This window comes from Erpetoichthys calabaricus, chromosome 6 (assembly GCF_900747795.2).
Source record: "Erpetoichthys calabaricus chromosome 6, fErpCal1.3, whole genome shotgun sequence".
NCBI classification, from domain to species: Eukaryota; Metazoa; Chordata; class Cladistia; order Polypteriformes; family Polypteridae; genus Erpetoichthys; species Erpetoichthys calabaricus.
In genome coordinates this window covers 88,271,064-88,343,152 of record NC_041399.2, presented here as the reverse complement: position 1 = coordinate 88,343,152, position 72,089 = coordinate 88,271,064, and positions in this window count along the sequence as shown.

The window sequence follows — 72,089 nt, the reverse complement described above, 5'->3', positions numbered from 1 at the left end:
TAAGTCTTAAATCCAAATTGAGCAACTAAGAAGAGTAGTCAAGAATCCAGCCAAAGTTCCTATCAATAACTGTTAATTCTTAGCCCCACTAACACTAAAGATCCATAAGTTTTTTGTTTTTTTTAAAATTAATTCAATACATTGTGTTATGGGTGGACTGGCATCCTAGCAGGTATGGACACTGCTGTCTTGACTGGCCAGGAAACCAATATAATGGATGGTTTGGAAGCGAGGTGTGATATCCCCCCTCTGTGCCAGGGAGGTGGACAGGGAGGGATGCTAGAGCAGTAAGTGCACCAGGGCTGGCATTTGAGCAGCCACGGATGGACATGATGGATGGGGAAGCAACCTGACTGGTTATTGATTCCTTTCCCCATTGGGAGACCAGAAATATGGAACACTGGGAGACTGCTTGCTCTGGGTGGATTGTGCCCCCATAAACTGGATATCAATATCCCTTCTGGCAAGCCCTCGTATCATGGAAGATGTGGGCCCATATTTCTACCCTGTCAGGTTTTGTGGTAGCTACCAGGTGGAGCTGTTGGGAATTGAATGCCCTGAGACCAGGGTAGTTCCGCCTGACGGGGAGATACTTCCAGGAGACAATAGACTGAGCAAATGAGGTACCTTCGGGTCGGGTCTTAAAACAAATCCCCACATTTGGCCCAGGGAGTCGGAGTTGGGAGAGGACAAGAACAACACTCATCTTGAAGGCGAAAAAGCTTGGACCGGATTGTGGTATTTGTAAAGCAGCCTGTTAAAAGTATGCTTTGTTATTAATAATGACACCGGATTTTGATTTTGGATTGTCTGCGAGTAGTTTTGTCTATGGGTTGGGATTTAGTAACGCTCTTGACAGGCCTAAATGGATAAACACCTTGCTGTGTCACAATCATATGTAGGGAAAATGTGATGACAAAACTATGAATGGTTGATCACATGACTAGCAATGTTTTTTTTTTTATTCTTTATTTCACCTTATACAATTTCTTGTATTAGGAATTTGTTAGTTTTCGCATACCCCTTGGGGTTAGAGCGCAGGGTCAGCCATTGTACAGCGCCCCTGGAGCAATTACAGGTTAAGGGTCTTGCTCAAGGGCCCAGCAGAGTAGAATCTCTTTTGGCAGTGACGGGGATTTGAACCGGCAACCTTCTGGATACCGGCACAGATACTTAGCCTCAGAGCCACCACTCCGCCCCAAATGTTGTTACAGATGTTAAATGTTGCTCTGCTACACAAAGTATAATGTATTTCAGACTTGGCTGTACAGCAAAATACAAAGTCTTAATATCTCTCAATAAGTTGTAAATAAGTTTTACTAATTGTTTTACTCATTGCCTTCAAACCAAATAACATTGTAATGGAATTTGAAATCCTTCAAAGGTTTAATTGAAGAACTTTGCTTGCACTGATGGGCACTCATTTGTCTTTGCCATGTATTTCCTTGTGAGTATGATGTGGGGTGGCCTTCTTCAGCTTGCTTTAGATGTAGGCTTCTTGCCGTGTCTTCTGTAGCCTCACAAAGAAAAGTACCATATATACTCGCGTACAAGTTGGGTCTTGAAACCCAAAAAATCGATCATAAAGTCAGACCCCGACTTAAACACCTGTTCAAAAATACGTCACTTATTTTTTTTTACATCTTCTTGCTTTCTCCAATCTCGCACCAGTTTCTCAGACACGTCGCATTTTGTTGCAGCAGCAGTTACCAATTTCTTTCGTCACTTCAACGACTTTTAATTTAAAACCAACTTCATATTTTCTTCTGATCGAATGCTCCATCGTAGATAAGGGATGCTCTTACAATAAAGGTGTGTGAGGGTGTTGTGAGGGTGTGAGATACAAAAAACACAAAACAGTGCAAACGTCACTTCGGAATAGTTCAAGTATTACCATGTGGTCACATAGGCACAATACATAGAAAAAAAAGGTTGTGTGCTCCATGGTTACTCTCTCAGGTGGGCATTAGCATATCATAATCTCTTGGACCAATAGCGGAAAATAATACAGTGAGAACTTAAAACTCGAGTATATACTGTGTTTTATAGCTGAGTTTCCAAGAGTTTTGGACTTGAGATGCCCTTATTGAAGTATTTTTTTTTCATCAACCAAGATAAACTATGTCACACTAAGCACTCCTCTCTCACATTATCTAACTCCTTTTTCACTTTTTCACAATCACAATCTCTGACCACTCTTCCTGCCACCATTCAAGCTATTGGCACAGCTTGCCTCCCAACTCCATACTCAGTTAAGCTCTGCCCTATGGATGTCCCAGAGTCACTTCTGGCTATGCCCTGGAATTGTTTTAGTATTAGGGAATTGTACTTTTGCTGCTGGGACAGCAGGCTATAGCTCATTAAAAAAAAATCTTGATGTCTATTCACTCCAAGCTGTTGGCAAGCTTTTGTGTTAGAGGGTCAAGCAGCCCTTTACCAGAGCATTGTGACAACTTGACAGGTAGATATAAATAAAAACTTTTGCAAATTACTAATTACATAACGAGTATACATAAAGACAGAGAGTGAAACAAAGTAATTTGACACATAAACATAAATCAAGATTAGTACTATCTGCCAATTAATTAATTGTTGAAATATGACTCACTGACAAAGGAGGAGAGGAAACATCAACTCCAGTCAGGTGCAACCTCAGAGAAAATAAATTCTCTGGAAGTCCACAAAAGTTAGTTATAACAGACAAAGTCAGAGTCCCAGAGACTTGGGTGAACTGGCTTCCCACCTGTTTCTGGGCATTCTATAATAGAGTCTGCTGGACTGTCTAATCTGATGACAGAATCTTTCCAACCTTTAATTCCCAGAATACAGGTATCTTAGATGTCAGTTCATGGGTAGGAAAACAACTTGGACATACAACAGCGGCACCAAGTGCCACACCATAATACTGAGAAGAGAAAAAGAACAGAGGAGGATTAGTAACATTTAAAATTATTGCATTATTTTTGTGCAAATGACTAACAAACAGAGATGCAGTATGCCCGGTTAATCATCGACTCTACTCATAGTGCGCTAGCTAGACTATGGTATTGAGCCTTCAGCCAGGATTTAAAAGCTGAGACCAAAGTGGCATCTCATATACCATCTCTTAGGTAGATCGTTCCACAGCTTTGGGGCCCTGTAACTGAAAGCTGTTATTATATCAGTCGTTGAAGTCTTCAATAGACCGGCATCTTGAGATCTTATTGCATGCCCTGGTTTATATGTAATGAAAAGTTTAGATAGGTAAGCAAGACCTTGGCCATTTAAGGTTTTATATGTAAGTTGGAAGGTTTTGAAAACATCCCTAAGCTTAACTGGATGCCAGGTTAAGGGTTTCAGAACTGGAGTTATGTGCTGATAATTTGAAGTTCTTGTAAGGATTCTTGCAAAAAAACATTTTGAATTAGCTTAAATTTGTGTATAGAACAATTTGAAAAGCCTGTGAATAATGCATTGCAGTAGTCAATCCTACTAGAAATATTAGCATAAATTGATTTACCTGTGGGTTCGCTTCCCAGGTCCTCCCTACGTGGAGTTTGCATGTTCTCCCCGTGTCTGTGTGGGTTTCCTCCGGGTGCTCCGGTTTCCTCCCACAGTCCAAAGACATGCAGGTTAGGTGTATTGGCGATTCTAAATTGTTCTTGGTGTGTGGGTGTGTGTGTGTGTGTGCGCCCTGTGGTGGACTGGCATCCTACCCGGGGTGTGTTTCCTGCCTCGGGCCCTGTGTTGGCTGGGATTGAATCCAGCAGACCCCTGTGACCCTGTAGTTAGGATATAGCGGGTTGGATAATGGATGGATGGATGGATGATTTCTCTCTATCTTTCATATGTAGAAAATATCTTATTTTTTCCAACATTTTTAAGCTGGAAAAAATATGGATGGATAGTTTTAAAATGTATGTTACATACATATGACGCGAATAGTACCAATCAGAAAACATCATCGAAGTAATGCAATATTATTTGAAAACGAACAGTGTCAGATCGGGTGTGAATTTATACTGGCGCTGTTAAAATCAGATCAGAAGCTGAATAAGCTCCTGCTCTGAGTCTAAGTAAAAAGCATGAATTAATCAACAGAAATAACCACGATCGACATTTTAAACTTAACGATTTACAGTGCATGCCAATTTATAAATTTTATGTCCGTTTGAGGTTAAAAAGAAAAAAAAAGTAACACTTTATCCCTAGCGGGGAATCGAACTCAGGTCTCTGAGGTGTGGCAGGGCTGCTGCACTCTGAGTCAGCAAATCTTAGCATTATGCCATGGAAGGTGCTGTATTGATCTTGAACCTTTTGGGAAAGTGTTTATTCGATCGTTGGACTTCAGGCTTCACACATTATATAGTTTATGACTACATTTTGTAACATTTATTACTAAAATATGAAAAAGTTTCTCTTTTAACAATGTGTTTACACAGATTACTGTAGAAACGGAACACACATGAAATGCGTGTGTTCCAAATAACGATCTATTATTTCCACTCTAAAACTCCAGCAGTTCAGTCGCTCCCAGATAATCAAACAAGGCATGAGCTGGGAAAACTTAGTGAACGTTCTGCGACGGTGGGGGATGGAATAGCGGGCTGCTTGCTGCTCGTCTTAATCGGCACATTTAGAAGACAAAAGACGCTGGTGGAGAGGTGAGAACGGTTTTAAGGTGGGCTGGATCTACGAGTTTTTTTGTAGACTCTGGTAATTCTAGTGTTAATAAGTGGCAGAATACTGTTACTGTGTGCATTATTGCCCGCAGTAGGTAAAGTCTCTGTTTTTATTTGTTTAGAGACTAGTAGTTTTCATCCATCCACACTTTTAATTCACTGACTCAGTTACTTAAAGACACAATCGTAGAAATGTAATTTGTTCTAAAAGAAAGGCATAGCTGGGATTATCAAATGCATATGAGAGAAAATGAATGATGTCATGATTGTTCCCAATGCACACCATATTTAACTTCTGAATATAATGTTTAAGTACTGTCTGCACATTTCTGTACAAACAAATTAAATTGATAAATATGAACTAAACTACACAAGGACAGTGTCTTAGACTTAACGTAATTTCCCAGCCTATGTAACAGAAACGAATGGTCAATGGTGTCATAGGCTGCATTTAAATCTAACAACCTAAATACTGTTTAAGCTCCTTCATTATAGGATGTTAGAGTGTAACTTACAACACAGGTGTGTGATGTTTCTCTATTATAACTGGTAGAAATTCTCAAAAAAGTTGTAATGTTTTTTAAAAAGATACGTTTGATATAGGCCTATAACTGATAAGCACATATGGGGCTATCTCTGATTTTTTTCATTAACCCTCTGATAACTAATGCTTTTAGTATATTAGGAACTGTGCCAGTCTGTAATAAACTATTGATAATACTAAGAATGGGTGCTGCCAGAACAGACATTGAACTCTTTGCTACTTTTGTTAGAATTTTATCTAAAGAACAGGAAGTAGATTTTACTTTAGAAGTAACATAGCAAGCATGGATAGTGACAAGAAAAGTTTTATATTATACACATTCACTTTTTTCTTGGTATTGCTGCATTGCCATGCTTCTACAATAGTTGTAAAAGGTACTTTTATTTGTTTTATTAGTTTTCAATATTATAATTATACTAGCCACATTACCTGTCGAAGACAGGTAATAGAATAATTAATCTTGCCCTATGCGTACCTTTAGCGACTTTCTCTGCAATAGTATGTGAATGTCTCTTCACTGGTGTTCCGTTTCTCGAGCGCATTCCCATAAAGCCTGCTTCTCAGACTCTGTCATTATTCTCGAGGCGCCGTTCTCACCTTCTGTCCAGTTTAATACCTGCCATAGTGAAGGCAACTTTCTTAGCATGCCTCCCACCTCTTTACTTCTCTTTGTGCATCTAGCACTGACACTTCCTCTTTAGTGGCTTCACCAAAGCCAAACTGACCAATCAGGTTGCTCAGAGGAACTGGATACACAGACCTTAGTGTTGTATTATATAGTAGATAATTAGATTAACACTTAAAATTTCTTGGCTCACTTGATCCAATTCAGAGTCACAGGTGACCAGAGCCTATCCTGTCTGCAGGAAGCCAAGAATGAAGCTTGGACAAGTTTTGGGCAGTTGTAAGCCCATGTTTGGGGAAAACTGGAGTATCTGCAGGAAAAGCCTTATAAACACGGGGAGAGTATGCAAACTCCAAAAAGGTAGGACAAACAGGAGTAAGAGCTGAACCCAGAATACTGAATCTGTGAGGTGGCAGCAATAACCCATTAATAATGGTGTTTCCCTATAAAATTAGAATCTAGTCTTCTCATGCCAGTTGCAGGTAATTTGAGACTACCATATATGCACATTCACATAAACAAACACTGGGCATACCATATTGGATGATATATACGTACATTTCATTATCATAAATAATAATTGTATTTTATCTTATTTTACAGACATGCTAAATCTAGGCAGAAGGCTGCCACTGATATCTGTTCTATGACTCAGTGATAATTCCTGGGTACAGTAATATGAATGGAGGTCATTGGAGGATGACAAACTGTAGCTTGGGGTCTTTCCAAGGTGTTATACTGCAGCAGAAAGACCTATTAAGGTACTACTACAAAGAAGTGGTAAGTGGGGAGTTGCCTATCCCCTAAAGAGAGATGTGGGGTCCAAAATTACCAGTGGCATCTGGGGGCCAGTAGGGTTACTTCTAGCATGACAGTCACAAGGGTTGATTTTTCTTTGTTTTACTTGTTTATTCCAATTTCCTTTTATATCTTCTTTTCTTCTAAATTTTCTTGTGTTCATAAAACAGCTGTTATTTTAGTTTACAGTTGCCTTGGCTTTATTTTTGGACTGCAGAATAGCATACGCCCTACAGACCATATTGGAAGATATATACTTACACCACATTGCCATAAACTATAATTGTATTTTATCTTGTTTTATAGACATGCTAAATCTAGGCATTTTGACAACTTGTTCGGGGACCAGTGTGTATCCTAGAATTCCATGATTCTTTAATAAACATTCAAGGACCAGAATTATTGGGCACTATAGATGAAGTGATGAGTTATGAATATCTAAAGCACTACAGATAGCCTTAACTGTACTCTCTGTATTAGTCACTTAGTCAGCTCATGCAATTTTTATGTAGACTGTACAATGTTTCACTGCTAGGCAAAAGCTATCAATTTTGCCAGAAATATATTAATGACCCAGGCGAGAAAAGGAATAGCAAGTGATGGATATTAGTCAGTAAACAATAGTAATTTAAAATCAGATATTATCTGTGATTCTTTCCTAGTTTTAGAAAGACAACTTGCTTACAGTACAGCACTGGATAAATCTCATACTAGTTGTCCATGTTGTCCCATTGACAATCATCATTTTTTTCTTTATCTCCTTCTGGGTGTTATTCTGAGGTGCTTTGGCTTCTGGGTATTTGATGTAATATTACATTTGATGCTCCATGTGCAGATTGTTACTCAGCTATCCTAAGATTTTCAATTAGCATCAAGAATTTTTTACCTGATTATGGGAAATCCAACCTGCACAAAATGTACTTGAATCACATTTAGCAGGCTTTATTTATTACTTGAGTATCAAATCTGTTGATGAATTAGTTGTCCTTTTAAGCATCTTCCACATTTTGAGTATCCAAAGTTTGAAAGTGTCTGACCAGACAAGCATAAACCAGAATTCATAGAAGCGTGAGGATGTGCTCAGTTATCTAGATATATTAGTTTCCTTAGTTTGTCAGTTTCTCTAATGATGCAATGTAAACGCTTATCCATTTCTTTCCTTCCGTATATATCACACAGCTTACTTAGACTGTATTTACAATACTTTTCTGTTTATCATAAGTTATTTTTATATATAAAATAACTAATTGTAAATTTTCTCATATTTTATGAATTTAATAATATGTAAATTATTCAATTTATGCACACTCCTAGTGATTATTAATTGGTACATGCATTATATTAAATGTCTGAGGCAATATATTTAAAAAATGGCAAGAGAACAATATGCACACATGATTAGTTGAATTTGCATTACTTGAACAGCCTTCAGTACCAGCTGAACATAGTGCAGTTAAGTGAAAGTGTTAGAAAATATTAGAAAAAATATGTTGAATTAAAAGAAAATAAAGCAGAAAGTGATGAGGTGGGAAACTAAACTGCATGATAAATATTTTTATCTTGCTGAGTAATTATTTAATTATGTATTGTATTGTGACAGTACAATAATATGTTTAATGTTAGAGGAGTCCTAGCTACATAATATTCATATACAATGTTTCATGCAGAAAGGTTCTGAAGAAATCCACTGCATATCTGAGGAAGTGTATACCATTTTCTCAATTCATTTTTCTAGTATAGGTTTTAAAAGAGCCAAAGCTTTTCTTAGCAGCAATGAAAGAATGGCAACAGTTACTCCCGAATGAAATATACTATAGTACTAGTACATTTTAAGATAAAGGAGAATAGGATTTAAGATGTTGTGTATGTTCTCAAAAAACTTTTTCAGGAGGGATGCTTAATATATCTGGTATAGGAATAAATACATGGACTGAAAGCAAAACCATCAGGCAAAAATTTCATTGAGAAATTAGACTGTTTAAAAGAATTGGGTCAATTACCTTCAAAAATAATCAAGGTATGAATAATAAAATAATTATTTGCAATATAAATGGTAGCATATTCAATTAAAATATTCAGAATGAGTATGTTACTTAATTTTAAAATAACTTTTTCTTATATTTACAGTACCTCATCCCCTTTCTGACTCTCCCTATTATCACAAATTTTTCATGCTAAATGTTTCCAGATATTCAACCCAAATCTAATTTAAGATAAAAGGCAACTATCCACCTTTTTTATTACATTTATTTAATTTATCTTATTAATAAAAATTTCCAAAACCAACTGTTCCTGTGGTAAAAAGTAATTTTCCTTAGTTAAAATCAACACACTATATAAGGGATGATAAGAGACTGAACACAGCCAATAGAGTTAATATAGGGCAGCGTGTATCTACAAAGGGAAAATAAAGGTTAAAGGTTATTTCAAAGCTGAAAGGAAAGTAGGTTAAAGATAAAAAAGTTCATCTGTATACCTTTCATTACATATGCAACTGAAAAGGAAAGATGAGATGAAAGGAGAAAAGGTGAGTAGGTAAGAAAAAGCTGCCTTTAGAAAAGACGAAGGGAGAGATCAAAAAACAAGTCTGCCATTAAGAACTAGAGAAATATGTGATCTCAGGCTGAGAATAAACTTAGCTCCTTCTGCTTTTCTTTGAAAAGTGTCTTTGAAGCCCTGTGAAAGAACAGAGTGAGATCAATGTGGCTATGATCATGGGATGTGAAGTGTTCCACAATAGACCTTGTAAGGTCTTTAATTTTAATTCCTCGAACATTCTCCCTGAAGCAGTCTGCTAGCTTTCTCCCTGTTTCACTTACATAGATGGCTGGCCAATTCCTACAAGAAATGTAGTAAATTCGATTTTTTGACAGCCCTGCACATTCAAAGCTGAAATTGTTTTGTCCTTTACTATCATTTTTAAGCTAGCAATACAAAATTAAACATGCAAATAAAAAAGCCATACAAGGAAATTTCTAAAGACACCTGACAAAAAGATATTGATATCCATCAATGAAAAGGGCTAGAAAGCAATCTCTAAGGTTAAGGGACTCCACTGGACCACAAGAGAGAAGCAAATGGAAAACACTTGCAACAGTAGTGAATTTTGCCAGGAGTCACCAGCTTGCAAAAATTACCCAACAAATGGAGTGTAAAGTCATCCTGGAAGTTAGAAAGAATCCCAAAATCCTTTTAAAGAACAGCAATCTTCTTTTGCCAGAGCAACAGTCAGATTTCATGACTCCTCAGCCAGAAAGACAGGGCAAAAATTAGCTGTATTTGAGAGTAAAAACGTGGAAACCACAGCTAACACATTAATAATGTAATTGCTCATCTCTAATTTGCCAGGAACCTGGGTGATCTCCAAGACTTTTGGTAGATTGTCCTATTGGCATATAAAACAAGTCTAACTTTTTGAATGACAGGGTTTTATTTAATCTGATGTAAAGCAAACTCAATAAGAATGTCATTCCAACAGTCATAGCAACAGTCTCACAAACTTGGGGTTTCTGCCATGGGAACTGAATGAATTGCTATATTTGAGGGAACCATGTATTCTGCTTTGTATCAAAACATTCTTAACTAGAATGTCCAGTCAGCCATCCTTGAGCTGAAGCTGAAGAATAATTGGGTCATGCAGCAAGACAGTGATCCAAAACATAAAAGTAAGCCAATGTCTGAATGATTAAAAAAAAAACACACAAAATTAATTGTTTAGATGGGTCTAGTTAAAGTTCAGACCTGAACCCAATAGTGATGCGGTGTCATGACCTGAAACATGCAGCTCATAATTAAAAACCAACCAATATTTCTGATTTTTCTGTAACAAAAAATGGGCTTAAATTCCTCCCAAATGTAAGAAGATGAATTATAGCAAATGTTTCTTTCATTACAAGTAAAATTCACACCCAGCTAGTAAGTTTAAGTGGGCAATTGCCCTTTCATATGTTGCCAGTTGGTACAGAATAACTTTGTACGTTCAATAAATTACACATAATCTGTTATCTTTATAGTTTATTCATTCATTTTATGAACATGCTTATCTTACTTAGAAGCCTGCAACCAACTAAGGATGGAGCACAAGTGCATTACATGGCGCACACTTGCCCCTGCCAACTTTGAGTTGCTTAATGTGCACATCTTTGAAATGTGGAAACATGAAACAACTACATTACTCTACACTACACTGTATATGAAGCCTGCTTATTTTATTTGTGAGTAACACTGCTACCTAAGGTACTATTATGAAGCCCAGTTTTGAAACAATGTTTTCTGAATAACCTTTGCAGTCGAACAAGGCACTGCAGGTATCCAGAGGAACATGTTGGGATGCCAACCAGGCTGCCTTGTTTAATAAAGTCACATGTAACAAAAAAAAATGGCTGCTATCCATGCCTCCACAGAACCAACATAAACCATAGAAAATAAGCTGTTTTTTCCCAATCAATTGTTTGGGTTTTGGAGCTCCTTTCTCTGGTCCAGTCATTTCAATATTCACCACCACCTTGTGGCAGTGGCGGGTTTTAAAGATGGGATATTGGAAAGGGTGTAATCATTTGCACTCACTAATCATCTTTTTGGTGGTGCTGAAGAACAAGAAGAGGAGAAGGTTAGCATGAGAGACCCTTCGGGGTGGTAATACCTGCTTCATACTAGTATGGAGAGTGATCCAGAGATGTGCATGTGTGACATTTTATTTTTTGTACCATTTCGGTGATTCATATGCACTATAAAATGAATAAATTCATAATTATGGTTACTAAACAATGCCATCTTGCAGAGTAGCTTGTAATTCCTTTCCTTCTAACCTTCCATATCAGTCCTGCTAGGTTTAAGATGTTTTTAGATGTTTACCTGAGCTCAGGTTCTAGTCCTACCCTTGTTCCAATGTTTATGTTTCTGTAGTAACAACCCAGCCATAACATAAATCCATCCTTGCTACTGTATATATTAATCTGTACTAGAATGAGTGTTGACAGTCTCCTTGCATACATTCCTTAATACTTTTGTTTTACTCCCAAGTCCCAAGACACATATAAGTAGGGTCCAGAGTTTAAATCACACCCCATCACCATCTCAAGGATCAAGAGAAGTTCTCATTGTACTAGTAAAGTCATTTTCTGCCTTTATTATCTCCTAGGAATATCTTGAAAGTTTTATCTACGTTTAAGGCCCATTTAACAAAGCTGCTTGTGTAATACAGAAAGTGTAACCATGGTACAACAGCAACGTTTTTTTATAAAGCACATTTTTATACAAACAATGTAGCTCAAAGTGCTTTACATGATGAAGAAAGAGAAAAAAGACTAAATAAGAATTAAAATAAGGGAACACTAATTAACATAGAATAAAAGTAAGGTCTGATGGCCAGGGAGGACAAAAAAAAAACTCCAAATGGCTGGAGAAAAAATAAAATCTGCAGGGGTTCCAGGCCATGAGACCGCCCAGCCCCCTCTAGGCATTCTACCTAACATAAATGACCTCAATCAGTCCTCATTATATCCAGGTTTCTCATGGAAGGACTTGATAAGACATGTGGACTTCTGGTCATGTAATCCATCAGTGTAGGGACATCACGGTGCTTTTAATAGGTGGTGGTGCTGCAGATCGCCACCACAGAAAAGCAGAAAAAGAACAGAAGAGAAAGTAGGTGTTAGTATGGATTTTGAAGCCATCATGAATAATAATGATAATTAATTGAATATACAGAGCATCAGGATTAAACTAAAATGAAGCTATGAGAAAACCATGTTAAAGTAATGTGTAAAGTAATGGTACAAGATGATTATATCTTTTAGTATAGATTATTTGGAAGTACCATTAACTTTCTTTCCACAAAAAACAGAAACATTTTGTCATGTATACTGCAAATACCCAAAACAATGAGAGAAATCTGAAACACTAACTTTTACAGTCTATCACAGTGCTAACTTTGTTTTGAAGGTACTAAAATACTTTTGAAACTTCCTATGATGTCACCTTTGATTCCTTGGGTGCCATTATTTTGTAGGTATTTAATTAGAGGTTTTTACTGTGTTGCCATGGTGGGATGACAGAATTGTGCAATTTGTTGCATCACTATTGTATTGTATTGCATAAAGATCAGCATCGTGCCCGAGATTGCAGATTCAAACAAACCAAATCATATGTGTGTTTCTGAGATTTTTGGTGTTAGATTTAGGTACTGCTCTTTTGAATTATATTTTTAGCATTGGTGATGTGTTTCCTTGTTTTTCTGGAAATGAGTTTTCTTTGGTTTGTTTTGTTTTCCCTTGTAACCCGCACTTGGTCTATGATGCATATGTACAAGGAAGTAATGGTGTCCTCCATGTTACAATCTGTTCAGTTGTTGACTGCATATCACAGTATATAGTTGATGATATTTTCATTGGGCAGGGAATTAAAGCCTTCTGCATAAAATATGAAGTCCACACACCTTCCAGGAAAAAAATACAAAAGCTGAAGCAATAAGTATTATCTAGCTTTCTGGGAGAAGGCACTTTAAGTGATTTCAGCAGTGGATGTTAACATACATTTACAGCTAGAATTGGAACTTTAAATCTTGTTATGCTTTGTATTATTGATTTAAATTACATCCTTCACATATTGAAGAATATAAAGAATTGACTGTAAATTAACACATTTTTGAACTGTCATAATTTCTGGCTCATTATTTATATCCTGACAGTTTTGTGCTAATATAAAACCACTACTATAAGATTACTTTGAAAATGAGTCCACCTTAACAAATTCATATCCTTAATCATTGAAGAGCTCAGTAAAGCGATGCAAGGCAGGATGACCGAGGGCTAAACACCAGCATATTACAACAAAGATATTCAGAAACCTAACACATTCGTCTTTGTGTTGTGTAGATGTCAGGGCCATGAAATCAATAATAAAATGATGTTAATATATGAAGCTGTTGGTGAAATGAAAAGTGAGTTATTTTTGGCCAAATCAGAAAATCTTAGAACTGAAAATAATAAATAATGCAAATAAATATCTGCTAAGCTCTTTGGCCAAAACACCTTCGAATGCCTGAAATTTCTTTATGGAAAAAAAAAAACTTAACCAATTTGGTTGTATTCTGAATACATATCCACTGATTACATTCCTTCTCATATACTTGTTCATGTAGGTCAACAGATTAATGAATAATAAGATTTAGCAGCAGTGCACAATGTATGTGTTTGCTTCTTCAGAAAACATAAGAAAACCCACTAAGCAGTTCGTTCTGAATAGTAATTTTAGAATTGAATACAATGTACCTTTAGGCAGTGTGAGGAAATGTGATTCTGTACGTGCACTGCATTGCAAACGGGAGAATTAGAAGGTGAACAACAAAGAAGAAAGGAACCAAACAACAACAAAAAAAAACATTTGTAGGTTGTTCTAAGCATGCATGAATCTCTACTCTCTCTCTATTCTCATAGACAAGAAGAAACATTTTTGCCAAAAATTACATACAAAGTTCATATTTTCACTATATGATATTCTGAGTGTTTTGATACAGCATGCCTAAAGGTCAAGAGAATGTCTTGAGACAGAGATATGACCTTTGTGAATCTATAGTGGAGATCAGTCCGATACCCAGAAAAATTCAATTCTATAAACTTGTGGTGACATGAGCAGGTGGTGGCTAAATTATGTACAGAGTAATAAGTGCCATAATGTGGTGTGGTGGAGTAAACAGGGTTTACTTTAGTGTTGACTCTGAATATGTCTTATCTTTTCCCTTCCAATAGTATGATGAACAACAGAAGATATGACCACAGCATATAGTAGATTGTGGAATGGGCTGTCTTAGTGTCTGCCCGAATGATTTGAATGGTTGTAATTAGTGTTAAATCATTCAGCCCCCGGTTTTCTCGAACTACTTTTGATATAATTTTATACTATATCTATCAATACCCTAATAAATAATCACATAACCCCAACTGAGGAAGTAAAGGGCACTGCATCCTGCCAGACTTCTAGCTAAGATTGAATTTATGACGATGCTAGATAATATGGCCAGAATTCTAGGAGAAGGAACGAAAGTATCCACTGATACCAAAGAGCCTGAGTATATCATGTTGCTGAGAGTGGCTTCATGGTTTTTTCCAGTGAAAAATCATACATATATCAATTTGTACATTTCAACTTTATTAGGCATATTTTGCCATCAGTTGTTACTAGTTGTTTTCGACAAGAATCAAAATGGCAAAAGAAAAACTTTGTCTAATATGCATAGGGAACCTTTTGGCATCCAGAAATGTAATAAGTTGTACTTTTCAACAAATGTAAGCAGCTTCATTCACTGTTGTTTGCATCTGGTTTAATTACGTAACAGTGATATGTGGATCATGAAAGGCCAAGAGCTTATCACATAACTTAGTCCCATTTACAACTGTGTGTGCTCATCATCAAGAATCTGTTTTAATAATATATTTTAAAAAAACAATCTGCTCCAGTCCACAAATCATTAGGATTATATTCAAGAAAAATAAAAATCTACAATATTAGAATGACTTGATGTGACAGCATAAATGAAATAAAACAAAAAAAAATGTAATAACAAATTCAGTTACCTGCAAGGATTAACTTTTAATTAATCAAATGAGTAGTAAGAAAAATCTGCAGCCACTGTGGCCCTCCAGGCCTTATCATGAGGTCCCCTGACTAAAACTAAAAGAAGCAATTTGTGTTTTGGAATACTAAAATGAAGTACAAAATATTCCTTGGGCAATAATTGTTTCAGTAGCAATATCTGGTGTGTAATAAGAAACTGGTTTCAAAAAATGTTTGCAGTCATTGTTGCCCTCCAGGACAATAGTTGAGGACTTTGATCTTAAGACTTTTTAATAAAGAACAAGGGCAAGGTCTTTTTTATTGTCACATTTATGATGTAAAGTGAAATTCTTAATTGCATAATGTTCCTTGTAGACACAGTAATCAACATAAAACATCAGGAAAAGAAAAAGCATAGACTAAAATCTAATATTAATAATAATTACAGTAATTAACACTAAGCATAACATTACATACACAAGAATCACACAAAAGGTGGCACTTACTTTGCTCAGACAATGTAAACTGCACAACAACACACATATCCCTGGATAGAATATTATTATCTGGCTGAGATGCCTTGTCTGTTCATTACTGAGATAAACTGTTGGGAAGCAGCAATTTCTGGGAAGTGTAGGTTTTACAGGAGCCTCTGTGGGAAGAGCTCTTCATGGGAGACTAGAATGTCACTGGAAGTACTACCGGATCTAGGCTCTTTAGGATCTCCATATTCTCAATCAGATGAGCTTGAAGTTGAGAGAGGAAGGGAGAAAAGGAAAAACCTGGTGAGGATGAAGGAGGTGTCACACACATGCACTTGGGAGGAAGTCTAAGGGCTTAATTGAGAGTGAAACACAGAGACAGGGGTTGTTGAGTGGTGTTAATATCTTTCTTTCCTCTTCCTTTGACCAACAGAAGAAAAGCCTACCTAAGACCCTGCCTACTTCTGGTCATTCACCACGCCTTCTTACAAGAACTTGCTTCCTTCAGTGATCCCATCCCTTTCTGTCTTCTTTCTATATAAGCAGAAGTCTTGCTCCTCTTGTTTAGTCTTTATTTGGACTTTCTCTTGAATGACTACTTGTTTTATTGCTTTGCCTTACAATATATGGGGTGGAATCCCTAAATCTTTATCCTGTTTGTTGTGCTTTCTTTAGAGAGTAGAATGAGAGGTGGAAAAGAGCATATTGCAATCATGAGTTGGGCATAGTCTTTATTGTTTTATTTCCCTTTCTTGTGTATGTTTGTTCTTTCCATTTTTTTCCTGCTTTGTTAATCATATGTTTTTTGTATTAAATCACCACTTTATCTGTACTAAACTGAGCTGTAGTCTTTTTGGAAAGTCAGACGAGTTCCAGAGTTCCCTGTTTTGTAACAGTTTATATTGATGCCCACCAAGACATTATTATGGGTTGTATGTCTTACAAAATCGATTGTAATGCAGAAACACTCAGGTGAGGGAGAACAGCTGCCCAATTAAGAGAAGGTTAGGTACTGATTTTCTGTGAGAAGTAAGACAGTATGAAATATCCTTGGGACATAGTTGCTTCTGTTCCAGATCAAAAGGATGTTAAAAAAATGTATCAGCCATGAACTCACCAGTAAGAGATTCAAGACAAACATTAATTTATATATGAATAATTTAATTATTATATCATTATTATATTCTGCAATACTCTTCTGACTCTTGGCGATCACATGTTAATAGTTACATTCTTGTAGTATGGCAACCAGATAACAAGTAGGCATATACAGTAATGCTCAAATGTAATATTATACTGCACTATTTTAATCTCTCAATCTTCTATGAATCAAAATTTCCCAAAGACAACGTTTGCACTCTTTTTCACAATTTTCAGTCAACCACTGTAAATCCAGGGTGGCACGGTGGCACAGTAGTAGTGCTTCTGACTCGCAGTAAGGAGACCAGGTCCTCCTTGTGTGAATTTTGCATGTTCTTTCTGTGTCTACATGGGTTTCCTCAAGATGCTCCAGTTTCCTGCTACAATAATAAAAATAATAATAATAATAATAATAATACTTTAGTTATATAGTGCCTTTCCCATCCAAAGGCATACATTTTATGTGGATTGACGATAGTACATTGGCCCTAGTGGGTGGTTGGGGGTATGTGTGTGTGTTTTCCCTTCAATGGAATGGCTCCCTGGCCAGAGCGTGACCCTGCCTTCTGCCCTATGCTTGCCTGAATCGGGCCCAGCACCCTTCATGACCCTGTACAGGACCAAGCTGTTTAGAAAATGACTGACTGACTGACACTGTATATCCTGTAATGTATAAAATGTGTTTATTTATTATTATCCATTAATTTCCTCAGTTCCAAATTGAATATGTTATACTTTTCATTCTGTTTAATTTTGCATTTTTTTCAGTAAGTCTAAAATTTATTTTTAAAAAAGCCTATGGTGTGGGGAAAAGAATGATTTGTCTGCTTGCAAGAATCCACAATTGCTTGCTTGCAATACTTGTTTAAACGCAAAGATTAAATTTTTAATTTATTTTGCTTTTCGAATCTAAAAAGTTTCAAGCAAATGTACTAAAAATATAAGTATGGAAATGACTCCTATCTTATAGTTATATTCTATAAACAATTCTCACATTGTTGTGAGATCTTATTTATGGACAAATAAAACTGACTGCTGTTCAGTTGCACAGGATTTCACAGTGCAATGAAAAAAGTATAAAAAAGAATACTGGAATATTATCTGGAATAGGTTTAAGATGCAATCATATAAAACTGAGGTTACAGAAAATGAATTTAATCACTTTACCATTTTTAATTTAAAAAAAACAATGTTATTCATTTCTGTAACAATAAATCTGTTTCTTTCAGATATTTGTCTTTCCTAGCACAGCATGGCATTCACAAACATACAGCAGATTAAAACTCCATATTCATTTTTAATAAAGGCAACAATCACAGAACTAATGATTTGCTGACAACATTACGATAGCATGAAATGAAAAGCAATCCACTCTCTCAAAAGTTCAGTTTTAACCAACTGATTCTGAAGTTATGGGTTAGAGAAAATCTGCAATTATGTAATGTAAATAATACTGGAGAAAAAAAATTGAAAATATAATTGATACAATAGTATTAAAGCACTCGTCAATGTACATTTTTAACCCATAAAATCACCCATTCCTGATGCAAGCTCACCAGCCAACATGGGAAACACAATAAGATGTAATGCTGTACAGAGCATATGCAACCAAGGAAAACTACAAATTGGGGTGAGCCACCAATGAAAAGCAGCAAAAATATCCATTTAAAGTATAGTACAACAAGTATGTTGAGAGAATGAAACAATGTAAGCAAATGAGGCTAAATGTGTTTTAAACAAAAATACAAAAGGAAAAAGTAAATTGCTGAAGAGAACCAAATGTGTGTTATACAGTACTAGGTTAATGCACATATGGTTAATAAGTAATAACTTTTACCAGATTTCTGAGCATCAGGGAATCAAGTTTTATGTTTTTTGTCAATGTATATTTTGATCTAATTGCTACTCATTTTTATTAACATAATTTTTTTTGAAAATCTCTCTAAAGCTATTTTGTTTTTTTGGATATCACTATTTTGTGTCACCATTGTCATTGAGATGAAGTGTCTCTTAAGAGATTTGAGACAAACACAAAAAAGTAATGACAAAATGAAAAAGATTTAACAATATGATTTCTAAAAATTGAGTTCAAAAACAAAAGGACAGAATGTTGTACAGATTCAAGCTTGTTTAGTTTAGATAAAGAAACACAAATTCCTCGCAATTTGCATTTTTCTGGAGATTCTAAAAAGCATAGGATATTTCAAATTTACGCTACTGGAAGAGCTAAGGTAGCTATATTAGATTAGATTAGATTAGAAATATTAGATTATTTCCCTCCAGAACAATAAAGCTATTGAATGGGCATCATTTCATTATAATTCTAACAACCCTAGTTGTTATTCATTAGAGGTTTCTATCAAGGAGTTTAGGAAGGTATTTGATTTTTCAGTTAAATCCAAGATGGTTTTCAGTTGTTTACTAGAATTTAAGCAAGGGAATAAAAATGGTGATTATGTAACCACCTTCCAGACAATTACAGCAGATGTGAGGTAAGAGGAGAATATACAGTACTAGTTTGCTTATTTAGGAAAGGATTCTCTTCTGAGACAAAAGATGAGCTGGTAGGCTATAATGTGTGCACATTTTTGAGATGTTATTAAAATGACTATGAAATAACAAACTATATGCAAATTTCAAAAACAATGTAAATTTATTTAAATTAAATTTAATTTGAATTTCAAGTTTAGGTTTAAGCTTGGATTGATCTAATGTGGCAGGTTTTCTTAACTGGAAGACCTCAGAAGGGATTAAACAAGTTCAAAGACTCAGAAGGTTCACTAATTTACTGACATTTCATTAAAAACTGAGATCTATACAGGTAGTTCTTTCTAGAAAATACAATACAAAATTCAAATACACTCAGAAGTTCAATAATCATTTCAACGTAATAAAACAGCTGTTTACAGCAGTCCTCATTTTATGTAATCCAGCTCCAAAACTACAATTAGTTGTAGAAGATGATTCATCAGATATCATATTTTATGCTACAATTAAGCTGATCAAGTGCTTTAAACACCACATCAAACTCACTGCCTTCCAAGAAATAATTCTTAGGTATAGATATGGAACAGGGAGAAAATGCAACAATTTATTTCAGTTTTGGTGTGATGGGTGATAGCTATTTTGCTAAAATGTGCTGTAATTTGTATGTTAATAAAATACCAATTAAATGATCCAATTCCCTCCTTACTAATCTACATTGTATTTAATGGGTGAATGTCCTTAGGCATCCAGACCTTTACAGACCTATATGCATCCTTTAATCAATTATACCTTAAATATAAATTTCCACCAACACATCATTTTTTATGTACAAGTTAGAATGTTTGTCAAAGGGGACTTGACTACCTTCCTTCATTTTTCATTGATATATTTTAACTAATAATAAGGACAATAGAAGCATCATTTCCAAACTTTATGAACTGATTTCTCAGTGCCCAAATTTTTTTCAAATTAGCAATGGAAATTAATCATTTATAATACATACTCATTATTAGTTAAGGACTAAAATTGTACATCACACACAGGTTTCAACATCAAAATTATTAAAAGTCTGTTAGGGAGAAGATCCTAACCACAAACTATGTCATCAGCTATGAGCCATATTTTGTTGCTGTCCTATACAAAGACCATATTGGGAGAACAAATCACTAATCTGCCAAATGTTGTTGGATTCTCATTCATTGCTTGAGTAAATGATGGGATAAGATTATGCAGAGATACATCTATTATGGTGTACACCACTCACACAGTGACTTACTGTATTTTGCAAAACTTCCTAACCTCTATAACTTACTTGAAAAATGTTTTCTGTACAATACACATAGAGGACACCCTTATAGCTCTGTTAATGTAACTGTTACCACTATGAAATGAGATGGGTCACTGTCGCCGCCAATCTTGTCTTTCCGTCCACAGCTCCAAAAGACCTCAGCCAGATGATGCCTGACCAAGCTCCCGCAGACCCCCCCAAGTCCAGTCCCATCTGATCTTCATTTAGATATATGGACCCCGTGACTGAAGTCAGAGTCTTCCTTTTTGGAGCCAGGGCCAAGTTAGCAATAGCACAAGAGCCTCTCAAGCAGCTTCAACTTTAGTTCAGTAGCCAATACTTCTATTTGGAACTAGTTATTTTCTTTTGGTGGCATTTAATGAAGGAATTCTGTGTTGATACCTCAAATTTTGAACTTGTGTCTGGCTATTTTATTGAAATGTCATATTATCTAAAACCAAAAAAAATAATGTTCTCCTATTATTAAAAGTACAAAGCTTCTTTATCATTTGCTTAGATTTTGTTACTGTTGGTCTAAAGCAAGCCTTCTGGTCCTCTCCCTCTTTTCTGGTTTTTGTTTGATTTTTTTATTATATCAGAGAAACTTAAAATTAACTTTTCGCTGACACAGTGTCATGATACCACTGTCTTCGATTAGTGTCCACTAGTAGTTCATAGCCAGATGGCACTTAAGGTACCCCAAAACCCAGATAAAGTACAAAGTCTCTTGAAATCAAAGTCATCAATGTTTATTGCAAGAAAAATCATAAACCAGTATTTGCAGTTGAGATAAAGGACAAAAATCCACAAAAAAACAATGAGAAATGGATAAAGAATCCATGAAAATAAAATGTAACAATCAAGCAAAACAAAATAGTCGCATTCAACAAACAGGATGAATTCAATAAATTACTGAAAACATTCATGCATAGTAATTATAGGCAAGGGCTAATAAAATGCACATAGTCCAAAGCTGCCAAAAAAGAAAAAATGGTAGAAAGAAAAAGGTTGAATAGCTGGTCCAGTGGCTCTGTAGCAGCCAAAACCTATCTCTCCCCAAGTGCTGAGGCTCTCCCCAAAATCTAGGAGACTCACTGGCTTAAAAAAGGTTGAAAAAACACCTTTAAGACAACCTACAGCATGGGGAAAAAATTAACCTTTGCAATACGCACAATAGCGACGCCTATCCTCAACTCTCACCTCCCTACTAATGGCACTGATGCCTTTTAAGTATTTCCTACCCACTCGCCTAAAGGCAATGGGCTTCTACTATTCAGATAGAGGGGGGTCCACCCCCTTATCCTCACTTTATTCCTACACATACACTATCTTACCTACATCTCACACATCCACGGGGTTTAATCTGAACTCTTAAACAAAAACAAGACATAAAATACATGAACAAGTGGAGTAAAACTACTTCCATCTCCGCACTGTTACTGCTTTCTCCCTTTCCCATTTCGTTTCTCCTGTCTGTTGCAAAATCAGCTGCTTACTGGCTTTTAGCAGCATAAAGGGAGTACGTAGCCATGCACACGTAGAATAAAAACTGCCTGTCAACTGACCACTAACGTGGCTGTTCCGCTTAAGAAGATGACTCCGTCAAGCCAGTAAGTGAAGGTATTATTTAAAATCAAAAATCTGAAATTTACTAGAATGATGCGCTAACAAGTGTCTTATGGGGATTCATTTAACTTTACGAATCTTTCAGCACTGCACGTGTGAACTCTTTACTGTGTTATATTTAATAATAATAATTCTTTGCATTTATATAGCGCTTTTCTCACTACTCAAAGCGCTCAGCAATTGCAGGTTAAGGACCTTGCTGAAGGGCCCAACAGAGCAGAGTCCCTATTGGCATTTATGGGATTCGAACCGGCAACCTTCCGATTGCCAGTGCAGATCCCTAGCCTCAGAGCCACCACTCCGCCTAAATAGCAGCTACTGCTGGTTCTTCCTGCTCCCCGGACCAACAAAAGACCCGGTGACGGTTCTACTACCATCACACACAGTTCTTCAAATTTGTTATAGTGGGGTTTTGAGTGTCCATGACAAATGTTTCTCTTCAACCCACAGCAGTCCTAAATATCCTTTGAGGTGATATTTATTCTTTTGATATTATCCAAAACTACCTTCAAACACATCTTTTTCAGCCTCTCTCTGATTCTCATCCCCTCTGCCTCCACCCATCTTAGTGCACCTCTACTCTGTTTGCACTTATTTTAGCATAACTTTCCTACTATCCAGGATGATTATAATTTTTCACACAAAAATGTTAATTTGAATAATATATGCACTCAATTGAAAAAGAGACCATAGTTTTTATAGTTTGTCAGTGTTCATAACTATCTAAACATTTCCCACATTAATCTGCATTGATTCTGAATTTGCATCTCTTCTAGCAGAAGAGGAGGTGTAGAAGAATGTTGAGAATTTCTTGAAATTACATTTTTAACTCTAAAATAGCCCCTTAAAATGGAGAGCACATGAGTATGCCCTATGATAAACTTATGCCCACCCAGGGTTTGGTCCAGCATTGTACCCAATGCTGTCATACTAAGCACTGATCCCAGCAAACCTTAAAAAAACATTATTGAGGTTAGAAAAAAAAAAGATGGATGTACTGATCCAATAGATTTCATTATAACCAGACTCTTAGCAAGTGTCTTGCTTATTTTTCCATTAAACTGTTTATTAAAATTAAGCAAGCAATGAGATTTACTAACACAGACATGTTTTTGCATTTGTGCACATTAAAAGTGTGACTGTCTTCCTAAGTAAATAACAAATGTTGCTAAAGCTTATTTACAGTATTATCTGTCTTGATTGCTGCAGGTCTTTGATTACCGTACCTTATTATGTTACCAGTCAGTGATTATTTCTTTATTTCCTCAAATGCCTTATTTTGTTGTTTTGTTGACAGATGGTGGAAATGTTTTAAAACTGAAGTTACTTAGCAAAAAAAAATGAAAATTTGCAATGAATGATTTCTGTGTGATTTAGGACTTTTTAATGTACTCCCTTAAATGAATGAGGAACAATTTACAAGTTATACACCTCACATCTGAACTTGTGATAAATGTTTCACACTTCCCCCAGACACTTTGCCCCTCCCATTCACTCTCCTACACCGTGTTCTAAGAAGGAATTGATTAAGCAAATGACTACCGTCATAGACTTTACAAGGAAAACTAACATCTCCACACCTTTCGTTTAACATCTCCACACCTTTCGTTTACTGTAGATTTTCAGACTTATATAATTAATAGTACACTGGTCATATTAAATGTGACTATCTGTTCTATGGACTCTAATAAGGACAACATTGTAAATGAACAAAAACAAGCATAATTTCCCCATGTTAACAATTCTTAAGCATGCTTAATAAAACAATTTTTAAAGTTCTTTGTGACTCATCTTTCTTTAGGTTTAGGTTTAGGTTTATTTGTCATATATAGGTTAACACAGGGTCAACATACAATGAAATGTGTATGACGAGAAAAACAAGTCACTCAGCCTAGATCCAATAAAGCTTAAAAAAAGATTACAAGTTAAAAATAGACAAGTCATATAAAATAAAATGTGTATGTTTTAAAAGAAGTTATAGAGCAATATGAGTTGAATGAGCAGCAAGTACAAATGACAGTTATTGCACAGATAATGTTTTATAAGTGCAGATGCATATTCCATAAAGTGCAGATGCATGTTCCAGTCAGTATTCAGAGTGTGTGCAGGTACAGTTTGTGTGTGAGTAGTGCAATGTAGATGTAATGTAAGTGTGTGTAAGTGTTCAGGTGTTGCTGTTGAGGAGTCGAATGGCCTGGTGGTAAAAGCTGTTCTTAAGTCTTGTAGTCCGAGCAGCCAGACTCCTGTATCGTCTGCCGGATGGTAACAAGGAGAACAGCTGGCGTGCTGGATGGCTGTGGTCCTTTATGATGCTGCTTGTCTTACGCAAGCACCGATGGAGGTAAATGTCTTCAATGGCAGGAAGACTCTTGCCCGTGATGTGCTCTGCTGCCTTCACCACTCTCTGTAGTGATTTCCGGCTGCTGGCAGAGCAGCTCCCATACCAGACGGTAATGCAGCCCGTTAGCAGACTCTCGACCACACTCCTGTAAAAGTTTGAGGTGATGTTGGCATTCATGCCAAACTTCCTCAGCCTCCTCAGGAAGTAGAGCCGCTGGCGAGCTTTCTTGACCACAGTGTCTATGTGAAGGGTCCACGAGAGATCCTTGGTGATGTTTACTCCGAGGAACTTGAAGCTGTTGACCCTTTCAACTTCTATGCCACTGATGTAGATGGCCTGGTGTTCTCTGCCTTGTTGTTTTCGATAGTCCACAATCATCTCCTTGGTTTTGCTGACGTTAAGAGACAAGTTGTTATCTAGGCACCAATTACTCAATGCCAGCACCTCCTCTCTGTAGGCCGTCTCATCATTGTCAGTGATAAGGCCTATGATGGTTGTGTCGTCTGCAAACTTGATGATGGTGTTTGTGCCGTGTTTTGCAACACAGTCATGGGTGAACAAGGAATACAAGAGGGGGCTAAGCACACAGCCCTGCGGCGCTCCTGTGTTTAAAATGAGTGATGAGGATGTGTGTTTGCCGACTCTCACCACCTGGGACCTGTTTGTGAGGAAAGAGAAAATCCATCTGCAGATGGTCGTCCCCAACCCAAGGTCGTCAAGCTTCAAGACGAGTTTTGAGGGGATGATGGTGTTGAATGCCGAGCTGTAATCTATGAACAGCATTCTTACATATGTATTTCCTCTTTCCAGGTGGGTGAGGGCAATGTTAATGCACTTGTTACTGTGGCATTGTCTTTTAACAGAAACATGCACTTTGCAGAAAAATAAAAACATTTTAAAAATCTTGTATAAACAAACCTACAGTGAAACTATGAATCTCTACATACAGTTATTAGAAGTTTGAATAATTTTGTATTAGCAAAAAATAGAGTGATCACATGCTAATATGCAATACAGTTTAACACATTGAACACTAGCTTAATTTGTAATTCTCATGATGGTCAAAAGGAAAACGGCAGTATTGAGGAGTGATTGGTAAGAACTTTTCATAAAGGTTGTTTTATATTTGAGATCTGGTTTAGTCAACAACAACAACATTTATTTATATAGCACATTTTCATACAAAAAGTAGCTCAAAGTGCTTTACATAATGAAGAGAAGAAAAATAAAAGACAAAATAAGAAATTAAAATAAGACAACATTAGTTAACATAGAAAGGAGTAAGGTCCGATGGCCAGGGTGGACAGAAAAAACAAAAAAAAACTCCAGAAGGCTGGAGAAAAAAAAATCTGTAGGAGTTCCAGGCCACAAGACCACCCAGTCCCCTCTGGGCAGATTTGTGAGATCCAGAAAACCAAGAAAAAGTGATACGCTATTGTTATGGCCTCAATTTTTTTTTTTAATAAGTCAAGTCAATGTCAAAGCAAACTTTAGTGTCATCTCAACCACATACAAGTATACAGATAGACGTAATTACAAAGCTCAGAGTCCATAGTGTAACAACATGAAGTGCAAATAAAAAATTAAAACACAAACAAGACATTGTGCATAAATATAGTCAATAAATATGTAATATAATAAATACATAATAGATATAGATAGTACAGTACAGTATGAGGTAGTACAGAAATGGCAGCATGACTCAGTGTATGATAATAGTTGTTTAAGACGTGTAAACAATGACAGGTCAAAATGTTTCACAGCAGAAGGATATCAAAGAATGTCAAAGTGTGGTGTGCAAAATACTTAAAGGTCAGTATGAGTTTTTTAGTTGTTTTCTACATGCACACTAGTCTTTGCAGGAAAGTGGCTTGCATGTATAAAAGTTCTGTTTTTAGAGGTGGTTGAGGCAGTGTGGAAGATCCCAGGGGGCAGCATGGTGTTAAGGAGTCTGACAGCTTGGGGGTAAAAACTATCCTGCAGCCTGGCAGATCTGGCTCTGATGATGCAGTATATTCTCTTGGATGGCAGAAGTGTGAAAAGTCCATGTGAGGGGTGTAAGGGGTCCTGCACAATGCTGCAGGCCTTGCAGACACTGCGTTTGTAAAATATATCCTGTAGTGAAGGGAGAGGCACCCCAATAATGTTCTCTGCTGTCTTCACTGTCCTTTGCAGGTGCTTGTGGTCAGATATGTTGCAGTTGCCATACCAGACAGTGATGCAGCTGGTCAGAACACTCTCAATGGTGCCTTTGTAGAACATGGTGAGGATGAAAGGGGGAAGTGTAGTCTCTGCTGGGCTTTTTTGATTAGTGATGAGGTATATGCATCCACGTAAGTTCCTCAGTTATGTGCACACCGAGGAACTTGGTACTACTAACAGTCTCCACATCTGAACCGTTGATGCTGAGTGGGATGTGGGCAGGATGTGATTTTCTGAAGTCCACAATTATCGCTTTTGCTTTGTCGACATTGAGAGATAGATTGTTGTCTTCACACCATGTGGACAGCCGTTCCACCTCATCTCTGTATGCTGTTTCATCATCCCTGCTTATCAGTCCCAGCACCATCATATTGTAGCGGGGCCACATAGTGTTTAAATGTCAGTTCTGTGTGCGTCTCGTTTCATTGTCCCGTTTACTGTTTATGTGCATCAGTTAATGCCGTCCCCGAAAAAAGGGGGACGGATGATGGAAGGAGACCACAGCCGCCAACCTGGAAAACACCTGTTTACAATCATTCAATCCCAGCCGTCACAGGACTATATAAGCCATCAGGAGGAGAAGGAAAAGGAGGAGAGGAGAGGAGATTTTTCATTCACGACCACGAACCAACGGTACCAGTTATTGTCCACATCGCGCTTGCCAATCCAGTTTGTTTTTCCATCTGCCGGATTTATTTCACGGACCTCACCACGAAAGACCCCGGGGTAGGACTTAATCATCCACCATTCACACGAGGATTCACGGTGAGGCTGTTCCATTTTTTCCGGGGAGATTCAAACCACTCAATATCACTAATTCAGTCATCCGCTTTCAGGACATTTTCTTTATTACCGGACTCACGTACTCATTCATTTTCAGTTCATCAGTCATTGTCGTTTTCGTGTTGTGTGTTTATTTGTTACAGGGACAAGGGAGGGTTTTTGTTGTATATATTTATATATGTTTGGTGGTGTTTTGTTATTGCTGGGGTGGAGGGATATTTGTAATATTTATATGTTTCTATTTTTATATTTCATTTAATACATATAATCTGTTTAATTTTACATCCTGTTTTTGTGCTTATATTTTTCACCGTCGATTGTGGGGAAAAGTTCAAATGGTAAGAAGTACGGCTTGATAGTAGATTATTTCTCAGTAAATTATCCAGGCCACTGGTCTTGGAGGTGTAGCTGCCGGCTGGGTAAAAGGGGTCGGCCGTTACATAAAGTGGTGCCCTCTCTGAGGAATCTAAATAAATATCTATCGCTGTCTGCCTTTAAACAATTCCCCTATTAATATGTCTATAGTGCGTGCCGAGCAGGACGACACCATTGCTTCGCCGCGGTGTGATGATGGAGTAGCCGGGGCGCGGCACGTCACGGTCAGAGCGTGTTCAGCGGTGCAGGAGGTGGTGGATTCGTTGCAGTCGCTGTACCTCGAAGATCACCATGGACCTGAGGAGGAATGCCTGGAGGATGTCTCGCCTCCGTGGGAAGATCTGGCGCAACAACTGACCCGGCTGGATGAGAAAGTCCGCGAGGTTGCTGAAAGTGCGCTTGGGCGCGAAGATGCCTTGCGGGCTCGCATCAGCAGCTCCCAGGAGGAAGTAAAAGAATATCTTAGTGAGCAAGTTCAACTCCTGGGGCGGGAAATCGTGTTGTGCCTCCAGAGGCGAGATCAACGCTGGCAAGAAACTCTTCAGGGGGAGGTCCGAAGGAGTCTCCAGACGTTACGTCAGTCACCCCGTTATTTAACGCCGTACGGGTCTCGTGGGGGGGGTGAATACATCAATCGGCCCTCTGTTCCTGGGGTGCGCCTTTCCTTTCCCAAGTTGGGGGCCCCTTATAACATCGATGATGTCCTCAACTTTGTGGAAGAAGGAGAGGCGTACCTGGCTGTTAACCCTTTAACCCCAGAAGAGCTTATGGGGGTGATAGGGGCATCCCTCTCGGGGCCGGTGCGGAGCTGGTGGCTGACGGCAAAGAAGAACATTAAAGACTGGGGATCCTTTCGTCGATTTTTCCTCGCGGCTTTTCTTCCGGAAGACTATGAATCTGAACTGGAGGACAAGCTGCGATCCATGGTGCAACTGCCTTCGCAATCCATCCGGGACTTCGCCTATGAATATCGGGCTTTGTGTTTGAAGTGGCGGCCGGCTATGTCTGAAGAAGAGGTAGTCCGCCGCATTCTTAATGCCTGTAACCCGCGGTTAGCTGGGGGTCTCAGGGGGGTTGTGGGGTCGGTGGAAGACCTGGTGAAGGTGGGCTCACAAGTGGAACGGGACTGGGGAAACTCAAAAACGTACTGGAACAAGGTACAAGCCAGTACACGAGAAACCCAGCCCCTAAAACCCCAGCGAGCCAAACCTTGCCGGTCGGAAGCCGATCTCGCCATCATACAAGCGAGTACGTCCCTCCTGATCGTCCCAGTGAAGCTGCAGGGGTGGCAGGTAGATGCGGTGGTGGATACAGAGAGCCATCACACCTTAATCCGCTCAAGCATGTGGAAGAAGATTAGCCGACCGACAGACAACTTAACATCTGCCCCGTCTGTCCGATTTGTATTGGCAGATGGGAGTGAACACAGAGCCCTGGGCAAAGTCCCCTTGAGGTACAGTGTACTTTCCACCACCTGGGAGATGGATACGTATGTCCTGGATGACCGGCACCTGTCCGTCCCGTTACTCCTTGGGCTGGACTCTTTAACCACCATGAGGATGACCATCCATCTCAGTCCCAGGGGGTATACGGTGCCAGGGGAAGGGGTATGCGACTTCATTCATAAATCCAAAGAAGATCTGGGCTCGGAATTCATTGGCTTCTACGCGGCAGTGAGGAGTGACGTAAGCACCTCGGCGGCAGCCCCTGTGGAGGAACAGCCCGAAGAGGTAAGGCCGGTGCTGAAGAAGTGGGCCGAGGTGTGGACTGAGAAATTAGGAGTCGCCCGTGGAGTTACCCACGTGATCCACACCTCGGACGAAGTTCCAATAAGGCACCGAGCCTACCGTGTTTCTCCACTAAAGAAGGGCATAATTAAAGAACACCTTGATCGAATGCTCGCCGAGGGAATAATCGAACCATCTTCCTCCTCCTGGGCGTCCCCTGTGGTCCTCGTAAAGAAGACGGATGACACCTATCGTTTCTGCGTGGACTACAGGGGGGTTAACGGGAAGACGAGCCTGGACGCATATCCCATGCCCCTGGTTCATGAGATTCTGGAGTCACTGCATGGAGCTGCAGTTTTCAGCACACTAGACCTCCGCAGTGGCTATTGGCAGGTGCCGATGGACGAGGGGAGTAGGAAGAAGACGGCAGTCATCACCCCTGAAGGCTTGTTCCAGTTCACAGTCATGCCTTTTGGGCTTAAAAATACTGGGGCCACCTTCCAGCGGCTCATGGAGCAAGTCCTGAGGGGGTTGATAGGCAAGATCTGCTTTGTATACATCGATGACGTCATTATTTACTCCCCTTCTATTAAACAACATCTCCAGGACCTCGACACCATCTTCCAACGATTACATCAAGCGCACCTTATGCTGAACACGAAGAAGTGTACCTTCATTCAACCCCACATACGCTTCCTCGGGCACATTCTTTCATCTGAGGGGGTCGCTGTAGACCCCGAGAAGACCTTAGCCATCCGAGACTACCCCACGCCCACGGATTTGAAATCTTTGCAACGTTTCCTTGGGTTAGTGGGGTGGTATCACAAGTTCATTCCCCGGATGGCTGATATAGCGGCTCCCTTGAACAAACTAAGAAAAAAAGATGTCCCGTGGGAGTGGACAGCAGAGTGCCAGGACGCGGTCGAGCAACTAAAGAGCCACCTTCAAGAGCCGCCCGTTCTGGCCCAGCCAGATCCACAGCTCACTTTCCAGGTACAAACGGATGCCAGCAACCTGGGGCTTGGCGCCGTGCTCACTCAGAAAATCCACCAGGCTGAACATGTCATCGCTTACGCCTCTCGAGCCTTGCACGGCGCCGAGCTCAATTATTCGACAGCCGAAAAAGAGTGTTTGGCTGTCGTGTGGGCTGTGGAAAAATGGAGACACTATCTGGAGGGGGTTGAATTTGAAGTGTACACCGACCATCACGCTCTGACCTGGGTATTTAATCACCCGAAGACCTCCTCCCGTCTAACCAGGTGGGTGTTACGCCTCCAGAACTTCACTTTCAAGGTGACCTATCGGAAGGGCTGTGGCAATATTGTGCCTGATGCTCTGTCCAGGGTGTCGGAGCCACCGGGGATGGTGTGTTTGGCAGAGGCAAAGAAAATGATCCTCCCTCTGCCAAGAAGCCTGGAAGACCTGGCTCAAGCACAAGCCACCAGTCCATTCTGCCAGAGCATCAGGGAGGGACTGGAACAGCAGCGTACCGACCGGGTACACTTCGTGGACCTCCAGGGGGTTCTGTACAGGACCACTCCATCCTCCCTTGGGGGTCTGCAACACCAACTAGTCGTCCCGGAAGGGCTCATCCCCGACTTTTTAAATAACTATCACGACAGTCCTTTAGGTGGTCACCTTGGAAGGACAAAGACTTTATTAAAGATCCTGGGGGTTGCGTGGTGGCCGTCTGTCCGGAAAGACGTTTGCCACCACGTGAAGAAGTGCATCACCTGCCAGCAGCTCAAAAACCCACCTGGTAAACCGGCAGGATTTCTGCAATCGACAATCGCGGATGGACCGGGGGAGACTTTGGGAGTCGACCTGATGGGGCCTTTTCCTGTTACCAGCTCGAGGAAGACCGTCCTGATGGTGGTGATTGATTATTTTTCAAAGTGGGTGGAGCTGTTTGCATTAACAGACGCAAAAACTAATAAGATCTGCTCCACCCTGAAGAACGAAATCTTCACCCGCTGGGGGGTGCCGAAGAACATCATCTCAGACCGGGGTCCGCAGTTCACGAGCTCTCTCTTAGATGAACTTTATACAGCCTGGGGAGTGAAGAAAAACCTGACAACAGCTTACCATCCCCAGGCTAACATGACAGAGTGAGTGAACCGGACCCTGAAGAACATGATCGCCTCCTATGTGGGTGAACGCCATCAGGACTGGGATAAATGGCTCCCCGAGCTCCGGTTTGCCCTGAACACCGCTGTGCATGAGGCCACAGGTGAGACGCCTGCTTTGGTTGCGCTGGGCAGACAGCTAAAGGGCCCGCTTGACCGACTCCTTCCCAGAGCCCCTAATCCAGAAACCACCACTTACAATAACTTATTCAAAATTGAGGAATTACGCCGGAGAATCCAACAGAGGTTGGTGAGTTCGACATCCAGACATGCCAAGTTATATAATGCCCGGCGTAAGGAAGCGCACTTTCAGCCGGGTGACTTGGTCTGGATTAGAGCTCACCATCTCTCGGATGCCAGCAAAAGGTTCTCCGCCAAGCTAGCGCCTAAATGGTTAGGTCCGGCCAAAATCATTTCTCAAACAGGTCCCGTTAATTTCCAGTTTCAAAGGGGTATCGGCACAATCCATGTGGCCAATCTCAAGCCGTACTTCGGCCCTCCCTTGTCCAAGGTTGGGGGGGGGGAATGTAGCGGGGCCACATAGTGTTTAAATGTCAGTTCTGTGTGCGTCTCGTTTCATTGTCCCGTTTACTGTTTATGTGCATCAGTTAATGCCGTTCCCGAAAAAAGGGGGACGGATGATGGAAGGAGACCACAGCCGCCAACCTGGAAAACACCTGTTTACAATCATTCAATCCCAGCCGTCACAGGACTATATAAGCCATCAGGAGGAGAAGGAAAAGGAGGAGAGGAGAGGAGATTTTTTCATTCACGACCACGAACCAACGGTACCAGTTATTGTCCACATCGCGCTTGCCAATCCAGTTTGTTTTTCCATCTGCCGGATTTATTTCATGGACCTCACCACGAAAGACCCCGGGGTAGGACTTAATCATCCACCATTCACACGAGGATTCACGGTGAGGCTGTTCCATTTTTTCCGGGGAGATTCAAACCACTCAATATCACTAATTCAGTCATCCGCTTTCAGGACATTTTCTTTATTACCGGACTCACGTACTCATTCATTTTCAGTTCATCAGTCATTGTCGTTTTCGTGTTGTGTGTTTATTTGTTACAGGGACAAGGGAGGGTTTTTGTTGTATATATTTATATATGTTTGGTGGTGTTTTGTTATTGCTGGGGTGGAGGGATATTTGTAATATTTATATGTTTCTATTTTTATATTTCATTTAATACATATAATCTGTTTAATTTTACATCCTGTTTTTGTGCTTATATTTTTCACCGTCGATTGTGGGGAAAAGTTCAAATGGTAAGAAGTACGGCTTGATAGTAGATTATTTCTCAGTAAATTATCCAGGCCACTGGTCTTGGAGGTGTAGCTGCCGGCTGGGTAAAAGGGGTCGGCCGTTACAATATCATCTGCAAACTTGATGATGTGGTTGGTGTTGTGCGTGGCTGTGCAGTCGTGAGTCAGCAGGGCAGTGGACTAAGCACGCAGCCCTGCGGCGCTCCAGTGATCAGTGTGACGATGCTGGAAGTATTGCAGCCCATCCAAACTGACTGAATAAAAGTTCAATATCTTGTTAATTAACATACTTCCATCACTAATGTCTTTAAATATGTATTTAACACTAGAATTACCAGAGCCTACGAAAAAATTTGTAGATCCGTCCCACCTTAAATCGCTTCTTAAATCCGTTCGCACCTCTCCGCCAGCGTCCTTTGTCCTCTAAATGTGCTGCAAACAGCTGACTATTCCATCCCCCCACCGACTTAGAATGTGCACGAACTTCTCCCATCTCATGCCTTGATTGATTATCTGGGAGTGAAGTGGAGTTTTAGAGTGGAAATAATAGATTGTTATTTGGAACACACGCATTTCATGTGTGTTCCGTTTTCTACAGTAATCTGTGTAAACACATTTTTAAAACAGAAACGAAATGTAAGCATAAACTATATAGTGTATGAAGCCTGAAGTTCAAATATCAAAAAAACACTTTCACGAAAGGTACAAATATAACAGAACAAGTGCGCTTTTTTTCAGAAATATAACTGCAGAAAAAAAAAAAGCCGCCTTAGTGTGCGACATTGACACTCATTTACTATGATGGCCCTGTGGCGCAATAGTATCAGTTGCTGACTGGGAATCAAAAGGTCACAAGTTCAATCCTACTCGATTCCCATTTGAGAAGAGAACTGCTCTTATTTTTACTATTTTAGAATAAAAAGATACATTTGATTTCAGTCTGCAACAGCCGGTGTAATTTATGATATTTGTAAAGGTTAGCTTTGTTTTTGTTTTGTTTTTTTATTCACTTTTCTCTCAGTCACGTTCAGGATCCTTCCCTACCCTGTCTGACACTGCTGTTTTCACATAAAGACGCACTATAGCTCTGCAATGTATCACGATACATACGACCGCATGTTTTTTTTCCCCAAATCTTGCCAGTCCCCACATGTTGCTGTATGCTGTTTCTTTTGTACTCCAGGACATGCAGAGGAAAGCATAGTAAAGAGCAGTAACTTCAGCGCTATATGCAATCATCAGACACTCCCCATCTGACACTGCTGTTTTCACATAAAGACACGCTGTAGCTCACCCAAGGAGCACCCTTCCTACATTTACGACATGTGTACTTGTGTTGCAGTGTACACACCTCTCTGTGCTATGGTTCCTATTACACTGACCAAGCACCTGTAATTTGCAGCTCTATTCATTATCTCAAAACAAATATATGTGACGTTTTGAAGAAATCATTTTATGACGCGAATAGTACCAATCAGAAAACATCGTCGAAGTAATGCAATATTATTTGAAAGTCACTCCCTGATCAGGGGGTTCAGTCACTCCCAGATAATCAAACAAGGTATGAGCTGGGAAAACTTAGTGAACGTTTTGCGATGGTGGGGGATGGAATAGCCGGCTTTTTGCTGCTCGTCTTAATCGGCACATTTAGAAGACAAAAGAGAAGTAAGAACGGTTTTAACGTGGGCCGGATCTACAAGTTTTTTTCGTAGACTCTGGTAATTCTAGTGTTAATGTTTGTTGTTAGCTTAGACCAGCGTTTCTCAACCTTTAAGTATCTGCGACCCAAGTTTTCATAACAGTTTTAATCGCGCCCCCCTAACATTTTTTTGAAAGGAGCCCACTAATACCAATTTGTTCTTTTTTAATTAATGATATATCATAGATGCATATTGTATTATACCTACTTAACTTTTATTGACATTTTCCTAACTCTATATTTATTTTTCTAGTATCAGAATGTAGTTTAAGTTAATTTGTTTTGGTTTCAATAGATGTATTTTTCATATTATCGATTCTTGTTTTCTTTTTTTCACATCTTCGCGACCCCCTTTTTGTTACTTCATGCCCACCCCACAGTTTAAGAACCACTGGCTTAGACATAGGTGTTTTCCAGTTTTGATTTTTTTCTTATTTTACCTAATTTGGCATTTAGTTTGGATATACAGTATTGATGCAGTATTATTAAGCATCTGTGTTTTCTGAACTCCTATATGCCCTCTAAGGGTAAAACAAGTTAAGGTATAATATAAATATAGATATAATATATATCTCTATATATTGTCACACACGTGCACATGGGAGGCAGCTAAAAGGCTCAAAAGGATGTAATTTCACGGCTGACCAGGGGATGGCAGAGTGCACTGATCCTTACTCTTTATCATCAGCAGACCGAACATGGGAAGTTTCGCCTGGGTCTCATGGTATCACTTCCTGTTTCGGCCCCGATTACGGCACTTTCTGTTCTGGCCCGATGATGTCATTTCAGGTTCCAGGCCCGATTGTGTCACTTTGGTTCCGACCCTGATGACGTCACTTCCCCTGCCTGACTTTAAAGCTGCCAAGTTTGCCTATCTGTTTGTTCTTGTTCTGGATTAAAGTCTGTAAACTTTGAACCACAACCTTTACTTTTGGCAGCCAATTTCAAGTATATGGGTGGCTGCCCCAAAACTTCTTTCTGTGTTCATTTAAATCCTTTCACAATATATAAAATCCAATGTATGTCTGTCTGTCTATCCACTTTTCACAACTACTTTCTCGCCACGTGTTGGAGCATACCTTGCCTCTGCTTAGCTAGCGATACCTGTTGGTTCAGCAGACATTATCATCTAGAGATTGTTAAAGAGTAATGTTGGACAGTTTTGAGAGAGACCTCTCATCTACATGTGTTTTAGAGGGTAGCTGCTCATTGGCAGAGATATCACAGCCATATGGCAGACATGATTGTACTGAACATGGTGAATTGCTTGTTGGAAAGGTAACTGGCAGAACCCTCACTTTTTCATATGTCCTGTACTAATCATTGTAGCAGCAACCATGTCATTACATGTGCCAGGTGATTGTGGCTACCTGTTCATATGTTGGTGCCCTATGCTTCCTTCTGTCTCAAGGTGCAGAGAAAAGGCACTGTAATGCTGCTAATTATCTTATGGTCTCAGTTGAAATGCGCAACCAGACACTCTGGAATGCAGGTGGCGGGGATGGGAGGGTGCTCTAGTGGCCAATGCAGCATTAAGATTGGATACCATGTATGTATGAGGTTGATTAACATGCTGAATATATGGATGTTTCTGGGTGATGTTTGAGGTGTGTTCATATTTTCAAGGTGATTGCGATTTAAAAAGGGAAAATTGCATAGCAATGTGCATAAGGCTTTATAAATCTGTGTTTTTTTTGGCATACACATTTTCCTGTTTTTTCACATATTTTCCAGTTCGAATCCATTCAGTGTTTTAAAAATGAGGCCTCTGCTGTGGTAGCTTGTCTCAGGTTTTGAAGTATGTATTACTGAGTTAAAATGCAATGAGAAGTCAAGCAAAATAACACCTTTTATTGGCTAACTAAAAAGATTACAATATGCAAGTTTTCGAGGCAGCTCAGGCCCCTTCATTAGGTAAGATAGGTTAAAATGTAAAACATCTAACCTGGTTTAGAATCATATATTTTCTAACTCTGAATCAACCAGTATATTAAAAATATAGCTACAAAATGCACTGTCTAGTGAAACTGTATGTACCTTAAAGCAGCATGTCTCTCCATTTCACTGACTCAACTTTACAGTTTTTCTTGGGTATTTTTACAGCTGGTACATTTGGAAGATGAACCTTACAAAAGATGGCCGGATGTCCTAAAGGTCCGTTGATCTTAATTTGCTTTGTCTCTCTTCATTGTAAAAACAGCCGCTGTATCCTCAGATCTTTTTTTTTATTCAAAATATATTATTTGAATAGTAGCAAACATTTTTTCCATAAAGTGTTACATTCTCTTTTTTATTTTATGCATGTAAACATTATCAGATATCCTGCATATCTCTTTCTTTTTTCCAGCATCACCAACCCGAGTAAAGTGTGACCTTAACTAACCCTAGCTGTCTTTCTCCCTTGAAATGGTGGATTAATATGAGTGTTGTAGAGAAACAAGTTTTTATCAGACATAGTGTCTGGAATGTTAAAACTTGTTTTCAATTTTAGTACCAAAGGAATAAAATATATTCTGGTCTTTTTTGTGTTGCACCAATACTGTAGTTGTCTCCTGTTTAGTTAGTGATGCTTCCAGGCTAGGAAAATGAATGGTAGTTTGAAAAAAAATTAAAAATCTTATGTTTGAATCTGGATATTTGTGTCTATGTAATGAATGCTATTTTTGTATTATGCATTTTTACAGGTAGAGGTGTACTATATAAAAGTAAAAGGAAATGAGTTGCTTTGTTATCACTAACAAGTAACATCAATCTCAAATAAGACTTGCATTCTGAACAGGAAGAGACTGATGCTGAAATAAAGACGTTTATCGCTCACATTACAAAGGATGAGTATTAGCTCATAGGGAGCTAATGTGTTTACTAATGTGTCAATGATTTCTTAAAACTGGTTATGATTGTTTAGTCTTTTGTCCCTTACTGTTGTATTTTTGAGGATTTCTGAGAGAACAATAAAGAAAAGCTATCACAAAAGAAAATTGAGTGGACAGCAGTGCGCATAAAGACTTATATGGAAGGTAAATATTTATGTGGTAAAGTCAATCACAAGTTCAGTATTAAGCCATATACAATAGGAGCAGCACAAGACAGTGTGAAATAGGATCATAGTCAGTAATGTTTTAATAATAACAAAAAAAACACAGATAACCAATAAAGAATATGTAAAAATGATACTAGTTCTGCTAATGCTTCACATAAAATTCCTTGATGATAATTAAAGGATAAGCACTTTTGGCAACAGGTATTATTAACATGTGGTAAATAACATTTTGTTTTATCTTATACAGTATACACACTTAGAACTTTAACACTTTTCAACTGTGGAGTGCTTTGGTCATTACTTAAGTACAGTCTTTCATGCTGCTGAAGGATATTGAGTAACGTTCAGGTAACTCAATAAAAAGCTTCTTGCTGCTATAATGTGCTAACTATTATAGGAGACCAAAGGATATGGCAATTCTAACCTGACTGTTTATTTATCCATGATTGGGTTTTCTTTCATCACCATGTGAAATTATAATTTTTATAAAACATTTCATTGTTATTCCCATCATGGCAGCAGCCTCTGCTGTGCGTAAAGACTGCATTCCTTAGGCATGCTGTTTATGATATTCCTACATTTAAATATTAATGGACAGAAAACAATATTACTGAACGGTATATGAGGACCCTTTTTTATAATAAACGAAGTAGACTTGCTGTGATAACATCAGAAAAGTACTGCTCTGAGAGTAACCTTACAGTATTCATTTAAGTTAATAATGTTAGCCTACAATCTCTGTTCAGCCTCTAGCGGTTTTAGTCTTCACACTGTTTTTTCTATTATAATAATGGTTTTAAACATGTACTGTAGTTAGCTTCTAGAAAGCAGTAGTATTTACACTCTTCGTATTTTCACTATCCCAGCAAAATACTGTTAAATATATTGCAATATTTTGTAAATAGCTGAAAATTAATGAGAAAGCCTTTTTATAGAATAGCTTGAAATGAAATACTGTAAAGCTTTCAGCTATGAAATATTTAAGTAAATTAAAAACAAAAGTATATTAACTGATAAAACATCAAAAATGTTTACAATACAAAGCTCCAGCTTAAACACCAAGCTGCTACTTTTTTATAAGACAATAAATGAATATGATTTTAATGCCAAGGCAATTACAAAATAAATATACTACTTGTGCTTTGATTTATTTTTTACTGTAATATAAAGGTCTATTTTAATTAGAGAATGGAATAATGCAGTCAAAAATACATTAGTGGCAGTCAAGTGTCCTGATATAATCGCTCACATTTTTATTCACTTCACCCAGGTCTGGCTTCACAGGCCAGGACTCACCACCAAAGGCAGCCTAGGCCTAAAATCAAATAGCAGGCTTCTGGCCTGCACAGGCCCAAAAATGGTGCTAAGGCTTTTACATGGCAAAAATCTCCAAATATCCCAAAACAGAGGAGAAGAAACCATTAAAAATCTCTGGTTCAGGACAGACCAATCAAAGTTTCTTAAAAAAAACAAGATTTATTCAAAAATAGGACACTAAAAGCAAGCCAGGTTAAAAGGAGTAAAAAGAGGTTTTACTTAAGAGGCTAAAATCAAATCCGATAATTCATAACCAAAAACAGTACCTAATGAAAGCAGGGGTCTAAACCAGGGTATTCATACAGAACAAGAATTTAAAAATTCAAATGAGGAATCCAAAAAATGGCAAAGCTGCACTGTTACTGCAGCCTCCCATTTAAGTACTTGCTGGGGCAAGTTTCACCGTGGCATAGGTACTGTATAAAGGAGAAGGGGCAGATAAAAAAACACTAACAAGATAATACAACAGCAATAGTCAAACCTGACTGAATCATAAGAAAAGGTTGGACCTACAATTGGAATTTAATCTTACTACAAAAGAAATACCTGTAGAACATCTTATTTTCTCTATGTGTCCTGCACTAATGTGAGCTAGTTTGAATGTAGAACCAGACAGCATATCCAGAATATATCAAAAAACCTCAAAGTACTTACCGTTTAATGATCTGAGGTAATGACAGCCATTCCTAAAGTATATTCTAGTATAATTTGCACTAAGCATGTAATAATTGAACTAAATATTTTGTATTGTTCACATATATCTACTCTAAATTTATCTAAAATATACCAAGGGCAAGACCCAACATGTGAGAAATGTCATCACGTGCTTGTATCATTAAGACATGTTTTGGGAATGTCCTACACTTAAAGAGTTTTCCATATCTGTGATCGCTATGAATTTTAAATCACTCCTAACCCCTTAACAGCAATTTTTGGAGTAACGCCAGTTGGTAGAAAAGTGTGCTATGAACAAAATATCCTATACCACATGTGGAAGAATACTTTTAGGGTAATAGCATTCATTTTAAAGAAATAGCATAAAGGGTTCATAATTGTCAAAAACCTGTTCAGGCATATCATTAAACCAGATAATGGCCATGTGAACAACAGAGACAAAGATGTAATATGCAAAATGTACTAAAAGATGACTAAGAGATGACTAAGAAGTCTGCAGATGTCTTGTGAACAACAAGATTGGACAGTGGTTATATACACAGAAATGTCCAGGGTGATGGCTCAACCCAAAAATGGTAAGAAAACCAGAATATAATATAATAGACTTTTATTTTATATAAACAATTTGGATGTAAACCAACAAACCAACTAGAATAAATGTATGCATTGATTGACACTGTATGTAAATTCAATTCTTTATAAAATATACCTACACCTTTAATATTTGACAAAGGTGGCAAAAACAATGGGAGGAAGAAAGTAAGGGACGATATTCTTCAGGGACGACGGTATTACAGAGTTCAGAGGAAAGTGGGAGAAAATGAGATGTACAGGGAGAAAGAGAAATTATGAACGACTGATAACAAAACTCAAATGTGGACACACTGGTCTAAACAGTTCACTTATAGGATAGGGAAACAGTTTTATCAGATTTGTCTTGTTAGAGGATAAGTTTCTTTCTTTAATTAAGATGTCGATTTCTACCACACACACTAATTATTTTGCTCACCTGGAAAAAAATCCCAATCCACCTTCTGTAACTCAGTGGGAAGTTAATATTTTATATATATTATCTTAAACTGGAAAAAATCCAATTGCCTTTATGAGTATCTCTTTGATTTTTTTAAGAATTTGGCATGAGCTCATTACTGCAGTTCTAAAATAAGCATCAAGGCATGTGTTGTGTTGAACCTGTCCTTAACCTGTCCTAAACCTTAACAGTTTCAAATCATTCAGAAAATTTTCAGGATTTTCACAGGAACTGATACTTTATTATTAAGATGCCACTCAATTGATTTAAAAATATAACCATGACCTTCCTAATGTTACAAATGGCAATTATTGTTTGAAATGACTAATTGATACTTTATTATTGAAATATGACTGCAAAATCCCTTTTTCAGCAGCCATTACTCCACTGTCCAAGTGGTAAACTTTCATAGTTCATCCTTAACTAATGATGTCTAAATCCTTGTAATTGTGTTAGCATAGCTGAAACCTGTTATTCTATTCAGTATATCAAGTAAGTCATCTGTCCTTAAGATGCAAGATACTGACGTTCCTAAAGTTCAGAAACTGCTTTCTCAAGAAACCTGCCAGTCCATTCTTGTTGTTTAGAGACATGAAGGTTAATCCATGTGGCTGACTGCCAAGAACATGAAAATTTCATACAAAGGTGTCCACTTGTGTCTTTGGTGGTGACAACTAATTTGTGAAGCCAGACCCGAGATTCATGGATTGTGTTTGGAACATATTATTATCCTTGCTATGTTGTTTTCATTGTATTGGGTTGTTTTATTAAGTTCTGGTCCTTAAATAAAAGAATTAAATATGAAATTGTATATGCATTAAGGAATGCAAAAAAAAATCTTGTAAACATTAGCATTTATATTATTTTGGTGATTTATACATTTAAAGGAATAGTTCACCCTTTTTAATCCCAATGTCTTTCAACTGTTGCTTGTGCAAAAACACATACTTTATTAAAATCAAGCTGTCTCCCCACTCCTTACTGAAACCCTTTCAATGAGAAATTATCATTGCATACATTATAAATACACTCTGCTCCTTCCTGTGGCTATAATAATCTTTGAAAATACAGCATTGGCATGCTGTGAGCATGGAAAAAAGATGTGATAAACACTTGCTGGCAAAAGTGGGTATAATTTTTTTTAACTGTTGACATTTAAAAAAGATTTCTATGTAATGTAATGCCACCTTTTGATATGCTGCCAATAGCACGGTAGAATAATTGCATTTTAGCTCATATTGTATCACTTTAAAAATGAACTTTCTGAGGGAAAATCAAGATTTTTAAAATCGAATTAACAATGTGTAATTAATGTGTTTACGAGAATAAATAGATTTATCAAAAGCTCAAGTGTTCTACAGTACAGTGACTTCATATATCAGGAGGAGAACTTACATTTTTAAAGTAAATATACTTAGGTGGATGAATATGTAGATAATGCTAAAAAGAAAAATGCAAAAATAATAGGTCTATGGTGCACTTTCCCTCTTTTGTGTCAAAAAGAGGAGCAAGATATGCTCTTTTATTCTCTCACTCATCATGTGTATCGTCTTTTATGTAGATCGTTCCTGGTTAATGCTGATGTGATACATTTGCTCCACTGTTGCCCAATCTTATTCACCATTTGTTTCTTCTCTTGTGTAGATCTTGTATGGTTAGCAGTAATTTTTTATATGTTAGAAGTTTTTACTATGCTGTATCTTCATACACTATTACTGTGAAAGGAAAATCTATTAACCCTGGAGCTGTGTCAGAGGCTGCATTATACTTACTACAAGGTCGTGTAGCTTTCTGCTTCTGCCATTAACTACAGCCACAAGTCCGGCAAATGTTTAACAGATAACAGAGAAGGAAATCTATTACGCTACATCATCAGTTCTCCCATCAGCTTCTAAAATAATTAGTCATGTTCATGGCAATACAAAAATGAATAGGCCTTATGGTAATAGCTGGAAGACTCGAACATAAATGAACTACTGTTGATTGAAATATGTTATAAGACATGGCTTTTAGCCTTGATGGTAAGATCAGAACTGCCCCTACTGAAGATAGAGTGACTCCTAAGAAGTAGTTGAAAGTGAACCATGTCTCATTCACCAATTCAGAATTAAAAATGTGAAGGCAACTAATGAATTTGTATCTATTTATGAAAAGACTGCAAAAGTGTTCAAGGGGCATCTTCAGAAAACCTTTGAAGAAAAGAGCTATTGTTGTGGTGTGTTAAAAATTCTCTGGAATGATTCCCAGTGGAACAAACATTTCAAAAGCAAAAAAGACAAATGCCTAGCTTCAAAAATGTGAATGATTTTGTCCATCTGCTCTTTTACTACAGTGAGGCTAGGACTAGAATTAAACCTGGCTTACTATAAAATACTACTAACTCATGTCATCTGAAAGGAAATACACAAGAATCTGCTTCCTGTGTATTGTTGAAAGTCTAGCAAGAAGGTTTGGTTGATAGCGGCCATATTTCTGGAATGGTTCCATAACTGGTAAAACGTTTAGAGGATGAGGAAGATGTTGAATAACAGAAAAAGGAAGACAGAATCATATTTACTGAGGATTTTCAAACAGCAAACATATGATGTACCTGACATCAGATTGTGATCCCTCTGTGGATTGCAGCCTGAAAACTGTATGTAGGATTAGCACTATTTTGAACTGATATAAAACATGGTAAGAGCCTTACCATTTTTCAGAATAGCTGTCATGAATTGGGAGTATCAATGCAAAATAATATGAGGCCACTGGTAGAAGCTCAAAAGAACAAAAAAGAGGCACACTGCATTTGCCAAAAAGAAAATCCTAAGCCAACAAAGTCCCAATACGAAATCCAAAAATAAGTATTCTTTTACACAGTGGAAGAAAAAGAAAAGAAAAAACAACAAAAAAAATCCACAAAATCTAAGACAGAAAACACAAAACCTTTAACGAATGATGCATGGCTCATAGGCCTACCTGGCCTACTTTTATAGCCAGAGCCCAAGAGTGGTGATGTCAGGGTAGCCCCAGCTCTTGGGAGGATCATCACAAAGAACATGGAACTTAATTCATTTAAAGAGACAGAACATAATTGTAAACACTTAAAATTCATATAAATAAAGCACATATTCAAAAACAACAAAGACATCACTGAATTACATATTTATACATTAATAAAGAACAATTACGTATCATTAACAGACAAGGCATCAAACTTGTGCACTGATTGTGAGTTTTACTGCAAATTACATTACAGTACCCTGTATACAGGTGCAGTATGTTGCATTTGAAGCCACTAATGCCTTGAGATATACATTGTCCCACATGCATGTCAGTGGGTCACCTTCCAGGCTTAGCTGAGGTATGCAGTACCAACCCAACAAGAGTGGAAGTGCTGTTAGTTCACAGAGTTACCGTTTCTGCCACCACAGCTCTGGGAAAATGCCCATGGAGGGCAAATGACTGTGCCCCTTCCAGGCCAGATCCTATTATCACCAGAGGGAGATGTATCACTTTCAATCAAGTTAACCTAAAAAACAGAGCTCCACAAAAAGCAAGGACCCTCTTAAACATGCAGCAACATTATTAGAGAGAGGTCATCATGCATTAATTTTATCTTCTGTTAAAAGAATTCAACAGGACAACCTAGTTGGTGTCCCTACATTTCGTCCTTGAACCTGGGTTTCACTACCATTCGATTACAACTTACGTTACAAATTGCTCGGTAAATGCAAAACCAAGTTGTACTTTAGGAGCAGTGTAAAAGAGTGTATATGTCATTTTCCATTACTTGCATTGTCCAGGCACATTATATCTATTGTGCATTTGCATCGAAGATTCACCTCTCCCCCACATTCATTGGTCAAGGATCCTTAATGCTTTATATTAGCCTCTTTCTTTGTTGCAAATGTGGGGATTTGTACTATTTTATTTAGTAGTGTATTATTTATTAATATTATAACTTCTGCAGGTGATAAGAATTTTTTTAATATAGTTCTACTCATACTGCTCTTAGCCACATTCAGCTTCAAAAGTATCAGAATATACGGTACATAAAACTGCTAAGTGTATTTACAATGTTTGTAATTTTTGGTAACATGTTTCTCCCATATTTCTATTTTCTCTGCCAAATCTCTCAATAATGATGTGATTTTTATTTCTGACCATGCACTACTTACTGTGGAAATTAGAATATCAGGAACTATTTATTTAAGTTGCAGTTGGCAACTTAACCCATCATTATTAGCAAATGAAGGTTTTATTAAATTTATCTCCAAACACATATTGATAATTTTTGTTGAAATTAATGCACATATCACCAGAGATACCTGCCAGAAACTCTCTACGAGACACTTAAAGCATATCAGAAAGGACAAATAATTTTCTACATCTGATGCAAAAATAAATTGCAAACCAGAAAGGTAACAGAATTAATCAGCCTTATCCCCATTTTTGATGATGAATATGTAAGATTATCAACCTCTGGGCTCTATGAAAAGCAAATGGCTTTCCAAATAGAATTCAGCTTACTGAAAACAAGTGAAACATTGAAACTATTACTTATATCACATCATTCATATTATGAAGAAATGATCATTAACACTAGTAGTTCACTTAAAACATAAAAAAATAGTCTGGAACTTTGTGTTGCTGAAATATGCAATGTAGTGTGGACCAAAATGACTGAAAGAAATAATTCACATATTTATGGAATACAGTTCTTGTAATCACAAATTAACAAACAGAGTATACCTTTAATGCTACTTGAGGTCCTGGGTGCTGTTTAATCTCTATAATGTTGAAAGCTGCAGGTCCAAATACATATTCAGCAGAATTAAATAAAATGTTACCTTTTAAATTGGGGCTGTTATTGCTAGAAATATTAATGGAGGCTATAAAAGAAGTGCTTCTACCTAACATATGCTGGAAAAATAAAAACCTTTTAGAATGTGGATTTTTCAAGCCAATTTTTGTTTTGAAAAATAAAGTTAATATTCTGGCTAAAATTATTATCTATGTGAAGTGCTACCTTTAAATATCCCACAAGATTTCAATAAATTTGTTAAAGATCATTACTATTAAATCGTCAATTTATGCGCAAAATAATATATATCCCAGCAGGAACAGAGCTTCCATAGTTCTTCCTATCTTTTTAAGCAGGAAAAGCCTTTGATAGAGTTGAATAGAATCACTTATTCCATGCATTGCATAACTTGGATTAAGATACTATAACCATTCCATAATCTATGGTTTGAGCAAATAAAATACATTTTGATCATGGAAACACACAGCAGTGTCCACTGTCAACCTTTTTATTTATAGCCAAACCATTCACCATCTACTTGTGTAAGCAACCACAGATTCTGAAAATTATAACGCAAGGGCCTGTGCTTTCCACAAAAGACTCACTGTCATCACTTTTAAATGAACTGCATTCATTGGAGGAGGTCAATAACATCTTGCGGTAGTGGCTTAATTTTAATAGGAATATATTATTTCCTATGGACAACTTCAGCTTAAATGTGATTTGTTTGATTTAACTCTCACAACCGTTCGCATCCATACAAACAAGTCATAATTACATAGCACTTTAAAGACCTATTGAAAATCAATTTTTGTGATTTGATGGAAAGTGTTAAAAAAAATGTTAGGTAATGGTGGAGTCTTTATCTTGCATTATCTGGTAAAATTAACATTGTTAAATTGTATATCCTCCCACTTTTTTATTTTTTAAGTAAATTACAGTATATGTTATCAAATTATTGTTAACAAAAAAATCACTTGGAACATAATGAGGTTACAGGAAAAAAAAATCTAAAGCAGTGGAGGGGTGCATTGTCCATCCATCCATCCATCCATTGTCTCCCGCTTATCCGAGGTCGGGTCGCGGGGGCAGCAGCTTGAGCAGAGATGCCCAGACTTCCCTCTCCCCAGCCACTTCTTCTAGCTCTTCCGGGAGAATCCCAAGGCGTTCCCAGGCCAGTCGAGAGACATAGTCCCTCCAGCGTGTCCTGGGTCTTCCCCGGGGCCTCCTCCCGGTTGGACGTGCCCGGAACACCTCACCAGGGAGGCGTCCAGGAGGCATCCTGATCAGATGCCCGAGCCACCTCATCTGACTCCTCTCGATGCGGAGGAGCAGCGGCTCTACTCTGAGCCCCTCCCGGATGACTGAGCTTCTCACCCTATCTTTAAGGGAAAGCCCAGACACCCTGCGGAGGAAACTCATTTCAGCCGCTTGTATTCGCGATCTCGTTCTTTCGGTCACTACCCATAGCTCATGACCATAGGTGAGGGTAGGAACATAGATCGACTGGTAAATTGAGAGCTTCGCCTTGCGGCTCAGCTCCTTTTTCACCACGACAGACCGATGCAGCGCCCGCATTACTACGGATGCCGCACCGATCCGCCTGTCGATCTCACGCTCCATTCTTCCCTCACTCGTGAACAAGACCCCGAGATACTTGAACTCCTCCACTTGGGGCAGGATCTCGCTACCAACCCTGAGAGGGCACTCCACCCTTTTCCAGCTGAGGACCATGGTCTCGGATTTGGAGGTGCTGATTCTCATCCCAGCTGCTTCACACTCGGCTGCGAACCGATCCAGAGAGAGCTGAAGATCACGGCCTGATGAAGCAAACAGGACAACATCATCTGCAAAAAGCAGTGACTCAATCCTGAGCCCACCAAACCGGACCCCCTCAACGCCCTGGCTGCGCCTAGAAATTCTGTCCATAAAAGTTATGAACAGAATAGGTGACAAAGGGCAGCCCTGGCGGAGTCCAACTCTCACTGGAAACGGGTTCGACTTACTGCCGGCAATGCGGACCAAGCTCTGGCACCGATCGTACAGGGACCGAACAGCCCTTATCAGGGGGGCTGGTACCCCATACTCTCGGAGTACCCCCCACAGGATTCCCCGAGGGACACGGTCGAATGCCTTTTCCAAGTCCACAAAACACATGTAGACTGGTTGGGCAAACTCCCATGCACCCTCCAGGACCCTGCTAAGGGTATAGAGCTGGTCCACTGTTCCGCGACCAGGACGAAAACCACACTGTTCCTCCTGAATCCGAGGCTCGATTATCCGACGGACCCTCCTCTCCAGGACCCCTGAATAGACTTTTCCAGGGAGGCTGAGGAGTGTGATCCCTCTGTAGTTGGAATACACCCTCCGATCCCCCTTCTTAAAGAGGGGGACCACCACCCCGGTCTGCCAATCCAGAGGCACTGTCCCTGATGTCCATGCGATGTTGCAGAGGCGTGTCAGCCAAGACAGTCCTACAACATCCAGAGCCTTGAGGAACTCCGGGCGTATCTCATCCACCCCCGGGGCCCTGCCACCAAGGAGTTTTTTGACCACCTCGGTGACCTCAGTCCCAGAGATGGGGGAGCCCACCTCTGAGTCCCCAGGCTCTGCTTCCTCATTGGAAGGCATGTTAATGGGATTGAGGAGGTCTTCGAAGTACTCCCCCCACCGACCCACAACGTCCCGAGTCGAGGTCAGCAGCGCACCATCCCCACCATATACAGTGTTGACACTGCACTGCTTCCCCTTCCTGAGACGCCAGATGGTGGACCAGAATCTCCTCGAAGCCGTCCGAAAGTCGTTCTCCATGGCCTCCCCAAACTCCTCCCACGCCCGAGTTTTTGCCTCGGCAACCACCAAAGCCGCATTCCGCTTGGCCTGCCGGTACCTATCAGCTGCCTCCAGGGTCCCACAGGACAAAAGGGTCCTGTAGGACTCCTTCTTCAGCTTGACGGCATCCTTCACCGCCGGTGTCCACCAACGGGTTTGGGGATTGCCGCCACGACAGGCACCAACCACCTTATGGCCACAGCTCCGGTCAGCTGCCTCAACAATAGAGGCACGGAACATGGCCCATTCGGACTCAATGTCCCCCACCTCCCTCGGGATGTGGTCGAAGTTCTGCCGGAGGTGGGAGTTGAAGCTACTTCTGACAGGGGGCTCTGCCAGACATTCCCAGCAGACCCTCACAACACGTTTGGGCCTACCACACCTGACCGGCATCCTCCCCCACCATCGAAGCCAACTCACCACCAGGTGGTGATCAGTTGACAGCTCCGCCCCTCTCTTCACCCGAGTGTCCAAGACATGTGGCCGCAAGTCCGACGACACGACCACAAAGTCGATCATCGAACTGAGGCCTAGGGTGTCCTGGTGCCAAGTGCACATATGAACACCCCTATGCTTGAACATGGTGTTCGTTATGGACAATCCGTGACGAGCACAGAAGTCCAATAACAAAACACTGCTCGGGTTCAGATCGGGGGGGCCATTCCTCCCAATCACGCCCTTCCAGGTGTCACTGTCATTGCCCACATGAGCATTGAAGTCTCCCAGCAGAACGAGGGAGTCCCCAGCAGGTATGCCCTCTAGCACCCCCTCCAGGGACTCCAAAAAGGGTGGGTACTCCGAACTGCTGTTCGGTGCATACGCACAAACAACAGTTAGGACCCGTCCCCCCACCTGAAGGCGAAGGGAGGCTACCCTCTCGTCTACTGGGGTAAACCCCAATGTACAGGCTCCAAGTCGGGGGGCAATAAGTATACCCACACCTGCTCGGCGCCTCTCACCGGGGGCAACTCCAGAGTGGTACAGAGTCCAGCCCCTCTCAAGGAGATTGGTTCCAGAGTCCAAGCTGTGCGTCGAGGTGAGTCCGACTATATCTAGCCGGAACCTCTCAACTTCGCGCACTAGCTCAGGCTCCTTCCCCTTCAGAGAGGTGACATTCCACGTCCCAAGAGCCAGCTTCTGTAGCCGAGGATCGGACCGCCAAGGTCCCCGCCTTCGGCCACCACCCAACTCACACTGCACCCGACCTCCTTGGCCTCTCCCATAGGTGGTGAGCCCATGGGAAGGGGGACCCACGTTGCCTCTTCGGGCTGTGCCCGGCCGAGCCCCATGGGTGCAGGCTCGGCCACCAGGCGCTCGCCATCGAGCCCCACCTCCAGGCCTGGCTCCAGAGTGGGGCCCCGGTGACCCACGTCCGGGCAAGGGAAAACGCCGTCCGAAATTGTTTTTCTTCATAGGAGGTTTGTTTAACCACTCTTTGTCTCATCCCTCACCTAGGACCAGTTTGCCTTGGGTGGCCCTACCAGGGGCATAAAGCCCTGGACAACAGAGCTCCTAGGATCATTGGGACACGCAAACCCCTCCACCACGATAAGGTGGCGGTTAAAGGAGGGGCATTGTGCTACCTAAATTCCAACACTGCTGTTGGCTGGCAAATATACATATTAGATTATGGGAAGAATTAAATAAATATTGAGTTTACATTGGCCTAGTTAGACATGTGAAGAAACCCTATCTTAATCCCTCTATGTATACTTTGCTCTTCTCTAATTACCACTAACTGTGCATAAGTTGGTGGTTCAACAGTCACTAGTGCAGTAGATACTTTAAAGCTGAGTTGGTCCTGTTGGAATCTGTATGGGGGGGGATCAGGCTGATGTTATCTTTCTGATGTACACTTGGTGAAGTTTAAGAGCTATAATTGTATTTGAAATCTCTATGTTGTGTTAATTCTTGGTTTGCTATGATGTTGCCATAATGAGTCATGTTATAAATGAAACACAGAAACTACAGTATAATGAGAGAGAATAGAGTAACTTAGCAATAGAATGAAGAGCATTTGTGGGGTTGATTAAACAGCAAGTAGAAGAATGTAAGATCATGGAAGTGTTGAATACCAACTGGAACTTTATTCTGGTCAAAATGGCAGACTATCACTAGGCGAGAGTATGAAAAAAGACACATCAAACCAAACTAAAGTTGAAATGTTCCTAAGTTAACCCACCATGCAAACTATTTTAGATAGCTGTAAATATTCTTCAATCATAGCCCCATTTTAGTTATGTGAATATTATTATTAGTTTATTGCTGATGAGCAATGCATGAATAAATCTGCTTGTTTTGAGCATATACCAGTGGGTTCTTTGGTCTAATATGCAGAGTGTTTGGGTATCTACTACATACATAAACTATGGAAAAAGCAGTGGCATTCTTTTCACAAAATTAATTTTGAATGTAAAAAATTACTACAAAGAGTTTTGCAGTATAGCTCCATCAAAAATGTCCTCTTTTTTGGACATTCTGTACTCAGATTTTGCAAATTCTTATAATTATACTGAAAACGCCATTTTGTATTCTGTTTCTTAGATGGTTGCAGTCTTTTGTAGGTACTGTATTTCTTCTTATCTGTGGCCAAATTGTTTATAATCACTATGTCCATTACAGATCTTCCGACATACAGTAGATGTCACGTGGCAGCTTCTGCCATCATGTTTTGCCAATAGGGGCACACAGTCCCTAGGGATTCATGTATTTGTTAGTAAACATACATTTTTTCTCAAGAATTTTTTGCATCAGGAGTTAAGGAAAGGACATTAGATCAGGTACTGAATATCTTTGGCTTTGAATTTTGTAGTTTTGGTCCTTGGTTTTTCCTCGTCTGTTCAACAATTATACTTTGTCTGTCTCTTTCTAACGATTTTCATATCACATCTATAGCCATAACAACATAAGAGCAAATAAAGTGTAAAAATCAAATGTATAAGAAAAAAGTGGCATGAGGGAATGGTTAATTAGGGCATGCTAGGTGTCGCAAAATGTACTGTTTTGATAGATGGCAGGTTGGAATAAAAAAGATTTGTCAGCGTAACTTGAACTTTGTCTATGTTAACAAATAAAAGTAAATGTTTTACTGTAATATAAGAGAAAAGATGTATGTACTTTCATTCAAAGTAATCTTTTCCAAGCAAAATCCTTACATTGTAATTGGTGTGTTTAAAATGCCAAAATAACAGTTGTATGATTTTGAATAGTTTTCAATTTGATTTTCCAAATTGTAAAAATTAACTTTTAGCCTGTCTTTATGTGCTAGTTGATTTCTTGTTGCTACTGAAACATTTCCACATGAAGATTTGAAATAATTGCTTAACCAGAAATGGCTGGTTAAGGCTGTGTGTTTATTATAATTAAAACAGCCAGGCATTACTTTTTCCACTAAGAGCAGCTGGTACTTTATCAACAGCTGTGTTTTACAGTTGGCTGTGGGATTGTTTGATAAATCAGACAACATGTGCATATGAAAAGTAGGACTTGTATGCATTTGGCTATGAATAATTCTACGTGCTTTATGTAATTTTGTGCAATATGTAAAAAATAATGAATTATCACAAATAAATAAATCACTTTAATGTCACAATATGGATTGACTATATCTTTAAAATGAAGACTTAAAATAAGTTTGTTATGAATGCTAATTATTGTTTATTTATATAGTTGTTACATTAGTATATTGCTCCTTATGTCCTTATGAAAGATATGTTTTTATAGGTAAAATGTTTTGTAGTAGTCTTAAATTCTAGAAATGTGCACATTTAGAGCTTAGTAAAAACAATCGCATTTGGTTTTAAAAATATAAAATTGATAATTGAATTCAATAAATTGTTAAACATACAACAGCATTTTAAAGCGTAAATTGCAAGATGGCACAAATAGCCAGAAGATACAGCATTATGATTATCAACATCTAATCTCCATGAACCCATTTGTTACACAGCAGGAATTTTAGTATGTATTAATATTTTGGATTTGCAGGCCCATGGTTATTGAGTGTTTGAATAAGTGTGCACCATTGCTGATTCTTGCTTTACACATACTACTGCCAGAATACCCTACAACCCTTGTGACCCTAAGTTCTATTACTTTGTTACTTACAGTCTTGCAAATTGTTAATTAGCAACTTGTAAATCAACTATACTTAAGTATAAAATATTATGGTGTGGCAATGCAGTATATATTATGCTTAATCTGCTAAAACAACAGCCTGTGTTTTGAATAAATGCAATAACTGTATTACTCATTTGTTGATTGGATTGTGTTATTTTATTCTAAATTAGCTTAAATCACCTAGTACACTTAGAATACCCGATTCAGCAATTTGTTGGATTTGCTAAATTTCACCAATGATTAATGAAATAAATCTTCATTTGGTAATTTCCAGAACTAAAAAAAATTCAGTCAGAAATTTCATATGACAATGAAAGCACAACATCTGAAAGAATGATTCCATTTTAAGCCAATTCTCAATTACCCAGACTGTTCTTGGACTTTTCTCAAGTAAATGGGTCAAGTATAGGGATAGGAGCTAATCTATCACAACAGCTTAAGTGCACAGGCAACCTTCACCCTTGTGCTTGTTTCTGAAAGAAACAGACTTCCACAGAGCATAATTATAATGTGGGATACAGAACAGCTTACCATTAGAAGAGTGGAAACATTGTTTAGAACAGGCTAAATAGCCATTTCTGATTTTTATCATGAATCAACTTCACGTGCTTTGGTGCAACTGAAAGTGACAACAGGTGCAACAGCGAGACAACCCCCAAAAAGAGAATGGTTTTGAAGGGGTGGCCATAGACAATTGCTCTCTCCTTATCCTTCTTGACTGATTCTTCTCTAGTTTTGTGTTTTTCTAGTGTCCTTGTCAATACTGGTAGCATGAGGTGGTACCTAAAGCCAATTCAAGTTGCACAGGTAGTCCAGCTCCTCCAGGATGGCACATCCTTACGTGCCATCGCAAGGTTTGTTGTGTCTCCCAGCATAATCTCGATGGCTTGGAAGAGGTACCAGGAGACAGGCTGATAAAAGAAGCTTATGTTTCCTTACTAGACAGATAGATATGCTTGAAGCATAATTGACTTGGTGTTAGACTGTGAAGATTAAGTGTTTAATTTTTTTTGAGCAGCATATATTAAAGTGGGTCAGTCTTGTCTTCTATTGTTTCTTTCTTCTTAGCCACTTTAAGATTCACTCAACATTCTATGTTTCCCCCTTAAAAGAACTTCATTCCAGCAGATTCATATCAAAGCAATATAAAAGATTCTGTATCCTTGCTGATGTGGTTTGAGGGTTTATTACTTTGTTCACTGTTTTGAGATAGTCTTTTTGCAAAACAGAACATGTTAACAAATACACATACAGTATTTAATCACTTGTGCTAATTTGGTTTTTCTGTATGCTGTAAATCTAACTATATTTATAAATTGTAAGCAAAACCATCAGCAATCCTCTTACTTTGGTAAATGTCATAGAACATAGTCTTTTTTTTCCAACATATCCAATGCTATCTTAATGAAGCAATATTAGGACAATTTTATGGATTTTTTTTTAATTTCCACTTACCTCTGTTGCATTTGCTATTGCCAAATATATACCAAGCTACTGTGATTGTGAACCCTGAAACTATATACAGTAAAAGTAATTTTCTGACCATTATTCATATATAATGTGGTGTTAAAAGCAGTAATGTTTTAGCAATCTTATAACTTCTTTTCCAGCCATTTCTAGGCCATTGTTTTATATTACACGATTGGATTTCAGATTTGTGTACTCAAAAACATTTTTAAGTGCACTTAACTAGTACTTCACATACCTTCCTAAACAATAACTTTCTTAGATGCTTTTTTTCCAGTTGTCATGGAAAAAAATAGAATATATAGTTTATTGTATACGGTAGCTGTGAATCAGTTGCTAAAGATGTTGTATCTGTAAACAAGCTGCATTATTCTCAACAGTAAGTCCTTTTTTTGATATTTAATTTAACTTGAAAATGAGGTTGAAATATACCAAGTACTGTTTGTGCAGTTTTAAGGAGAGTGGTTGTTTCTTGGAGGTTATATGTATATTTAAAACTTTTTTCTTTTCTTATAAAAGTGCAATGGCGTACCTGTATTTCTATAGCTTATAGAAAGAGGTCAAATGTGATCCGTAGCGAAGCAATGGGCAAGGCTTTAAGGTAAATAGCATTTTACACGGAGTGAGTAACAAACCAGGCACAAAATCTTTTTTTTTTTTTAAATAGCCTGACATCACCATTTTCATTCTGCCTACCTTGATAAGAGTCACATTGTTATTCTGCAGAGCTGGGCCAAATATCTAATCTATCTTCCACAGTTTATTACTGCCCATTAGGGTAATACTGTATTCTCAGATTTCCAAAGCCAGTCCAGAGATATAATCTCTCTAGTTTGTCTTGCCTCTGCATCTTCCTCAAGTGAGCAACACCTTGTTCACTTCCCAAAGGAGATGCCCAGGAGACAGCCTAGATACTGTACATGCTTAAATCACCCCAGCTGGTGCATCTCAATCCACAGACTAGCTCTATTGAGAGTTTTTACTGTATTGCAAAGCCCTTTAGCTATGGAGATAGGCTCATATCTTTCCAATATTCATTTTATAAAATATGCATTATGGAATGGCATTGACAGTACCAATAGCAGGGCAGGTGAAGGTAGAAAATTTGAACAGTGGCCATGTGTGGGCCAGAAATGATAACAGTAACTGTTGGTACAGTGATTCTAATGAGCAGCTTTAATGTCAGCCCTGGAGGAAGCATATAAAAATATGAATACACTACAGCCTCACTATCACCATCCTAGTTTGGTATAAAGAGCAGTCCTTCTAAAGACAGCAAGCTGCTTAAAAAGCAATACACATGAGCAACAATTGATTTAGTCAATGGCAATCTAGAACCACATTTTTCTATAATATGGTGCTATGTCATTATAAGTTACTGATCTTTCTACATTGGGTAAAAAGCAGACTGGACAAACACATTTCTAGGCAAACATCAACTATGTAATCTCTATATATATAAAATCCAACGTCTGTCTGTCTGTATGTACCACTTAACGGATTTAGATCGTTTTTTTTCTATAATTTGCTTGAATATTCCGGTTGATTTTGCAACCTCTCTCATCGCACTAAGTATCATAGTTCGCTTGTGGGACCGATTTATTTGCATGAATCCAAGAGAGACACAAGGGGAGGGGGGCAGGGCCCTCCTCACTCACGCGCCAGCCTCAGTGGTGTATCTTACTTCCGCTTAGCTATCTAACGAGAGAACTACTTAAGGGATTTAGATCATTTTATTTTCTAGAATTTGCTTGAACATTCTGGTTGATTTTGTGACTTCACTCATCACGCTAAAAATCATAGTTCACTTGCAGGAGTGATATATTCACGCTAATCCAAGACAGAGGCTGCGGGCCGAGGGTAGGGGGAAGTGTGACATCAGGAGTGGGGAGTTGGTCTACCTTTGCGTTTTTGAGTGTACCTTGCCTCTGCTTAGCTGCCAGTACCTTTTTGTTTATTGATTTTTAAAGTTTGTCCTGTTTCACTACTACGTGGGCAGAACTGCGGGGGATGGCTAGTATATGATATTTGAAACTTTACAGAATTTCTGCTACACAGTAATGAAGATAAAATAGAAACTTGGGCACTCAAAGTAATAAGTGTAGACCAGCACATTTAGCCTGCACGGGTTATGACTCCTGATGAGAACCTCAATATGCTTCTAATGACGTTTGTGGTATCATATGGTTTACACTGGATGATAAAATGCCCATTTGACCTGGTATGTAAGTGACTGAAGCCTAACCAAAACAAAACCTAGAAAAGGAATTATACTCATTCAGTAAAACAATTAGGTAGTCACTGTCTGACCTTTCAAGGTACTGGGGCAAATTCTGAACCTAGTTTTTCTTGTGAAATTTGCTGAACATTGGTTTTGTATTCCTCAGTGACATTATGGCTCAGGTTAATTAATACTTTGTGGAGGGCGTGGTAAAAATGATCAATGTTTGCATGTTTGTTTTTTATACATTTCCACACCCTTAATCCAATCTCAACAAAACTTTACACATATATCAAGAAGGGACAGACTATTTTGAAACCCACAATTTTGTCCCTGGAGGTAACTTTGGGTGTTAGATTATTTTTTTCCTTTTTACTAAAGTAGATTTTAAAGACAGTGCCATTTGGTGGTTCTGAGTAAATGAAACATCAGAAAAGACTGAAGCCAGACTTGTAGACAAAATAACCTGAACTTATAATTAGTTATGCCGGCAGAACTGAGTGCTGCTGCTAGTTGTGGATATAAGCAGTACGTTTAACTTGAGTGTTTTTGGTGAAAGCTGGGGTGCATGCTACTCCTCTACAAAATAATTTAAAAGAGAAAAAAAGTGAAATAAATTAATTTTCTGTTATCTGGGGAAGTGAATTTTCTTTTAGTTTGGGAAAAGTAAAAGAAGATTGTTTTATTATATTCTGAGACTGGAGGAATTTTTCTCATCAAAATTAAAGTTTCCCTTTTGCTTCTTAGGTTAGGGACTAGAAACATGACTGAGTAAGGGCGCCAAAAAATAAATTTTATTTTCTTCTTTTTGTTTTGCTTCTGTACCCATCCTCTAAAAAATTTCAAATCCAAATCACTTGTCTTATATATATGTTCAGGATGATAAGAATAAAAAACATTGGTTCATATCACAAAATGATGTTTTGACATGCTTTTCATATGTTTTCATTATTCTGTGCTGTTACCTGGTGTTGACAGATTTACAAAAATCACAGATTGGGACAGCCATCATTTTGAGCAACCAAAAAACAGATGTTAAGAAACTAAGGAAGACAGAAAAACAGATAATTTTATTAAATTATAATTATAGTTATATAAATGTGTTTAATCTATGAGAAATGTACAATGACACAAACACACAACGTATGCAAACATAACTTTAGATATTCAATATAAAAATTGAATTAAGAGTTTTTTCTACATACTATTTTTGTTCAGTCTGTATTTTCAGAGGCAATGCAAAACTCAGGGTTTATCTTTTAAACTCAGGACAGTCCCACTCATATCTGGACGTCAGAGACAACCCTAACTGTAACACAAAGTGACCATCACCTTGCATGTTTCCTAGAGGTTCATGAGACCTGGTTTTCACTCTGTAGGCCGAGAGCAAACTCATGCTAGATAGTTGTAGTTCTTATCAGGCTTTTGGGATCAAAAGGATTTAAAAACTGGCTAATCATTGTCCCACAAATTAGCCTCCTTAATTCAGTTCAGTCTGTTTTAAAGTTTATTTTTATATAGCACTCTTCATTGTGTGCAGGTGCAGAGCACTGTGACAAATTCACATGTAGATACAAATACAAACTTTAAGAACTACTAATTACATAATGAGCACACTAACAGACACAGATCTGTTGAAACAGACAGGAAATTAAATAGTATGAAACTGATTAACTTAAATATTCTTACATAAATCAGTGAAGCTGTGATCATTTACATGCATTATCCAGCAGTGGTTTAAGTTATGTGTTTCTTAAAGCAGCTCAATCAGGTGTAGTATTCACACTTGCACCATACTTTACAGCTCTCAATTTAGATAAGAAATATTTGCATATTGATTTTCCATTAGTATGATACAATGGTCTGTAACAATGGGATTGCCAAAAAGATCCTTGATTAGTTTTATAATTTTTTCCTCTTTTTTTATTTACCAAAACTCCATCAAACATTGTTTTAGTAATGATTCCACCTCTTCTTCAATCATGCATTTGTTATAATCAGTGAAAGTTCTGTATAGGTTTGAACATGGTTATGTAGAACCTTATCATTGTACTCATCTGTACAGTCTTACAATATTGCATTATACTGTAAATATCCACAATTTTTTTGAAGGTGGAACTGAAAATAAATGCATCTTTCATGGCAATAAGTTAATGAAATCTGATACTGCTACTTCACAGAAATGCTATTTAGCAGACTAAATCTGTAGCCTGCTTACCCCTAAATTTAACCCCCAAAAATGAGCCAAAACATTACATTTTTTTCAATACAAAAATGTTATATTTAATAGGAACATGTAAACACCAAAATGTAAAATAAATACAGTAGGTAACGTATGTCTAGTGTCCACTGATGCAGATTTAGTACATGTCCTTTGTGTGATATGTTTTGAAACAGTCAGCAACACACTGCCCAATGTTGCAATCAACACAATAGCAATACATTTCTTTGCATACTTTTCTTAATATTTTATTTCTAGCTTGTAGATGAGAGGGAAGAATGTTGGTGCCCATTCTGCACGATTGATGTGCCCATTGTGTTATTGTAAGCTAACAGCACAAGGCTTAGTGACTTCCACGTTTCCCCTGACACAAACAATGACAGTTGCTACATTGTGAGCAGAGGCTAATGTCTTGATCACAGTCATTTTACCTTTTTGCCATGCACCTATTGCACCATGCTGAAGCTTCACATGACTAAATCCACCAAACATATCACAACGGTTCAGTCGTACAGTGCCATATGCATCAGTTTCACTACCCATGTCAATGTCTGATTGTCATCACTGTTCATTGATTCAACTAATGGTTCAGTTTCAGTGATGTTACCAGCCCAGCATACCACAGTATAGAAAACTGCACTGGTCATCAGAGAGTTATAAGAGATGTGAAGGATGTTACTTCTCACATTAGAGAAACACAGTCCATCCATCCATTTTCCAACCCGCTGAATCCAAACACAGGGTCACGGGGGTCTGCTGGAGCCAATCCCAGCCAACACAGGGCACAAGGCAGGAACCAGTCCCGGGCAGGGTGCCAACCCACCGCAGGACACACACAAACACACCCACACACCAAGCACACACTAGGGCCAATTTAGAATCACCAATCCACCTAACCTGCATGTCTTTGGACTGTGGGAGGAAACCGGAGCGCCCGGAGGAAACCCACGCAGACACGGGGAGAACATGCAAACTCCACGCAGGGAGGACCCGGGAAGTGAACCCAGGTCCCCAGATCTCCCAACTGCGAGGCAGCAGCGCTACCCACTGCGCCACCGAGAAACACAGTCTCCAAATAAAAAAGAGCCAGTTTCTACCCTGTCTTATATAGTTCCTCTATGTTCCGAGATGAGTCCAACCTGTCATTAATGTGCACCCACTTGTAGGAGTGGACCACCTCTACATCTTGAATAATGATCGGACATAGAGGGTCTTTGGTACAGCAAAAGTCAATAACCAGTTCCTTGCTTTTGCTGATGTTAAGATGCAGGCAGTTCTCTGCACCACGAAACAAACTTTTCCACCTGACTCCTATACTTTGTCTCATCCCCTTTATCAATACACCAATAAGTGTAGAGACATCTGTGAATATCTGCAAGTGACATGACTTGGTGCTTTATTTATAGTCTGAGGTGTAGAGAGTAAAGAGAAAAGGAGACTGGGCGTTTCCTTGTTTTGCTCCAGTGTTGCTCACATTCATATCAGAAACATAGTCCTTGAGACTCACAAACTGCGGTCTGCCCGGCAGATAGTCCATTATCCAGAACACTGGATATCCACCTGCATATCTGAGTTTATAACTTAACAGGGATTGCTGAATGGCTTTGAAGGTGCTGGTGAAATCACAAAACTACTTACCATGCTGCCAGTTTTGTCTGGGTGAGAATAAGCCTTGAGAAACAGATATATAATTACATGCTCCACTCCAATCTTTATTCAAAAGGCAAACTGCAGTGTGTCCAGATGGTTTACCACCACAAGAGGACTCATATAGTCCAGCACCAGTCTCTCAAATGTCATCATGATGTGAGACATAAGTGTAACTGGTCTATAGTCATTAGGTGAAGAGGCGCCAACCTTCTTTGAAACAGGAACAATGTAGGATGTTTTCACAGCAGTGGCACTTTCTGAAGCCTTAGGAACAGAGTGAACAGGTGACAGAGGGCACCACAAAGTTGGTCAGTACAGGCCTTAAGAATTCGAGTACCAACTCCATCTGGTCCATAGCTTTTCACTGGCCATTCCAGTTGACGTGGTAGGGGTTGTTGATGTAGTAAGGATTGTGTGGGGAGACTAGGTAATACTGGGGAATTATAATGCATAATAATTGGGAAAAATTAAAAATGATGACTTCCTAAAATGGACACTGTATGTGTTGGCATTTCAGTATATAATTTAAGAGGCACGTGTGTGCATTTCTATATTAGTTTAGGAACCAAGTAAATCATGTGTTATACCAAACAGTAATAACAGGAAATAATCCAACAACTCAAAACAAGTAACTGAAGCACTTGTTTGATGCCACTAACAATGAAGGTTCACGCAATTATATTAAAAACTGGAGAGATAATAATGATAACATGTAAAATTATTAGAAGAGCTGGGACAATATGAGTGAGGTGTATTCTTTTTTTTAACTCTTGTTTGTTGTATGGTACATTCCGCCATTAGTTATATTTTTTTAGATATCAGACATTTGAAGCTGCTAACGAACTCTTCTTTTTGCTGACAGTTCTTAGCAGTGAAAAATAAAAGTTTAACAGAATATTATTGAACCTCATTGTGAGTTTGTGTAACTTTAATAGAAATGGACAGAAGATGTCACAGGAGAGATAAATGTTAGATATTTTGATGCCTTGACAAAATTTCCGGCACAATTGCTTCAAATGTTTTGGTTTTTCATGAGGCTTCAATCCGCCCACCACTAAGCTGGACCTTCCTGATACCAGTGCATTTATACTACAATCAACTGAAACCTCTTGACTACAGACAGGTGATTTCCATTTAATTAATTATGTAACTTCTGAAACCAATTTCCTGTGCCAGTGATGATGTACTGTAGGTGTGTCATATTAAATGGGCTGCATAGTAATGGGCTTATACTTTTAATTAATTTAGATCACTTTACACCTTGACATTAACAAGTGTTCTCCTGCTGAACATTATCAAAAAAGCCAAATTAAATCCACTGTGATTCAATGTTGTGTAACAATAAAATGTGAAAAAACATTCAAAGGCACTGTATGACAATGAAATGATGATAGGGATACGTATCCACTTCACAAAGGCTTATCTCACCAAGTACTACAGTATATTAGAAAGAACCATGTATACCAATGGTTACACAGGGGCTGGGCCTGTTTTTATAATTTTCTTAATATAACTGAATAAATGGTTTAATGTAATTGATTTTTGTATGATATTGAAAACTTTAAAGTCAGCTGAACTTTTTCACTAATCATAAAGTATACTCTCAGGAGTATTTTTAAACAACAAGTTTTAAATAATTACTTTATAATATGAAAAAGAAATACATAAAATGCAACAGACAAAATAAGAATCACATTAATTTCTTTAAAGTTTGAACTGCGACAGAATTGTTTGTTTCAAACTGAAAAATGAGAAAAAGGAGGTGTGCCTAGAGGATATATTATTGTTAATAACAGATTGGTTTTTTTTTTCTGTTTTTTTTTTTTTTAAACAAAGCACTGCAGTGCCTAACATTATAATAAGATCCTCTAGAGACATGATATTCCATCAAGTTTGTATTTGGCCAATCAGCCATTTGTCACGAAACACAAAGACTAGAAACACCCTCCTAAGCTGTGTCAAAATTATTTATGCATAGAACAGCAGGATAGAAATGTAGCTGTCAGGAAATGGCCACCTTAAATTTGTGATATAACTCCAACTGAGAATATATTTGTAGATATGCATTTAAAAGTAAAGTGTAATAATCATGTACTCAACATTTCCTGCAGGAGGTTTGTGTTGGATTATCACAGGAATAGCTTAATAAGTTAATCAAGAATACTAGGGGTGAAAAATAAAAACTTTTTTAAAATTTAAGTTGCACAATATAACAGAGAAATTATGATTCTATAATATAAGGAATATATCCTTAACTACAGAATTTACTTACTTGAGTATGCTTTAGTTAAATATCAATATATACATTTTAAAAAATTTGACTTTATAGTAAAGACAGTTCTGAAAGGGAATGGTAGTGGTTTCAGTTTTTTGGCCTGACATACATATTTTTCATATACTTGTGCTGTGTTTTCATTTATGAACGTAAGTGGTTCACAAGGATCATAAGGCCTGGTTTACACTGTACAACTGGAAGAGAAGGACAAGATTGGGAGAATGTGGGTAGAGTGAAGTTGCAAGCTGACTTTCTCCTGGCTTCCCGTATATATGATGCATATGCAGTGCCTATAAAAAGTATTTACCTAAAGCCAATGGGCTGCACCAATGATGATTTAAATGGTGAATACTTATGCACTAATTTAATTTGTGTTTTTATTTGTAATTAATTAAGATGATGGGGTGGCACGGTGGCGCAGTGGTAGCACTGCTGCCTCGCAGTAAGGAGACCTGAGTTTGCTTCCCGGGTCCTCAGTGCGTGGAGTTTGCATGTTCTCCCCGTGTCTGCGTGGGTTTCCTCCCACAGTCCACAGACATGCAGGTTAGGTGTATTATCAATCCTAAATTGTCCCTAGTGTGTGCTTGGTGTGTGTGTGTGTGTGTTCCCTACAGTGGGCTGGCGCCCTTACCAGGATTTGTCCCTGCCTTGCGTCCTTTGCTGGCTGGGATTGACTCCAGCATACCCCGTGACCCTGTGTTAGGATATAGTGGGTTGGAAAATGACTGACTAATTTAGATGACTTTCCAGAAATCACATTTCACTTTGACATTAAAGAGTGTTTTCCTTTTATCAATGTCAAAAAGTGAAGTTAAATCCATTGTGATTCAATGTGATATAATAACAAAATGTGAAACCTTCCAAGCAGATGAATACGTTTTATAGGTGGTGTACTTATATAACATTCAAGTACGCTCTTTATATCATATTAAGTATCAACACTTTTTTTCTTTTAGACTGCATGCATATATCCATCCATCCATCCATCCATCCATCCTCTTCCGCTTATCTGAGATCGGGTCGCGGGGGCAGCAGCTTGAGCAGAGATGCCCAGACTTCCCTCTCCCCGGCCACTTCTTCTAGCTCTTCTGGGAGAATCCCAAGGCGTTCCCAGGCCAGCCGAGAGACATAGTCCCTCCAGCGTGTCCTGGGTCTTCCCCGGGGCCTCCTCCCGGTTAGATGTGCCCGGAACACCTCACCAGGGAGGCGTCCAGGAGGCATCCTGATCAGATGCCCGAGCCACCTCATCTGACTCCTCTCGATGTGGTTGAGCAGCGACTCTACTCTGAGCCCCTCACGGATGACTGAGCTCCTCACCCTATCTTTAAGGGAAAGCCCAGACACCCTGCGGAGGAAACTCATTTCAGCCGCTTGTATTCGTGATCTCGTTCTTTCGGTCACTACCCATAGTTCATGACCATAGGTGAGGGTAGGAACATAGATCGACTGGTAATTTGAGAGCTTCGTCTTGCAGCTCAGCTCCTTTTTCACCACAACAGACCGATGCAGAGCCCGCATTACTGCGGATGCCGCACCGATCCGCCTGTCGATCTCACGCTCCATTCTTCCCTCACTTGTGAACAAGACCCCGAGATACTGGAACTCCTCCACTTGGGGCAGGATCTCGCTACCAACCCTGAGAGGGCACTCCACCCTTTTCCGGCTGAAGACCATGGTCTCGGATTTGGAGGTGCTGATTCCCATCCCAGCCGCTTCACACTCGGCTGCGAACCGATCTAGAGAGAGCTGAAGATCACGGCCTGATGAAGCAAACAGGACAACATCATCTGCAAAAAGCAGTGACCCAATCCTGAGTCCACCAAACCGGACCCCCTCAACGTCCTGGCTGCGCCTAGAAATTCTGTCCATAAAAGTTATGAACAGAATCTGTGACAAAGGGCAGCCCTGGCGGAGTCCAACTCTCACTGGAAACGTGAGAAAAAATTAAATCGTTAAATCCCTCCTTTAACCGCCACCTTATCGTGGTGGAGGGGTTTGCGTGTCCCAATGATCCTAGGAGCTCTGTTGTCCGGGGCTTTATTCCCCTGGTAGGGTCACCCAAGGCAAACTGGTCCTAGGTGAGGGATGAGACAAAGAGCGGTTCAAACCTCCTATGATGAAAGAAAACTTTGGACGGCGTTTTCCCTTGCCCGGACGCGGGACACCGGGGCCCCCCTCTGGAGCCAGGCCTGGAGGTGGGGCTCGATGGCGAGCGCCTGATGGCTGGGCCTGCACCCATGAGGCTCGACCGGGCAGAGCCCGAAGAGGCAACGTGGGTCCCCCTTCACATGGGCTCACCACCTATGAGATGGGCCAAGGAGGTTGGGTGCAGTGTGAGTTGGGTGGTGGCTGAAGGCGGGGACCTTGGCGGTCCAATCCTTGGCTACAGAAGCTAGCTCTTGGGACGTGGAATGCATGCATATATAGAAATTTAAGTAGCACATAGATTTAAATGCATGAACTTGATTGTACTTAAGTAATAATAATTCTTTAATAATAATTCTTTACATTTATATAGCGCTTTTCTCACTACTCAATGCGCTCTCTACACCGTTAGGACCCGGGAAGCGAACCCACAATCACCTTACTGCAAAGCAGCAGTAAACCGTAGTCTCATAGAAGTGAAACTGCAAGATAATATACAGTTTGCTTTTAGCTTCCCAGGTTTGTTGCATTTGACCTCTCTATATCAAAATCTTTTTTGGAACTGGAAATTAAATATTAATAAAAAATAAAGGTGAGCTTGCAGCATCAGTTTTTTAATCTGCCATCTGTGCTACTCATCTGCACCTGTGCATTTGTGCATGAAATTTGTTATATAAAATTAAAATAGATTGATGACAATGGTAATCAGCTTTGAATGGAAAAAGCTATGGTTTTATAAAAAAATGACTGATCTCCATATTTGTAAATAAACTTGTTTTTAAGAAGAAAGGTTTTTAAAGTTAGAATTTGAAAATTTGAAAGTTAACTATTTTTGAAATAAACTAACAGTTGGGAAAAAACTAGCTAATGTTTATGGTTCTTTTGAGATTAGAAAAGGCACTATTTTTTGACAGGGACATTTAAAGATAAATGGGCTATAAATGTTTATTTTACTAAAAACAATACAATTAATTGTGCACATTATTTTTCAATAGTTAATATGAATACAATTCTGGAAAATTCGTGGAAATAAAAATCATGTAAGAAAAATCAATGTGAAATTAAGTAACCTGAAAAAACAGAACACTCAAAAGAAAGACTTTTGGTTTCTTTATTACAGTACGCTGCTTCATGAATAAAATTAATAAAAATTGCAAAAAACAAATAATATACAGATAGATTTAAATTCACATTATATAACAAATAATGTAATCATGAATGTCTTAATAAACACCATGTCAGAACTGGATAAAGCTAATCTACTTTATGAATACTACAGTATGTGATTTTAACCCATACACATTTCCGGTTTGTTACTGTCTTGGCACAAGAAGTGTGCTAATAAATTAACTTCAGCAAACATTAAACTAATTCAAAGATACATTTATGATTGCGGAAGACAATTTCCCACTGCATAGGTTGTGAAGTGCCTACTTATTTATCACATACTGGAAGTGTTCACCCCATTTAATATCATACACATAATTCAACACTGGTTCAGCCAATTGATTTTAGAAGTAACATAATTATTTAAATTGAGATCACTTGTCTGTCATCAAGTGGTCTCATCTGACTGTAATAAAAACACACCTGTATCTGAAAGATCCAACTTGTGGTGCCTCAGTATCTTGGCCTAACCCACAGTATGAAGACAAAAGAACACTCCAAGCAACTCCATGTAAAGGTGACTAAAAAGCACAAGTCACGGAATGGATACAAGAAAATATCCAAGTCACTGAATATCCTTTGGGGTCAAGTTAAATCAATCATTAAGAAATGGAAAGAGTATGGAACAGCACTAAATCTACTTGGAGCAGGCCACCCACAAAAACTAAGGGATCATACAAGAAGACTAGTTCGAGAGGGCTCCAGAAGACCTCAGATAACTTTGAATGAGTTATAATTTACAGTGGATGAGATTGGAGTGACTATGCAAACTGCAAATGTTGCCCAGATGTTTCTCCAATCATAGGTTTAATGGGGTGTGGTAAAGAGAAGGCCACTCTCAAATAAAATGCATATGAAATCCAAGTACTAGGGTGTTGTACCATGTTAGCCATTATGGATGTAGTGCGAAGTCAAGCAAAATGGCACCTTTTATTGGCTAACTAAAAAGATTACAATATGCCCCTTCTAAAAGGCAAGATGTAATCAAAAGCTTGCATATTGTAATCTTTTCAGTTAGCCAATAAAAGGTTGTCATTTTGCTTGAGTTCTCACTACTATGATATCCATCAGACTAAATGCCAAAAAGTCAAATACAACACATTATCAAAAACACGCCATTCCCATCATTAAGCATGCTGGTGGCAGCATTATGCTGTGTGGATGCTTCTCTGCCCAGGCATAAAGCCAAAGCTACAAAGGAATGGGTTAAAAGTAAGTTAATGTCCATGGCCACGTTAAACTCCAGATCTCAAACCAATTGAGTATTTGTGGATGGACTTGAAAAGGTCAGTTCGACGCCCATATAACCTAACAGAGCTTGAGGCTGTTTTGCAATGAAGAATGGGGGTAACATTTCAGTGTCCAGGTGAGCAAAGCTGATAAAGACCTCTGCATACTGTCTATGTCTATGTATTAATTGTGTAATTATGTTGTAGATGGGCGGCACGGTGGCGCAGGTGGTAGCGCTGCTGCCTCGCAGTTAGGTTACCCGGGTTCGCTTCCCAGGTCCTCCCTGCATGGAGTTTGCATGTTCTCACCTGTGTCTGCGTGGGTTTCCACCGGGTACTCCGGTTATCCTCCCACAGTCCAAAGACATTCAGGTTAGGTGCATTGGTGATTCTAAATTGTGTGTGCTTGCCCTGTGGTGGGCTGGCGCCCTGCCCGGGGTTTGTTTCCTGCCTTGCGCCCTGTGTTGGCTGGGATTGGCTCCAGCAGACCCCCGTGACCCTGTAGTTAGGATATAGTGGGTTGGATAATGGATGGATGGATGGATGTTGTAGATGAATATGGTTCTATGCTAATGTTAGCTAGCTTCTCCCTGAAACAAATAAATAGATGAAATATTGCAGACAAGACATTTTAATAAACTTGGTTGTGAGGTAAAGTAAATCTTCCATTCTTTATCAGTGTGAATGGTTGAGGGAAGAAAAATCACAAGGGCCTCCAAGGCCAAGCATTATTTGGTTGTGTAGTGGCATTAACAAAATTAATTTTTTTTTCTGCTCTTGTTAGCAACTAGTAAGAGTATGTGCAGTAAATTTGGGTACATCTTAATGTCTTAATGTCTATGAAAACATCAACCTCAGATTTGGAAGTGCCAAATCTCAGAAAAAGAACTGTACATTTGGATTAAACTGCTCCACTGTCATCATAATCATCTTTATCATCAACATCTACAAAGAGAAGAAATTAAACCAGGATGTCCCAGATTGGACACTGTAATATTTGGGTAAATCTTAATGTCTCCCTTCTTTTTCATAATTTGAGGACAAGATACTCCTTTGGCAGTCCTACTCCCTTATTATACTCTCCAAAACTTCAGAAATTAAGAGAATGAAAAGTATGCAACATGATGAAAGAGAAATTCTGAATATAATAACAGGCAACTTCATGGAAAATGATAGGTGAATGGACATCATTTTCAAGTGGATATGTAAGTGCTTCAAATATTTTATTTGCAATTTATAATATGAAACGTGTGGAGTAACACTAATCACATAAAATGCCTTAATGAAGTTATTGTAACATTTGTAAAGTCAAAACACCATTTTTCACTAAAGGTAAACAGCACTTCAGGTATGAATTTTTATCTACCATTGGTGATATTTCATGAGTGAAAGATGTCAGAATATGTATTATGGTTTAATTAATTAATACTAGTGTTACTATGCAGAACTGTGTCATGTTAAGCACGCAGTGAAATCATACTCGGAGTCTGTGAATAAAGAACTGACTAAAATGAAATGCTAGTTTTTTTTTTGTTCTATAATTTCAAGACATTATTCATTCAATTCTCTATGATGGACTGGGAAACTGTCCAAGGATGTTTCCTGCCATATGCCATGTGATGCTAGGCATGGACTCTTGACCCTGTGACCCAGAATTTGAATAAATCGGTTTCAGAAAGTGATGTTATTCATAAACTTGAAAATGGACAATATGTAGGTCTCCATCCATGCGTCAGTGAGGCTGACCAAATTGTATTTTTCCTTGCTACACAAATATTTGCATTATTGTTTTTGTGGGGTAGAAATACATGAATATAAATAATAAAACTGTTTTTCTGAGAAATGAATTGTTTTCTGCCTTGCACCCATTACAGCCAGGATAGGGTCCAGTTCTCTACAACCCTGAACTGAATTAAGAAATTTTGAGAACATTATGTTATGCTCTAATATGACAGTTGTTGAGCTTAATGCTAAAATTAATTCCCCAGGAGTAATCAGTTATAAACCCATAATTTCTTCCTGTTCAGGAACTAATTAAAAGTTAATTAATTTTAAAAATGAGAAATGTATTACTGTTTGACTTATATTGCATCTGTGGTAGTTGACAGTGGTTTCTGAAGGATGTTAATTATTCTCTGTGTTGTAGGACAAGCCGAGTGTCTGCCCAGTCAGTGATCTCTCTTCTCATCACTGCCACATTCTGGTAAGACAGTTGCTACTGCAGCACATCGTTCAGTCTTCACATTTGCTCTACCTTAAAAAATCTGCAATACTTAACTTTTGTTACTTGAGACAGTTTTTTTTCATCTGTCTTGAAAAGAACAATGGACTCTATTTTGTATGAAAACATTAACCTTAGATTTGGAAGTGCCAAATCTCAGAACAAGAGCCGTACATTTGGATTAAACTGCTCCACTGTCATCATAATCATCTTTATCTTCACCATCTACAAAGAGAAGAAATTAAACCAGGATGTCCCAGATTGGACACTGTAATATTTGGGTAAATCTTAATGTCTCCCTTCCTTTTCATAATTTGAGGATAAAATGCTCCTTTGGCAGTCCTACCCCCTTATTATACACTCCAATACTTCAGAAATTAAGAGAATGAAAAGTATGCAATGTGATGAAAGAGAAATTCTGAATATAGCCAAAATGTGCACTACTCTCTACTATTACTGGAACTATATTTTAAAATACAAAGCTTGATAAAATATTAGATAATGTGTACAAGAAAAAGCTGCTTTCTACGGCATGAGTGGCACAGCAAAGAGGCTTTCCAAGATAATGTGTTTCTATATCTTCGAAAGCTCTTCAACCAAATCATTCATCCATGCAGACACCTTCAAACCCTCTTAATCCACTTGAGGATTGAGAGTCAAACACATTCATGCAGTTTAGATGCTCCTATTAACGGCTGAAAAATGGCCAGAGTTTTTGAAAAGTGTTTTACGTCATTTAAATTTAAAAATGCTACACTGCTTATTCAAAAAGTAAATGTCAGATTTCTCAGCTGAGAAATATGAATGGGAATGCACATATGAGATGTAAACAAATTCTAGACCATGTATAAAATGGTTTCATCCTGTTAGAATTATTCTTCTACAAGAAAGAAAAATGTGGCAATAATAACCTCCCCTGAGTCACACAATTCTTCTGAAGAGCAATTCATGCATACAAGATTACAATTTTAATTGTGCTTTAGCTACATATTACTTTCATTTTTTGCATATCTTGAAATTCTAATTTAAATTATACATAGATGAACAGATCTTTGTTTTAATGATTATACAGTGCAACAGATTAAATAAATACAGAAAACAGTACAGTATTTTAAAATATGTTTTATACTTTACGTATGCCTTGCAAAGTGTGTGATTCCAGCAATGTGAAAAAGTAGAAAAAATATTTTTGCTATTAAGTAACATCGTTTTATCTGAGTAGAAAACAAAAAACACTGAGAAGGATTAATGGATTGCCATGAAAGTTTTATTTTCTCTTTGTTTGTATTTCTGAATTATTGCATTGTTGATGGTGATAATATGAAAACACATAAAATCTAAAGGGGAAAAGGACATTAAAGGGTGCTGGTTCGTTGATTTGTTTGTGTGCAAGCTAAAAAAGTGCTGACTAAAGTACTTAAGCCCTTTGAAAGACTTCAGTGCAATCAAGCCTGTGAGAGGTGCTCTACAGCAGACCCTCGACCCAAAACACGGGCACAGGAATCCAAAGTATGAATAAAAGGAGGTTTATTATGCAAATTATGACACTACTGGTAAAAACCAAGTACAACAAAGGAGTGAAACACTAACAGCCTCCCAAATAATAGTAGCTCTTGACCATTATATACTTATGCGCTTTTCGCTCACTTTCCCAATACATCCTCAAACACTCTGGCTCTCCCTTCTCCCACTTGCCATGGTAGTGTTTTCCACCAGATTCTTCCAAACTTGATTCTACCCTAACTAAGAGAAAGGATGGTCTTATAAGCTGGAAGAGGAACATACTGTTAGGGTTCTGATGACATTACTAGATCTAGTAGCTGCAATTCAAAAGTGACAGGGGCATTTGAGTGCCAGGGTGCTTGTCTTTTCCAGTACCCTTCTGGCGATAACTAAACTACACCCCTTGGGTCTGGAGAATTCCTACCCAACAAATTTCTTCTGTTCCAACTGTGGTCTTGCATAACCATATTCTGGACTGGATCACAACCCAGGAAATTATAATACTATATAGTGTAAATTTAACTTTTGGCCCCCATTATAAATAGCAAACTTGTCAGTGTATAGGTTCTAGAGGTGTATCATGTCACAATTAACTACTAACCTAATAAAAGCTGACATTTTTTCATTGTGGAAAGAATATAAAGCCATTTACTTGAGACTTGTTTTGAGACTCCTCTGAATCATACCATGTGTTATGAATAAGAGTTTTTAAATATTGTTGTATCCATTTTAATTAGTAGTTTTTGAATTTTTATCTTGTTATTTTTATTAACAGTTTTTTTAACATTTTCTTTTCATTTTTCAGAGCTGGATAGTGCCATTTTTTGGTACTTGTTGTTGGTGGCCTGGTTTTCAACACATGATTTCTGAAACTGCAGAGTGGGACATCACCCCACCAATTTAACATACATGTCCAGCAATGTGCTTCGAGGGCTTCAGTCTGTTGTGTGCTTTTAGACTTTTGTGTATTGGGGTTTGGTATTCAAGATTATGATGTTTGGTTTTGACTTTGCCTTAGACTTTGTTTTTCTCTCATCTCCTGGTTTTGTAATTTTTGGACTGCAGTTCTCCCCTTTGTAGAATACCTTAAACTTAATTATCATGTGGAGAAAGTGTTAGGCTATAGTCAGTTTTCCCAGGAGTGCCTATCCTATCACAACCTCTTTAAAGCATGTTACAAAACTTTCCATGAAGTCATAAAGAAGTTCAAAACAACATTTAGTCATATTCCAATACTATGAAACTGATTTTAAGATCAGTATTTGTGACTCGTCCATCAGACACAGAGTAACAATGAGGGTGTTGACAAAATGATTAATGCAATGAAACACTTCTCTCAGCTTTTCCAAAATACAAATGCATAATTCCCAAAATGTCTAGAACAAAGCTCAATCAATAGTCAAATATGAAACTTTTTGAGCACTACGGCTGCATTATTTTAGGAAAAAAATGAACACTGTA